Below are 72089 nucleotides of genomic sequence, written 5' to 3'. Positions count from 1 at the left end.
GTGTGCCCTGCATTGGCAGGCGGATTCGTAACCACTGTGCCACCAGGGAAGCCCGACATGATTGCTAAATTCAGACACCTCCTGGCAGGTGTAATACTTAGGCTGTCAAATCACACCTTGTAGGTGTATGCAGATTTTTAAAAAATATTTATTTATTTATTTGGTTGCAGTGGGTCTTAGTTGTGGCAGGTGGGCTCCTTAGTGTGGCTCACAGGCTCCTTAGTTGTGGCATGGGAACTCTTAGTTGAGGCGTACATGTAGGATCTAGTTCCCTGAGCAGGGATCGAACCCGGGCGCCCTGCATTGGGAGCGTGGAGCCTTATCCACTTCACCACCAGGGAAGTCCCTGTATGCAGATTTTTAAAACCTACATTAATTTGTGATTACTTTAACTCGCTCTTCAAACACAGGACTACATATACTTAGATCCACAAATATTATAAATATTTTGATAATGTTTTTTTTTTGTTTTGTTTTTTTATTTGTAGTTATATATGCTTACCTGATTGGTACAGCTGTGTGACTACCTCCCAACCTGGAAAACAGGTGAAGAAGGGAGAGACTAATATACTGTATATGGATTGCCTCTAATGGACCTGGCACGACCCCAGGTATTTTACATAAATTATCCCATATAATTTTCAACAGCCTTGGAAGGTAGATATTATTGTCTCCACTTTACAGGTGGAAAAACAGAGGCTCAGAAAGTTAGGATAACTTATACACAGTCACGGTGAATAGTAGAACTGAGATTCAAATAGAAGCCCTACTCCAGAGCTCCTTCTCTTACTATTACCCCAAAGGAAATTACAGGCAGGGGAGGGATAGGAATGAAAACTTGCGAGGTTCTGGGGCTGCCATGATGTGGGTAGGAAGATGCAGGTCCAAGGGAGCCTTCAGAATTTGAGAGAGGCGAGGGGGGATTACTGGTTGTGGGGACTTCTTGGCTGGCCTGCCCCTTTTCTGGTGTCATTCATTTCCTGCAGCTCTCTGTAGTTCTTTACTACCCTCAGGAGAGAAGCAGGTGTCTCGGTCCCGAAATTAGGAAGAGAAGGGATGACAAGGTCAAGTGATATGCTCAGTGAATCACCTACCAACCCAGAACTAGAACTTCAAACCTCTGCTCTGTAATCCTAGCACCAGGTCAGCGCTGATGCTACTTCCCCGGACTCCAGACCGCTCAGCTCAGAAGCACGCTGGCCCACTCCTGAGGCGGGGAATCTACTGTTTGCTCCTGACAGTGCAGAATGAGGTGGTGATGTGTTCCCACAGGTGCCTTTTTCATCTTGCCAGGCCTTTGCTATTGTTTACCTGGAATTACCTTCTGTGTATAGAGCCCTTACAAGGACACACCCTGTGTGACAAAGCACTGAGGTGAACGGCAGCTGAGCTGATTTCCTGATTGTGGAGTCTCCTATCTGTCTCTCTGCCTGCCTGCATCTGGGACTCATTTATCAGAGAACGAGAAAGTGTGCTTGTGTGTGTGTGTGTGTGTGTGTGTGTGTGTGTGTTTCCCACAATCTTTTGGAGACTGTCTTCCTTCTTTCTTTTTTTTTTTTAAACTGTGAACTGTTTGTCCTATTAGCATTTCCTGATTGGCAAGTTTATAAACATATTCCACAACCTCTACAAATACACATTTTCTCATTGCATAATTTCTTTCGATGTGGTATAAGGTGTTTGTCCAGTGAACAGAAACATCTTCAGTTTTTCTCTAATAAGAAGATAAAGTAGTTAAATGTAGACATGTTCAGCAATTAATCAGACTGTCTTCTTTCTGCCCTCCTCTCTGCAGAGGGCTGTGTGTTAGAAAAGGCTGGAGGCGTGGCAGGACAACAAAATAGATCTCCTCACTTATAGGGGAAACGGAAACGGTCAAAAGATTTTTAAAGTACCAGAAGCTCCCCCTTAGAAGGAAAAGCCAAGTGGGGTGAATCACAAAGATGGGGACTGGTCCCTGGAAATGCAGTGTGACTGACAACAGTAAAAACAAAGTATTTGAAACAAGCCCCAAGCAGCACATACAGGCATCTTTGGTGTGTCCATCAGGTAGGAGAAAATAAATGGATCAGAGGCAACTCTGTTTTCAGAGCAGGTGGTGATTGTATGTTCTTGGCCTTTCCTTTTTTGTTTGTAATAACCCACAGTGCCCAGCGTGTCACTGATATTCAATCAATGAATAAGGGAGTGGACAGCACTTTGCAGGGAGTTGATGTTGGGAGGCAGCAAAGGAGCTAAAAAGCCATTGGCCTTTCCTTCCTATCAATAATCTTTATTATGGGCTTGGGAAATTGCTGTTGGTTAGTAATCCCAGGAAGAGAAGATAGCCAGCAAGAGAGAATATAATTATATATATATTATTTCCGGACTTTGGAGGTTTGCACGTGGTGGATGCAGGGTTATGGAATCAGGAATGTGATAAGTAAAATGATCATTATAATAAAAACAAAATGTCTCGAATTTGTATAACACCTCAAAGGGCATAAAATGTGTTCATGTCTGTAATGATATTTAAAATCTGATGCTGTCTGTGACGTGAGCACCGCATCTCGTGCCTAGGAGTCCTGGGGCTGCGTGTCTTGCGTTCCATGTCCTCCCCTACGGAGCAAGCTTTTCAGGAGAAGCCAAGATACAATTTAGGCTTCCTCATCTCTACTGCATATCACCTATATTTCAGGAATTCTCAAAGAGGTAAAAACTCCTGACAGGTAAAAATAAGCAAGAAGAGCTGATAACGCTCTGTCCTGTCGTCAAAAGATTTTGTTTAAACATGGTCAGGACTCCCAGGCAGCATGGCAGGGCCTCTCTTTTTATGGTTCAAAGTGCATTTCAAGCCTTAGGTCTCTAGGAAGGTGGAAGAGGGTGCAGATCAGCCCAGTCACAATCCTTCCATATCTGAGAAGTACGGGAGGACGAGGGGTTCTCTCTGGCTACCTCCTCTCCTCTCCGCCTTATCTGCTCCAGGAGATATCCCTGGGCATAAGGTGAGTTATCTGTGCAAGTCTGATTCTCTGGGTTTAAAGAGCAAGCCCTTTCATCTACTTGTCCTCTCACAAGTGCACTGCAGGAGAAAGGTAGAGCCTGAGGCGCTCGGCAGGGCAACTCTAATGATTAGGCCAGTGCTCTGTCCGCTGGGGGTTCTGGCCCTTTCCTGAGCCCCGGACTCACAGTGGAAGATCGCTAGTGCTGGAAACCAGGCCCTTTTCCCCAAAATGGAAGATAGAAATAGACTTGGGCTCAGATCCAGGAAAATGAACAGACAAAGAAAATGATCCTGGATTCCATCACCTGGTGAGTACTGGAAACCATTTCTGATTTGACACTCATATTCAGAAAGCATTTTGAAGACAGACATGCAGACGTGCCCCTAGGTGACCTCGGAGAACACACAGATTCTACTCACCTGTTCTTTCCAATTTATGGTCTATTTGTTGGTGAAATTTAGTTTCAGCCTTGTGGTTTCCATGATTGTTTTGCATTCTGACATAATTCCTTCTTGACACTATGTGTCTTGTGCATTTGAATGGCAAGGACATACACGTAATGAAGTAGTTTATTATTTATTTATTGGGCTGCATTGGGTTTTCATTGCCGCGCACGGGCTTTCTCTAGTTGCAGCAAGCGGAGGCTACACTTCATTGCGGTGCATGGACTTCTCGTTGCGGTGGCTTCTCTTCTTGAATGGGCTCTAGGCACGCGGGCTTCAGTAGTTGTGGCTCGCGGGCTCAGTAGTTGTGGCTCATGAGCTTAGTTGCTCTGCGGCATGTGGGATCTTCCCGGACCAGGGCTCGAACCCGTGTCCCCTGCATGGGCAGGTGGATTCTTAACCACTGCGTCACCAGGGAAGTCCCAATGAAGTAGGTTAAAGAACATTGGGTTTGTAGTTAAAAGACTGAGGTATGGGAAATTACCTGGTGCTCCAGTGGTTAGGATTCTGGACTTTCACTGCTGAGGGTGCGGGTTCAATCCCTGGTCGGGAAATTAAGATCCCGCAAACTGTACGGCCAAAAGAAAGAAAAAAGTCTGGGGTATGAAACCTTTCTCTGACATTTATTTACTTGCCTTTTGTTTTTTTAAAAACCCTAATTCAGAACTTAATCTCTCTGAGCCTCAGTTTCCTCCTGTGTGTGAAAGTGGCTAGCCTAGCATGATACATGCACACTGTAGCTCATCAATATATGTTTATTGGATCTGAAAACAGGAAGGACAGCTCGGTTTTCGGAAAGTAATTCTGGAATCCTCTAGATCTGAGCAGTTCTTTTCTATCTTGCTTCCAACTTAACATTGTCACTCCATTAAGTGAAGTTTTTGGCTAGACAGCTCAGGGGTAAGGATGATGGGGGAAGAGAAGGGAAGGCTGAGTGACAGAGCCAGGAGGCAGATGGTCTCTGTCTCGGGGTGCCACCTCCACATATTTTATCTTCCTCACTTTGGGTCTTTGTGTCCTCTGCCCCATAGCCCACAGCTAATAACCCCCTTGACCCAGTGCAGTGCCCAGCTAGGCAGCGGGGCACTTGTCTGTATGAAGATAATATGGCTGGCAGATCCACTTGTGCAGAGATGCAGGTGGTAAGATTGAGGGTGAGGCAGGCATAACAGATTTAATCACACCTTATGGGAATGGGACCATGTGTCACACAGTCTTTCGAGGAATTTCTCACAACACATAGGCAGACAGAGTACAGGAGAATGCATCTAAATTTTTTTTTTTTTTTTGGCCTCAACCTGTGGCATGCGCGATCTTAGTTCCCGGACCAGGGATGAAACCCCTGCCCCCTGCAGTGGAAGCTTGGAGTCTTAACCACTGGACCACCAGGGAAGTCCCTGCATCTAATTTTTAAAGTTCTATTTGTAGATGAATTTCGGGAAGAAGAGTTTCTTCTGGACACTCACAAGTAAATCGCTGTTTATGTCCGCGACATTATTATGCTAACTGCACAGAAATGTCACTCATCAGGGTTGTGTTATTATTGCAAACAGAACTGTCTTTCTTTGTGTGTAATAAAACAGATGCAAAGATGCAGTGTGCATTGTACTTACATTGTAAATATGTGTAAGAATTTGGAGGGCTACTATGAATACTTAGTTCAATTCCAGTTGTGATCATTCACTTTTTTTTTTTTTTACATCTTTATTGGAGTATAATTGCTTTACAATGGTGTGTTAGTTTCTGCTTTATAACAAAGTGAATCAGTTATACGTATACATATGTCCCCATATCCTCTCCCTCTTGCATCTCCCTCCCACCCTCCCTATCCCACCCCTCTAGGTGGTCACAAAGCACCGAGCTGATCTCCCTGTGCTATGCGGCTGCTTCCCACTAGCTATCTACCTTATGTTTGGTAGTGTATATATGTCCATGCCTCTCTCTCGCTTTGTTACAGCTTACCCTTCCCCCTCCCCATATCCTCAAGTCCATTCTCTAGTAGGTCTGTGTCTTTATTCCTGTCTTACCCCTAGGTTCTTCATGACATTTTTTTCCCTTAAATTCCATATATGTGTTAGCATACAGTATTTGTCTCTCTCTTTCTGACTTACTTCACTCTGTATGACAGACTCTAGGTCTATCCACCTCATTACAAATAGCTCAATTTCCTTTCTTTTTATGGCTGAGTAATATTCCATTGTGTATATGTGCCACATCTTCTTTATCCATTCATCCGATGATGAACACTTAGGTTGTTTCCATCTCTGGGCTATTGTAAATAGAGCTGCAATGAACATTTTGGTACATGACTCTTTTTGAATTATGGTTTTCTCAGGGTATATGCCCAGGGGTGGAATTGCTGGGTCATGATCATTCACTTCTATGGTCTCTAGACTGCAGTCTTGAGAAAATTTGGGGTGGATTTCGCTTCCCATTTTATTCTCATTCTCTTCCTGTTTGTATCTCCTTCATACTGCTCTGTGTCCCTCTAGATTCTCGATTTGGGGGGCGGGGGAACTAAATCTTTTTTTTTTTTCTTTGCAGTACGTGAGCCTCTTACTGCTGCGGTCTCTCCGCCACGAAGCACAGGCTCCGGACGCGCAGACCCAGCGGCCATGGCCCACGGGCCCAGCCGCTCCGCGTCACGCGGGATCCTCCCAGACCGGGCACGAACCCGCGTCGCCTGCACTGGCAGGCAGACTCTCAACCACTGAGCCACCAGGGAAGCCCGGAAGTAAATCTTTTAATATGCTAACAGAGTCAGGAGCAAATGAAAAGAGAAAAAATAAGGAAGGATAACCACAAATGAGGCAATAATATTGTTTTAATTAGAGCCCTGCCTGAGAGATTTGGCACCATACGTATGTGTAAACTTTAGGCAAGCTATGTACATATTTTCCACTGTCAAATATAGTTATCAGAATTAACAATTTCACAACCTCACTCGACCCTTGATTCCAATGCCCTGCGTGTAGTAATACATGGCACTAAAGAGAGAACTTGAAATCTGCCAACTCTTTATTCACTGTCTGAATTAGCTTTGTATAAAAATGAAATTAAATGTTTTGTTTAGAAAATAAGTGAGACACAGAGAAAATTAGACCTGCTTAACGACCATAGGGGAGGTAGACTTTTCCCACATAACCCACGGACCACAATTGTTCAGACAGGTGCTGTGAACATCTACTTGGGCCCTAGAGCAGGGGTCTCGGGTGGGAGGGGAGCCTTTAAAAATAATTTGAGAAACAATGGCATGAAAGGATAAGGCATATAGGGTTGTGTTTTACATACTTAAGGACTTTACACTCCAATTAAGAGACGAAGCAGTAGCGAACATATTTTTTTCTTTTAACCCAGTGAGATATAGTTGAAGGGGACAGAGTATTGGTCATTATTGTACAGAAATGTTGGTCAGATACATTCTTCTAATAATCAGATGGGTTAGAATCAAGTGCATAAGAACGGCCATCCCAGAAGGTATTTTCATCTAGCCATGGCTTTTCTTAGCTTGACACAGAATGGGCAGCCAAGTCATGTGGTAATTGAAGGTTCGTATTCAACTAATTGCAGAGAGAAAAATGATGTGGAGAGAAATATTGTTCTTACAAGTGATCATAAGAACTTTGTGACCTAAGTGCTTTGAAGGGCTCTGTGTGGTAAGTTTCCTCTGTAGGCGTTCATGGATATAGGGGTCTACCTGGCGCGTATTCCTTAAAAATTCTACATTCATTTGGTATATTATAGACGCTTCTAGCCAAAGCGTAATCTTCTGAAAGGGCTTATTATACAAACATCTGGAAAGCGATTTATTGAGTGGGCCTCGCCACATTATACGTTTATTTCCTTGCTTCAGCATCCAGTTTCGTTGGGCCGCTACGTGTTGTTAAGCCCAGTCTCTATAAACTGTCTAAGCACAATTACAACTCATGGTGAGAACCTTGCTCAGGAAATGCAATAGAAGGTCACATTGTATCCCAAGGTGGGTGCTCTGTAGTAAGTGTGATACCCAGGTGAAAGGGTATAGGCATGGACTTGGGGCCTTGGCCACAGGTACGTTTGGCCATGTGCTGTCATCGTGGGCGGCCACCTGAGCAGCTCTACGTGGGGACACGTGCACAGGGCTTTACGTTTCGTGCTCAGGTGTGCGTCAGCACGTGTGTAGTTTGGTTTCTGGGCGGAGCTCGCGAGTTGGAGCCGGCTGCTGCCTGACCCTTTTCTCCTCTCGTACTGCGTACTGCGGTAAGAGAGATTATGCTCCCAGAACCGACTCCCCAGAGAGCCAAACTCGTTTAACTGGCTGCTCCCTGAACGAAAATAATTACATCTGATAAGGCACCGAAAAGGAAGTAAGAGGAAAGGAAAATAAGAATCAGAATGACATTTGCAAATTATGTTTGAATTCTCCCGGCTGAGCTAATGTTTTATTTTTAGGACCTTCTTCGCTCTGCCCTCTCAAGGCTCTCTGTTTCTTGCCCTTTTATGAGTGTTTTCCCTTTCATGCAGTCTTGTGGAATTGTGGGAACTTTCACCTTGCCTTTTTGGCCTGCAAACTCGATGAGATGGACTTTACTATCTTACCATTCATTGCCTTCATAGATCCCTCCCTATGTGCAAGCCCACAGATAAGAATTTCACTTTCTCTCTGTGATGTTCCTTCTCCTGGCTACTCCTCTGTTTACTTAGGTTTCTGTCAACCAGCCACACATCTGTATCTCTTCTGAGCTGTAAGGGGATTGTTTAACTCTCATCCCCTCAGACAAACTCATGCAACTCCAGGAATAGTGAAAAGAGGACAGCTGGCGGGGAGGTTTCTTTACATATGTGTTTCCGGCACTGAGACACTCTGCCTCAATAAGGTATTAGTGGTTATTAGTATTAATAATAAAACACAACATGTAATGTAACAGATGGGACCATAATATGGCTAATGGCACATGTGTACAATATAGTATAATATCATATAAGTTACAATTATGATTTTCTAAAATTTACCTTGTTATTAAATCACTACAGAACTAGATCACATATTCAGTTACCTCGGCAGTGAAAAATCACCATATTTGTTTCAGATCAATCAGAATTAAAGAAGGTGGCTTTGCTGGCCATGGAATCAAGTTAACCAAGGGCAAAATAAAGTTTTTATATACATGGAAGAGCGGTGACCACCAGTTCTCTTCAGAAAGAAAGAATTGGGTTTTTGGAAATATATGCTGATTATATAGAATTCTATAGAAATATAAGCTGATTATATAGAATTCTATAGAAATATATGCTGATGATATAGAATATAATCATGTAAAGAATCTCTGGTCAGGTAAGCAAGAAACTCACAACTATAGTTTACTTGGAGGAGAATTGGGAACTGGACAGATGGAGAAGGATGGGGTGGGGAAAAGATTTTCATGGTATACCATTTTATATTTTTATTTTTGGATCATATGAACATATTTCTTTTTTGTTAAAATAAAAAGAGAGGAAGAGAAGATGGCTTCTCTTCGGCTTGCTTTCATCCACATATTGGTAAGAATGAGTGTCTGTGTCTATCTGTATATGACGGGCAGGGAAAGCTCTGAGAGTTGCAGAATTAAATAGTTTTATTGATAACTGCTATCTGCTCACTGGTAGCGAGAATGCGGTAGAGGGATGTTTCAGAGAAGGAAAGCAAATGCATAACTCATCTCTCTTGAAATCTGCCAACTATGGATTCATTGTCTGAATTAGTTTTGTATAAAAATGAAATTAAGTGTTTTGTTTAAAAATTAGGGGCTACACAGAAAAAGAAAATTAGACCTTCTTAAGGACTGTAAGAGAGAGAGATCTTGGGCTTCCCTGGTGGCGCAGTGGTTGAGAGTCCACCTGCCGATGCAGGGGACACGGGTTTGTGCCCCGGTCCGGGAGGATCCCACATGCCGCGGAGCGACTGGGCCCGTGAGCCATGGCCGCTGAGCCTGCGCGTCCGGAGTCTGTGCTCCGCAACGGGAGAGGCCACAACAGTGAGAGGCCCGCGTACCGCAAAAAAAAAAAAACAAAAAACGTTCTTCCAGTTTGAATGTCAGATAGTTGGATAGAGATGAATTGGTGGCTTGGAGCGTTCCAGGTACCTGTGTACTTAATAACTAGTTATTTGGAGAAGTGTTTTAAAATTCTCTGTGTGCTCCATTTTATTTTAGTTTTTCAGAACAACTCAATCCTTGGGGATTATTCTCTAGTGCTCTTTGCATCCTCTGAGGGTCAAGCGCTGAACTGGATTGCTGTGTGGCAATGGGAGATGAGAGGCGCATGACGCGGATGCTGTTGGAATGCAGTCTCAGTGACAAGTTGTGTAGTAAGTACAGATGATATAGAGATCTGCCCTCTGAGTTTAGGATGATGGAGATTAAGATCTGAATAGATTCTGGAAGGAAGATCATTTGATTTCTAATAGAAATGAAGCAATGGTGAGAACTGAATTGGCACTAGTGGCCTTGGGCGGAGGGGGGAGAGTGGGAATCATAGATCCATATGTGCTGCATCCTCCAACTCAGTAGGAAAAGTGAGAGACGAGGTGCACAGCATACTTCATGGGCTAAGAGACAGGGACACTGGGATTTCAGAGCAGGGAGTTGATTCCGATTGTGGTAGAGGGATCAGCAGGAAGAGATGATCGTGTGGGGTGAGCTGAAGACTGATGGGTAGGGGAAGTCAGGTTAGGCTGCTTCTTCAATCTCTTCTCTACTTCCTTGATTTCCTACCTAGTTGTCCAGGAGCAGCAGTATGAAATCATCATCATCCCAACCCTTCTGGTTGGGATCTTCCTCATTCTCCTTGGGGTCATCCTGTGGCTTTTCATCAGAGAACAAAGAGAGCAACAGCAGTCTCCTGGACTACGAGGTAAAGTTCAAACCGGGGCTGGGCAGTGGCTCGGGGAAGATGGAGATTGTAGAAAATGAGGCACAAGCCTCAATGAGCCCAAGTCTAGAGGACCCTGCAATGAGATAGTGGGTATGGGTCCCCTCCTGTGTAGTTGAGAGGGGGGTGAGCTCTTCTCAAGGAAATGTAATGTATGCTTGTTAGCTGAAGGAAGAGTAGGCAAGAGAGGCCTCCTGTAACCTGTTTCTGTCTTCTTCGTCCCATTGCACTATCAAATCTTTGGCCATGTGAGTGTCTAAGGACTGGGGAGCAAGGCTTGGGTAAATCCCAGAGCTTTGTAACCAGCTTGGAAGGATGACATTTTACTCTACAATGCATTACAGCCCTACCCTGTGCTTCTGGAATTTAGGATGTAAAGGAGTAGCCTTCATAATAGTCCTTGAAGCATTAGGTAGGAGGTGATAATGTGCTATTCTGGGGTACCACTGAGCATATAATGGAAGAGAATCAGCTCATACAGGAAACTCAAAGAAAAAAGAAGGAAAAAAATATCCTGACAGTAAATGAAACTCTACAGTGGCTGACCCCTAATCCTTCTCTAAACTGTATCCCAAGTCTCTTATAATTCACTCTTACAAAAAACTTCTCAAAGAACTTGTCTAAACTCACTCTCACTACTTCTACTAGTCATGTTCTCTTCTGAACAAACTAAAACAAGGCTTCCCCCACCCCTCCCCGCAATCCACCAAAAGAACTCTTTCCAAGATCACCAGTGTCAACTCTGTTGGGTCTTCATCCTACTTGACCTGTCAAAAGCATTTGACACTATTTTGCACTTCCTCCTTCTTGAAAAACTTTTTTCTTTCCTTTTAAATCTACAGTCACTTCGAAACTGATCTCATTTTCAGTCTTATGGATTCAATTATTTTCTCAATTCTGACTATAGTCCCCTTGAACTCAGATTTTTATACTAAACCACCTACTTTGCAGTTTGGACCTAGTACACATCTAAAACGTAATGTGTGTAAAACAAAGGTCCTGAAATTCCCTCACAATGTCCTCTCCCAACAGGCTTCCCTATCTTAGTAAATGGCAAGCCCAGCTCCCTATATGTTCAGTCTAAAATCTTGAAGATGTCCTTGACCCCTCTTTCTGTCACACTCCGTCTCTAGTCCATTAGCAAATCCTGTTAACTATGTCTTCAAAATAGACTCAAGCCACCCTCACCTCTCATAGATAATTGTAATACACTCTTAAGTGGTTTCCCCACTTCTGCCTGTATCCTTTTATGCTCTATTGTCCCAGAGCAGCAGAATGATTCTTTTAAGGCATAAGTCAGTCCTGTCAATTCTCTGCATGAAACCCCCAGTTGCTTCTCAACTTAGAATGAAAAAAGACAAAATTCTTTTTAAAAATAATTAATTAATTAATTAACTTTTTGGGCTGTGTTGGGTCTTTGTTGCTGCACGCGGGCTTTCTCTAGTTGTGGTGAGCTGGGGCTACTCTTCGTTGCGGTGCGCGGACTTCTCATTGCGGTGGCTTCTCTTGTTGCGGAGCATGGGCTCTAGGCACACGGGCTTCAGTAGTTGTGCCTTGTGGGCGCTATAGCACAGGCTCAGTAGTTGTGGCGCACGGGGTTAGTTGCTCGGTGGCATATGGGATCTTCTTGGACCAGGGCTCGAACCTGTGTGCCCTGCATGGGCAGGCGGATTCTTAGCCACTGTGCCACCAGGGAAGTACAAGACAAATTTCTTTTAATGGTCTTACATGATCTGGGCCCTCTCTGGCCTCATCTCCTGTAACCCTCCAGTTTTCCCCTTGGTTCCAGGGGCACTGATTTCATTACTCTTCCTCAAATATGTCAAAAATGCTCCTTCCTAAACCTCTGCACTTCTTCCTGATACCAGTATGGTTTGCTCTCAAATTGCTTCTATTTCTCAAAAGTCATCTTCTCAGAAAGACCTTTCCTGACCTTCAAACATAAAATTGCATAACTGATGCTCCTTCTTCCCCTCTTTTCCTCCATAACACTCCTTACCTAGTATATTGTTATCTGCTTCCTCTCTCCTACCACTAGATGGTAATCTTCATGAGAATCTGGACTTTGCCTCTTCCTATCACCTAGAACAGTGCCTGGCACAGAGGAGGTGATATTTGTTGAATAAATGGATGAATAAAGATTTAATAAAAAGAATGAATCTCTCTTCTCTAATGGAGAAAAGCTCGTTTAGAAAGGGGGAAAGTACCAAAAGAATTTTTTGATTGAGACTCTTGGAAATATGGAATAATTTGATTTGGGGGACAACTTGAGGGAGGAGTAACTTTCGCTCAGAGTTGAGTAGTTATCCATACCTACCCTCCACCTTGGGAAGCTGTTTGATTGACTTTAATGAGAGTCTCCACTGGCAGTTACCACCACATTTAGGTGTCTGTGGTTTGAATACCTATTCAGTAACTTCCTTAATTGTCTTCATACTATACTCATACTGAACTGTAATCCTGAGGAAGACTGAAATGAAATGTCGTTACCCATTTTCAGAGGTCCATCTCCAGTTGTCTTAGAAGTAATGGGATTATTACATAAATTCTGCAAGGTTTGTATTGATGCTGGTTCATAGGGAAGCATCAGAAGGTATCCTCACATTGGCCAGAGAGAAAATTGCTGAAGGGACTCCTTGATGGTTTGTTCCAGGTTCTGCTTTCTTGGAGTCCCTGGGCCAGGAAAAAGCTTGTTGGTACCACCTCTTTGTTTTAGGTGTTGCCCACGTGCCTGCATCTAGGGGCCTAAGCTGGGAAGCAGCAAGACCTGAAGGAAGTGTGTTTGTACCACTTAAGGAGACATCGGTGGAAAGCCTTCTACGAACTTCCACACATGCCCTGGCTAAGCTGCAGGTGCCCCGGGAGCACCTCCCTGAAGTTCTGGAGCAAATCCACAATGGTAGTTTTGGGACCATTTACCGAACCAAGATGTATACTGGGGACCCTGATGAGCCCAAGAGTGTTGTCCTCAAGGCTTTAAAAGGTAAAAGGAGAAGTGTTGGACTTCCTTTCCTCTTTTAACTTGTTTTTACTGTGAGCCCTCAACAGTGAATGCTAACAGGCTTTGCAGACATTAAGATGTTAATCAACAGACAGTTGTGGTCACAGTTGGGCACAGAATAAGAAGGGAATAGAAAGTAAAAACTCTGAAACAGAAAGGTTCTTCTTTGGGTCTTTCCCTAGCTCAACCTTGCCTATCAAGGCTGTTAAAACTGATTTTTCCATATTAGATATTACTTGAATGAGGATTTTGTGGTTGTTTCTTCATTTTTCTTCACTGTTTTGATATCTTTTCCAGTTACTGCATTTTTCTTCTTTTTGCTGATACTCATTGATATGGACGAGTAATGATGGATACGTAAAACAGAACAAGGATAGGATTAGCAAGAATATTAATCCAAAGGTCTAGAAGTAGTAATATGTTAATGTGTGATAATATTTTAATGTGAACAGAACACTTGTCTATTAGGCAGAAGAAAGCCCACCAGTTCTAAAGACCTACGGTTCTATGTTACCTTTGACAAAAGATCAGTGACATTGAAGATCATCTTCTAATTGATTCTCTTTCTTTTTACCTTTTGTCTACACTCACTCCCCTTTGGAGCCTTGAAATTTATCATCTGAGGTTGCTTCCTGACTTGAGCCCCCATTTTATTGGTGATACTCTGACTGCTCACTCCCCATGGTTCTTCTGTCCTCCACAGAACCAGCTGGGCTCCAAGAGGTGCAGGAGTTCTTAGGGCAAATCCAGTTCTATCAGTACCTGGGGAAGCACAAGAACCTGGTACAGCTGGAAGGCTGCTGCACAGAAGGGCTGCCGCTCTATATGGTGTTGGAGGATGTGGCCCAGGGGGACCTGCTCAGCTTTCTCTGGACCTGTCGCCGGGTAAGTGGTAGGGTAGAGGTGTTGGGAAGGAAGGGCATGACCTGGCTTATTAGCTGTTCACATGTCAATTAGCCTGACAAATGAGAGAGACATTATAATAGCATAACAGAGTGATTATCACCAACCAATAGAATTTTTAGTGATGATGGAATATCTGCTCTGTCCAATATGGTAGCCACTAATCACATGTGGCTACAGAACCCTTGAAATGAGGCTGATATGATTAAGAAACTGAATTTTCAAATTTATTTAATTTTAAATAATATATGTTTAAATAGGCATATGTGGGTAATGGCTACCATATTGGGCAGTGCAGATTTAGAGAATGGACTTTGGGCTCCATCTCCTACAAGCTACGTGACTTTGGGCAAATCACCTCTCTGAGTCTGAGTTTTTGGAATCTGTAAAGTGGGAGTAATAATAAATACTTATTAAAATTCAAGGAAATTATGTCTGTAAAAACATAGTGATTGGAACATATTAAGCACTCAAAATGGTAGCTGTTTTAATGATAATTGCATAACAACCTAACTACTGTTAGTAATCATTTTGTTGTTAGTGTCAAGTATATTTTCCATTCTGTAACATCACCCTAGTGTGCCGAGGCTGAGTTAAGGAGAATTTCAGCCTGCAAGTTTGTATATCTCCGATTCATATTTTGAAAAATTTAAATGTTCAGAAATTTCCAGGCTAAAGTGCAAGTCCTACTCCTTACAATTTCACCACTTCTCTATCTACTCCTCTTTCTGAAGTGCTCCGTGTTTTCCTAGTTAGCTCGTCACTTGCTGCTGAACAAAGTTCAATATTAATCAAGCCTCCTAGGTAGGCTGATCATTGTATTACTAAATGTGTATGAAAAAGAGACCTTGTTGACTTCTTCCACCCAGTGATGCAAATAGGACAATGTGCACATCATGAGATTTTAAACTTTTTAAGAGGTTATCCATCTGTCACTTGGTCTGTGCCCTAACCTCACGTGTTTCTTTTTATTTTTCAGACTGCATGCCTCTCTATTTCAGATTGTTTTCACATGCTTTTCTCATTACACCAGACTTCTCTCCCTTTCCCTTCTTTGTAGGGTCAATGGCCACTCACTCTTCGGATCTCGTCAAGAGCTTTCCTTGCTTCTCCAACTGAATGAGCTCTCTTTCCTCCACCATCATATGATCTCTTTTACATTTCTTTCATGGCACTTATAGATATGTAACCATGTATTTATGTGTGATTATTTTATTTTGATTCACATGTGTTTGCCACAGTATAAGCTCCAGAAGGCGTAGACATATTTATTTTGCTCACTTTTGTATTCTGAGGTCCTAAGATGGAATCTGGCACATAGTAGGCATTCAGTCAAGATGTGTTGAGTTAATGTGCTTAATTAATCTCTCTCTCTCTCTCTCTCTGTCTGTCTCTCTCTCTCTCTCTCTGTCTCTCTCTCTCTCACACACACACACACACACACACGCACACATGTTCTGCCCTAGGAAGATTGCTGCTTTATCCAATGGATAGTCTTATATATACTTGTCTTTCTTACCTGCTATTCTGTTCTTCATTCTGCTATTCACCTACATTCTTTACTGTTTTTCTGGTCCAATAAATCATGGTACTTCTCTGCATATCTGAGAATCTCTCATATCATCTGTCCTTGAATCTTATAGTCCTTATATTTTTGTGTATTTTCCTTAGCTTTGATAACTGCATTTAAGAATATCTCTGCCCCTAGCTTTTCTTTCAGATCTGTTCATGTCATTTTGATATACTGCTTTTTTCTCTATCTATTTAGGATGTGATGACCATGGATGGCCTTCCGTATGACCTCACAGAAAAACAAATATATCACATAGGGAAGCAGGTCCTTTTGGCTGTGGTAAGGCTTGGAGAAATGACAACAGATGGCAGTGATTTTTCTTGTTAGCTTGGTGTTTAATGTCATATTTCTCAGTTATGCTCTCAAATGGGGTATATATTATAAAGGAAATCAGATGGAAGTTAGGGGACGGAAACTCAAGCACCAATAAATTGTTTTCAATTCTTTCATGAAATTATTTAGATAATATAATTCAGGATTGGTAATTCTAGGAAGAAAGTAGTCAGTTTAAAGTGTTTTTTTAATATTTATTTATTTGGTTGCATCGGGTCTTAGTTGTGGCAGGGGGGCTCCTTAGTTGTAGCTCACTGGCTTCTTAGTTGCGTTTTTTTAAAGAAGATGTTGGGGGTAGGAGTTTATTAATTTATTTTTGCTGTGTTGCGTCTTCGTTTCTGTGCGAGGGCTTTCTCTAGTTGTGGCAAGCGGGGGCCACTCTTCATCGTGGTGCGGGGGCCTCTCACTATCGCGGCCTTTCTTGTTGCAGAGCACAGGCTCCAGACGCGCAGGCTCAGTAGTTGTGGCTCACGGGCCTAGTTGCTCCATGGCATGTGGGATCCTCCCAGACCAGGGGTCGAACCCATGTCCCCTGCATTAGCAGGCAGATTCTCAACCACTGCGCCACCAGGGAAGCCCTGGTCTTCTTCATTGCAGCAGGCGGGCTCCTTAGTTGCAGCTCCTTAGTTGTGGCATGCGAACTCTTAGTTGCAGCATGCATGTGGGATCTAGTTCCCGGACTAGGGATCAAACCCAGGCCCCCTGCATTGGGAGCACAGAGTCTCAACCACTGTGCCACCAGGGAAGTCCCAATTTAGGGTTTTTAGAAGGAACGGGGGGCTTCCCTGGTGGCGCAGTGGTTGGGAATCTGCTTGCCAATGCAAGGGACACAGGTTCGAGCCCTGGGAAGATCCCACATGCCACGGAGCAACTAAGCCCGTGTGCCACAATTACTGAGCCTGTGCTCTAGAGCCCATGAGCCACATCTACTGAGCCTGCATGCCACAACTACTGAAGCCCGTGCGCCTTGAGCCTGCGCTCCCCAACAGGAGACACCACCGCGATGAGAGGCCTGTGCATCACAATGAAGAGTAGCCCCTGCTTGCAGCAACTAGAGAAAGCCCAGGTGCAACAATGAAGACCCAACGCAGCCAAAAAGAAATAAATTTATTATTATTTTTTTTTTAAAAAGAAGGAACAGGAAGGGTTTTAAAAGGTTTCTCAGTCTTAAGGGTAAAAAACCAGGGCCAAGAGCTGTATGTCCACATACTTCCAGATATATACTAATGTTAACATAACAGATGTAAAAGGGGAAAGGGGAAGCAAGTTGGGAGAAGAAATGGGAATAGAAACTGAATGGGTGAAAGGCTACAGAACCAGAAGGAAGCTTATAATTTATACCTGTAAAACAAGAAATACTAGTTCAGAACATGTTAGGTTGTAGATTTGCTTCGATACTGAATGTGATAGGAGTTACAGATACTTTAAAAAGAACAAGGAACAAGTGGAAAAGGAGGAATAAAAAAGAAGGGGCAGAGGTGAGAGCATTTCTTTATTTTAAACTAACCTAAATAAACAGGGAAGAGAAAGAACTCAAGGTTTAAGAAAAAAAAAAAGTTACCTTTACCAGAATTACTCAGGAAATTTAGATGACTATTCCTATGAAATTATTTAGATAATTGTGTTTAAAATTAGTTACGGAAAATCAGGGCTCTGTGAAGCTACTATTTTAGTATTTGATATATCTTGCCACCTTGAGGTATGAAATATACAAGGGATATAAAAGGAATCAGAGAAAGCTTAGGAAAAAAGAGGTGATGAAGTGAGAAAATGTTAGTTGAAGTTCTCATGGAGTGAGGGAGCGAGCACATCATACAAATAAATGTTAATAAATGGTGTTTGGATGGCCTAGTTGGTATATTTCCTTGATAAAGTTAGGGTATCAGGGGCTTCCCTGGTGGCGCAGTGGTTGAGAGTCTGCCTGCCGATACAGGGGACGCGGGTTCATGCCCCGGTCCGGGAGGATCCCACATGCCGCGGAGCGGCTGGGCCCGTGAGCCATGGCTGCTGAGCCTGCGCGTCTGGAGCCTGTGCTCCGCAACGGGAGAGGCCACAGCAGTGAGAGGTCTGCGTACCGCAAAAAAAAAAAAAAAAAAGTTAGGGTATCAGGACAAGTGAACTATTTAAAAAACAGAAATAGACTGACTCACAGCATTGAAAACAAACTTATGATTACCAGAGGGGAAAGGGGAGAGGAGGGATAAGTGAGGAGTTTGGGATTAACAGATACACACCATATATAAAACAGATAAACAACAAGGACCTACTGTATACCACAGGGAACTATATTCAATATCTTGTAATAACCTATAATGGAAAAGAATCTGAAAAAGAATATATATATATATGTATATGTGTATATATATATATACACATATACATATATATATACATATATATCTGAATCACTTTGCTGTACATCTGAAACTAACACAACACTGTAAATCAACTATACTTCAATAAAAAGTTAGGGTATCAGGACAGGGCTTACCTTGTATTCTGAACCATAATTGCAGGGGTGCCCCATAGAGATACAGTGATCACACTGGAGCATTCCTGAGAGCCCAAGGTTACCAGGTATAAGGCAATATCATACTATTTTTTCTAACTTTTAACAACCTCAAGATCAGTACATTCTTCAGTTCTTCTCATTACAGTATAATATCTTTGTTCTGAGACCTCACCTGAGACAAAAAACCAAAAAACCAAAAAATCCCTGCTAGTCACTGTTTGCTTCACCATCAATGACTGGAAATTACCACCTTCACCTTTTATTTTTTCACACCATTCTTGTTTAGTAATCATAGACCTCAGTCTCTAGCGCTTCAGTCATGTATAGTTTTTCAGCATCTCTGTATGCCTTGAACACCTTGATGTTGGGGGAAATGATTTCAACACATCAGTGTCATTCAGGTGCAGTGGTTCTCAAATGTCTTCTTGGCTGTGCTATAATCATTTTGATACCTCTTAAAAAGATAGGTTATCAGGTCCCTCTTCCTAGATTTTGGTTAAGTAAATCCGGAGAGAAAACCTTATGAATTTATAAATCTCTCAGGCAATTCTGGTTTGCAGCCTGGCCTGAAAAGTATTAGTAGAATTTGTAGTACTTCCTATGAATTAGAATACTGGGTTCTGGTCACTACCACTTAGTACCAGTGTGACCTTATATAATCATTTAGATTTATCTGAAAGTTACTTCCCTAACTCACCTCATCTAGTTATTTTAGGGACAAAATGAGATGATGTAAAACTGTATATAAATTTATTATTATGACACTCAACTTTGCTATGTATATATTACCCTGTTTGGGAGACTGCTGCTAGAAACTTGAAACCTACTCTCCTTCCCCTTGTCTAGCTGGGTCCTATCTGAGAGGAAAATCAGGCCAGGGTCAGGGTCCCTGACCTGGAGATTATAATCTCCAGGAGTAGGAGATTATAATTTCCAAACCCAGTACAAATGTTATTTGGATTATTTGCTGTTTGCTAAGCTTTATTTGTTTGTTTTAAAGCAAAGCTAGTGTATTTACTAATACATGTGTCTTCAAAAATATAAGGGTATATCAACGTATCCAAAATGTGTAAATCATTTGTCAAACCCCAGAGAATGTACAATGCGAAAAGTGAACCCTGAAGTAAACTCTGGACTTCAGTTGAAAATAGTGTATCAGTATCAGTTCATCAGTTGCAACAAATGTATCACACTGATGCTAGTTGTTAATAATAGAGGAGACTATGAAGTGGGAGGGAAGGGATGTGGGAGTGCTCTGGATTTTCCACTCAATTTTGCTGTCAACTTAAAACAACTCTTTAAAAAAAAAGTCTTTTAATTTTTTTAAAAAAGGAATGAAGTATTTGTATCAGTTTGCTAATCTTAAACACAATGCAAACATGTCTGATTCATTATAAATACTTGGAAGCCGGACTTCCCTGGTGGCACAGTGGTTAGGAATCTGCCTGCCAATGCAGGGGACACAGGTTCCATCCCTGGTCCAGGAAGATCCCACATGCTGTGGAGCAACTAAGCCCGCATGCCGCAAGAGCCACAACTACTGAGCCCGCGTGCCACAACTACTGAAGCCCGCGTGCCTAGATCCCGTGCTCTGCAACAAGAGAAGCCACCACAGTAAGCCCCTGCTCGGTGCAACTAGAGAAAGTCCGCGTGTAGCAACCAAGATCCAACACAGCCAAAAATAAATAAATAAAAATTAATTAAAAAATTAATAAATACTTGGAAGCGATATGTCATTATTAATGAGGCTTGTTCAGAGTAGAAAATATACTTTTCTTTTCAAGGGTTTGTTTCTCTTTATCTGTGACCTAAGCCATGACCTCAGAGAGCTGATCCATCTTTGATCTCATGTTGACAGGAATTTCTCCAGGATAAGCATCTGTTCCATGGGGATGTGGCAGCCAGGAATATCCTGATCCAGTGTGATCTCACTGCTAAGCTCTGCGGACTGGGCCTGGCTTATGAAGTCCACTCCCGAGGGGCCATCTCGTCTACTCGCATCGTACCTCTCAAGTGGCTCGCCCCAGAACGGCTTCTGCTGAGACCAGCTGGCATCAAAGGAGACATGTATGGTTTGTTCCTGCCCTGCCCTATGGATTTCTTCCTTTCTCGACCCAGGTGTCCTCCAGCTCATGAACATGACTGGGTCTATTGTCAATTATGTCTCCACATGAAATGTCTACTGAGAAGTCAGCCTCTCAAGCAAAAATGCGTGTTATGTGGCAGAGCTCCTACTTGGCATCTGCCTGCAATCCTTTTAGTGCCTTTTGAAGTATTCCCTCTGTGTTAGATTAGAAACCTTAATTAGGAGAGAAAAAAAGTGAATAGATTATTCATGCTAGTATCTGAGGACTTAATCTGGTGGAGTTTTATCTGTGTATCTAGTTTTATCTGAAAGAGGTAGGTCCTCTTAATCAAAAGTTTAGTTAAACTAGGACTTATTAAAATAAGTACCTATGTGTGTGTATACTCAATTTATTTTAACTTAAAACATATAAATAGATATTTAATTATCAGTCTTTTGGAGGAGGGCCAAGGGGATAGACCTGCTGTGCTAAATGAAGTTACGTGTTGTGTTTCTTGTATAAGTAGCATCCATAATGAATTACTTTTGAGTTTCCGTTTGGGATGACTCTAAATAGAGTGGGAAACTTGAAAACGCTTGTGACGCAGTTTGACTACAGACACTTCGTTAATTTTTTCCCAGTTTTCTACAGTTGTCTCACCCACGCAATGTGACAACACTTTCTTTTTAGCAGCTTGGTTTTACAGAATATTTTCAGAGCATTCAATCTAGTTTTCAGGGAGCTAATGCTTTGGGCATGTATATTTAATCAGCTTACGTAATATTTAATTGCTTACATAATTACAGTTACATGTAGGATTGGCATAAACAGGATTGTAAAGAACTGCGATTGACTTTTGGTAGCCATATAACTCAACTGCTTGGAGGAGCACATAAACATAATATAGAGTATCTTACTAGCCAGGAATGTTATGAGTTGCGGGGGAAATTTAGAACATCAGTTGATGTGGTCAGTCAATTAAAAGACTGCTTTTTAATTTTATTTATTTATTTTTTGGCTGTGCCGCGCGGCATGTGGGAGCTTAGTTCCCTGACCAGGGATAGAACCCATGCCCCCCTGCAATGGAAGTGCAGCGTCTTAACCACTGGCCCTCCAGGGAAGTCCCCAGAAGACTGCTTTTTTATTTCATTGCTGTTTCGCTGACATCTCCTTTTAAATAGAGGTCTGGGAGCTTTGAGGGCTTAACTGGGAAATATTGCTCATTTAATGATGATATTATAGAATAGTGAAATATACATCTCTTGAATCATATTGCTTAGGCAAATGCCTACTCCAATTATGTATAAAACTTGTTATGTTAATATTTTTCCTAGGTTTGGGCAATTAGATCTACTGAGGAAATAGTAGATAAATGATAAAACTTGCTTGGCCTTGAGCTAAGAATAAAGGCTAGAATTTCAGCAGGGAGAAATGGAAAGGATGAAAAAGATGCAGAGGGGAATTTCTGTATGTTTGGGTGAATATGTTTGCATGTTTGCACAAACACTCACAATTTAGCAAATAATGGTAAATATCTATTAATGTGTAATATAGAAAAAAGGAGACATAAATTCAGTACTCAAATAGATTAGATTCTAAGGGGATTGGACAGAAATGCTTTCTAATGGCACTACCTCATTGCTTATTGTATCAGTCACCCTTGATTCCCTTTCATTGCCTTTGTAATGGGGTTCTTACTGAAGGCCTCTGGTACTTAAGTGAGCTGTCTTTACGAAAGGCAGAAATAGAAATTAAATCCATGGCCTTGTTTCTTTTACAGCTGGTCTTTTGGGATACTGCTCTACGAGATGGTGACTCTAGGTAAGGAGGATCCCCAAAGTAGTGTGCACCTATACAAAAATATACAAGGATGTTTATTTGGGTGGTGGATGACATTTGCTATGAGAAGGGGTTTCGGTACAATCTCTGAAGGTTGAACTGAGTTGACATAGAATCCTGATTTTTGAGATAGTCTTGTAATGTCTTGATTCCCTCCCTCTCTCTCTCCTTCCCTCTTCTGTTTTTAACTTTCTTTTGCTTTCTTTCTCTTTCTTTCCCTCAACACTTTACCAATTCCATGGGAGGTATTAAAATCCAAGGATGATTCCAAGGATGATCTTGCATAAACATAAAAATATTGTCTTTAGATTTATTAATCCACTTGATGGAGAAACTATAGCACCTTCTCATGTTTGGGAAGCAGAGGGCAGATTATCTTATGTCTCACTTTGCTTTATTTTGTTACTTTCCTAAACACTCAACGTTCTGCTAAGTTATCAGTACCCACCCCCATCTCTTTTTTTCCAAAATTCTCTAAGCTATATCCTTACTTGATCACCAGGGAGCAATTATATCTATTAGTTTTTCTATGGCTATACTTTTGCAGGTAATTAGCCCAGGTGGATGGAGAGTAGTGTTAGTTATACTTTATATTCTGAGGACCCTTAAGTTCTCTTACTACTCTCATTCTTTCCATACCAACAGGGGCACCTCCATATCCTGAAATTCCTCCTACCAGCATCCTACAGCATCTCCAAAGAAGGAAAATCATGAAGAGACCCAGTAGCTGCACACACACCATGTAAATGGTTTTTAAAATCTTTTTTTGCTCTTCATCAGTCGTGCTCCTTTCAAAGTGGCTCAGATGACCCTCAGCTGTCCTTTGTGTGCTAATGTACAACCCTAAACCAAACCTCTGCAGTAAAACACATCTGCTCACATATACGATGTACACGTATATGTATATCATATGTATGTGTGTATACATACACACACACAAAATATTGAGGCAACCACTGAGTACTATGTTAGAAATTTAAGTTTGCTAACATTGTTAAAGCTTAGTTCTTCTGGAAGCTTTTAAAATAGACCAAATCCAATGCAAATACAGTAGTGTTTTATCTATTTAAATGTCAGTCTCAGTTAGAGACTACTGGCTTCAGTTCTAATATAGTTGTCATAAAATCCATTGCACTACAGTTACTCACTGGTTCCTATTTAATATTTAACTTAAAAACATATTGATTATCTGTTTTCCCAGTTCTAAGCATGTTGGAAGCCAACCAAAAGTGGGGGTGAGAAGAAATGAGGCAGGAGGAGGAGGATATCAAATTGTCAGCAGAAAGGGACAGTTGGTGAACTAACGTAGAGGCAGAAAATGGAAAAATTCAAAATTACATTCAGAATTTTATAACCAATAAAGTACAAAAAAAGGTTGTTATAGAACATAAGAAAAGGTTAAATTATTTTTAAGAAGACAGGAGTTAATATATTAATATACATTTCTATTAAAGTTGTTGCTATTTTGTAAATTTTTCAGCACTGAAAGGGTAAATTTCCAGCACCTGGGTTTCCCAACATTAAACAGTTACAGCATCAAGCATGTTAAAACTGTTAAATATCATAACTGTTGACATATATTTTTATGTGTATATACACACACATACACACAGTATAGTGATACTGGCTGGGTATACTAGAATGGAGTTGTTGACAAATATTTCTCATAGGCTTTATGTGTATAAAAGGCTGTCCTTGATACTGGGGAGAGACATTTAACTGATAAAGTACCTGGTCTTGAAGAAGGATGTCAGAAACAACATGAAAATCAACATAAAATGTGAGGCAATAAGTAGAATGGTCAAAAGCTCAAATTCATCTCACAGAGTCAGAAAGACACACGTTCAGTCCTAGTCCTACTACTTTACTGTGCGTTGTGTACTTATTTTAAAATAGGTATAATGATAATCCTACCTCAAAATTATTGTGAGGCTACAATGAAATAATGCATGCTAAGTTCCCCTACCATGCCGTTTATAATAAGTAAGTTCTTGGTAAAACATTAGCAGTATTATTAAAATAGCATTTTCTACAAAGTCTCATCGTACAACATTAAAGAGTGTGGGAAACACAGTGCATGCTGAGGTTTATAAGGAAAGGAATTGAGACTTAAATCTGTAGGAAAGGATATTCAAGGAATTGGGCAGAGCATGAGCAAAGACAGAGTTGGGTGTTACTAACCACATCTAGGGCATAGCAAGACACTGACTTGTCAGGAGGAGAGGGCTTCAGTTAGGCAAGAACTATATGTTAAGAAGCTAGGGGGTGGTATGTTGACTTTATATGGTGAGCAGTGGTAAATCACTGTAGGTTCAGGAATGAGATTTGATGAAGAGTGTTTGAAAACAGGCTATGTTGTAAATTCTCTAGAAACTGGATTGAAGCAAAGACAGATTAAAGGTGGTAAGTACTTCTATCTCGATTAAGGCAATTTCCTAGAGAAGCTAAGTAATAAAGAGGGGAAATGACCTGGATTAAAGGAAGGAACCATCTAATTACATTATCTGAAATGAGTATGAATCGTATTATTCCATACCTTCTTATTTTCCTTGCTGTAATGTAGCTCATACTGGTAGATAAGTTATAGCAATGGTTTGGAATGATGCAGATTAATAACATGTAAGATGAAAACACTTAAGAGTTTTTGGTAATCTAATGGAAAAAAAACCTGTTCTGTCATACTGATTGTAGTTTAAGAAATATTTAGTCATTCCTTTTATAAAAAGGGTCCTGTTGAGAAGATGATATTAAGAGACTTAGCATTAGGAGGATGAGAAGGAACAGTATTCTCTGGGAAGCATGTGGGACACAGCAGTGAGAAGTAGGTTAAAGACTCATAGGTTTCTTTTGTTAAGGTTTGTTAGGAGATGAGACAGTTTCTCTTGTTTCTCTTGTTTTCCTTTCAGGTACGGTCTCATGAAGTCCTGCTGGCGTTGGAGTGAGGACAGCCGCCCCTCACTTAGAGAGCTACACTCACGCCTAGAAACTGCCGCTCGAACTGCCAATGACAAGGCTGTGTTGCAAGTACCAGAATTGGTGGTGCCTGAATTGTACGCAGCTGTGGCAGGCGTCAGCGTGGAGAGTCTCTCCTATAGCTATAGCATCCTTTGAAGATCCTGGGGCAGCACACATTTTTGGGAGATCATATACTCTTGGAACCAATTCCTCCAAGAACAGAGACAAGACTTTCTAGTGGGACATAAAGGGAGGAACGGGACATGGATCCTGCATCTTCCCCTACACATTTCCCCAGAAACCTGAAATGATGCTAGATGAGGCTGCACACAGCATATACCCTCGAGACTGAGAAGTACAGTTTCATTTCTGTTATCCCAGTCCTGAAGATGCAGGGTAGATGGGATGGACCGTGTCAATGCAAGGGAGGTTTTACAAGTCTGCAGTGTTCGTCGCAGCATGGCACAGATAAGCTGGTCCCTCCCACCACAGGCTGGTTTCCTTTGAAACATGCTTTTATCTAGACTATTATAAGGTCCAGAAAATTGGAATCAAATGAGGGAAGAGAAAGCTGATAAAGGAGTTGATGAGAAGAAAATTGAAGGTTCTACTTGCTCAGGAGTATAGATGAGGACCAAGGTCATCCTTCAGAGAGAAGGGGGAGGAAGGACACACAGGACTTCATTCCTGGTCCGTTCATGCAGGGCTGAAGGAGAACCATTAAGGAAGACTTCTGAGCTCCCCCTAAGGTGTATATAGGAGAAATATGGTCCCCTTTGATCTAATTCTGAGGTAGGTGAACCCTGTTGGTACTATTTTAACTAGAAGCTGGCGGGGTCATTTCATGATTAAGAACATTCAACATGTACTTTTCAACAGTCTGGCTTCCTGGCCCCTATGAGACTAGGGAGACTGAGCCCAGAGGGTCAATTGGTTCGATGATGAATACACTGTTTATTTAATAAATGGGAAATATGGAAGTCAAGCAAAAGTGCTTAGTAGGCAAGGACGTCTTTAAAAGGGCTAGAAAAGGATGTAACCTGAGATGGAAGGATGATAGCTTCCCATTTTCAATCATCCAGTGATCTACTGTGAAACTTATTTCATTAAATTCATATTTATTGAGTGAAAGTAGGCTTTTCAGGTTATACAGTTGCCAAAATCTCTCCAAGAGGGAGAATAACAGTAGATAAATGAAAGCTAATGACAACAGAAAAATTCAAGAGGCAATCTAGGTTGTCAGAAAAGGGATTCCTCATGCGTGAAAAGGGGATACTACCTACCTCACAGGGTTGTCATGAGGATTGAATGAGAGGATATATTTGTACCGTATCTGGCACATACTATGTGCTCAATAAATGTTAATTTCCTTACTCTCATCCTTACTAGCCTAGAATCTTTCATATCTTTTTCATTTAACACCTACGGTGGCCAAGAAGAGAACCTCGGTCTGTCAGTCACACTGCAAGGGAGGACATGCTTAAAGATGATGGGATGGTCCAAATACCACTTGACTAAAATGAGGAAGTCGTAATTTTTGTGTGAGCGTGTGGATGATGACAGGCATCTCCTACTAGTTCAAAATACTGGAAATATCATGATAATGACAGTTCAGTTGAACACGTGGTCTGTGATTTTAAACAATACCTTGGATGCTCTAGAAGGGACATCCAAGGCTGCTATAGGAAAATGACTGGCAGTTGAAAAACTTGCAAAAGTTAGAATCCTGATGGAGTCATGAGGAGTCGCCCAACTGAATAATGATTCTTGCACCTCTAGGAATACCACAATGACTAGACAGAATTTAAATGCGTGGTAAGCAGCAATAGAGAGAAGGGAGGAAGAATGGCTCAGCACAAAATGATGAAGTCCTATGGAATCTCATTGTTCTCAGCTGTTCATTTAAGTCAAATTTACAAAATATTTATTTATTTATTCAACTATTTTCAAAGAATAGAGTGTTAAGGACAACTGTGCCAGACACTGTGCTAGGTGTTGGATAAAAAGAAATGGAGAGCTTTGGCTTACAGTCTAGAAAGCAAGAGACACTATATACACATTTATGTGGGTATTTGTTAATTACAACTGTGATAAGTGCTGTGAAGAAAAAGTAGGGTAGTAGAAGGGAGTATAAAATGGGGACCTCCCTGAAAAAATGGCATTTAGACTGAGACCTTAGGGATGGGTGAGTAAGCCTGACAGTGAGGAGAAGAGAGTTCCAGTTGAAGGATTATGTATGTGAAAACTCTGAGGCAAGAAAAAACTCAGTTTGAGGAACTGCAAGGAGGCTAGTGGGAGGGAGGTACAGTGAAGTGGGAGGAGAGTGGTGCATGATGAAACTGAGCATTGCTCTTTCACGCTGTATTTTTTTTTTTTTGCAAGGGAAATAATGAATTCACCTTTACCAATGATATTCAAAGTAGCACTCGACACTCATCCATCAGGGGTAAATTAGGAATAATAAAAATCAACTCTACCAACAGTCTGGGAATAGATCAGATGATCCAAGAGGGAATACTTCTCAAAATCCCCACCATGTACAAAAATAGACTCAATGGAAAAGAGCAGCTTTTAAAATATGTAAGAGGAAAAAAATATTAATTCTACAAATAGTTATTCATTGTATACCACACACAAAGCTCAAAGTTAGCTTCTATGGAAGAAATAAAGACAAATCCTGAATGACTCAAGCCTTCAAGTCACTTATTTGGTAGTAAATTCGTGCCCCTCATTTTTTTAATTACATATCTTTATTAGGAAAAATATTTTGAGCACTCAACCCTACTAAAATTATATAATTTATATATAGATGTAAAATATACACAGTATAAAATAAATGCAATATAAATTAAAATTGGTAAAATAAAGAAATATTATTTTTTAATTTTATTGGAGTATAGTTGCTTGAAATAAATCTTATTTTTAAAATATTTTGCTAGTTGTCTCACATTGTATGTTAATGTTTGTTTTGGTAGGAGGCAAAGAAGCAAACAATTGCCATTTTAAACTTTGTTTTTCTGGATATAGGTCTGGAACATTGGATACAGTAATTGTTTATTCAGAGGAAACTGGGTCTTTCCCTCACTTGGCCAGGCTTTTTCCAAAGGAGAATTATATTTCTGGCATCTTTGACTTATCAGCCATACCAGGTATTCCCAAGCTAATGAATGGAAAAAAGAATGAAAATATTTACCATTAATCAAGTTGAATCCAGGTTAGGGTTTGTTTTATTGTTTTGATTCCCTCCTCTCCCAGTCTTGCTTTTCCAATTTATGCTTTATGGTTAAAAAAAATTGCAAAATAGCTAGGAACTGAGCAAATGCCCACCTGGAAACCACGTCTCATTGAAACTTGACAATGTAATTCAACTTAGAATAGTCTGAACCAGTAGTTCTCAAATCATGTTCGTGCACAACACTAGTTTTAGGTATTTTCTATTAAAATTGAATAATAATATTTTTCACCATGCTAAAGAAAAAGTTAGTGAATAGAATCTTCTAAATCTTAACCTTGCTGTAACAACTGTTGTTAAATATTTGCTCTACCATGACTCATTTAAACAAATAAATGTGTATCAAATACAGTAGAAGACTGGGAGAATCACCTATTATGCTTAATTTAGCAGACTGGTTTTACTTGTATTGGAAATAAGAATTAGTGGTTATGCTATGTGTTAGAAGCATATAATATTGTCATATGCTCGATAAATTATTAGTTTGAATAATGGAATTGAATATATCATGTCGTAATAATCTAGCAATAGCTTCAAGTGCTCACTCACCATATATGAACATATTTGAGAAACAATGGTGTGGAAGTTTTGGTGTTTCTGCATGATGGTGGTTTTCTCATTAAAAAAAGTAACTCCACTGAGTGGTTTAAAACAGCGGTCCCCAACCCGTGCGGGGCGGGGGTGGGGGGGGCGGTTCCTGTTAAGAACCAGGCCGCACAGCAGGAGGTGAGCCAGCGAAGCTTCATCTGCCGCTCCCCCTCGCTCCGCACTGCTCGCATTACCGCCTGACCATCCCCTAACCCCGCATCCGTGCAAAAGCTGTCTTCCACAAAACCGGTCCCTGGTGCCAAAAAGGTTGGGGACCACTGGTTTAAAAGACATATATGGTTAAAACAGAGAAGTCTGCTACAGAAGGGAAGAGAGAAAGATGGGTGGATGGAATGAAGACTGAAATAGACCATAGTCATTCTGACATTTAAAAACATTTCAATTACCTTAGAATAATTTTTTAGACCATATAATATTATTCTTGATTTACTACTCTGATCCATTTAATGTAACAAGCTAGCCCTAACAGTTTTTGTCTGTAAATACAAAATCAAAACTATTCAAAAGCTACTGATAAAATAAAGAAAACAAATGAAAACAACAACTATCTTTGGGCTTGCCTGGTGGCGCAGTGGTTAAGAATCCGCCTGCCAGTGCAGGGGACACGGGTTCGAGCCCTGGTCTGGGAAGATCCCACATGCCGCGGAACAACTAAGCCCGTGCGCCACAACTACTGAGGCTGCGCTCTAAAGCCCGCGAGCCCCAACTACTGAGCCTACGTGCCACAACAACTGAAGCCCGTGCGCCTAGAGCCTGTGCTCCGCAACAAGAGAAGTCACCACAATGAGAAGCCCGCTCACTGCAACGAAGAGTAGCCCCTGCTCGCCGCAACTAGAGAAAGCCTGCGTACAGCAACGAAGACCCAATGCAGCCAAATAAATAAATAAAAATTAAAAAACAAAACAAAACTATCTTCTCTAATTATCACAAGAAAATCAGAACATATTTCTGGAAATTGTAAGTAGGAATGATTCGATAATTTTAAATAGTGGGGCAAAAGGCAAAAAAGGTGTGAGGACAGAGCACACATGAGAGATCAAAGGAAGAGAGAATTTTAGACATAGGAAACATCAGAATATTTAAAAGATGAAATTAACACTTAGAAGAAATAATCATCTCTGACCCTAGCCCTCTGACTTGATTCATCATCATGAAGTTGAAAGCAATAAACTTAAAAACTTCAATGGGAAATCATTATTTTATCAATGAATAATGTGTATTTGATTAAATCATTAAGACTTCATTTCAGCTGGAGTTGGAAAATGAAATGTTTATTTCTTAATTACTTCACAAGGGTTTTTTAAGCTAACCACAGAGAGATTGCATTAGCAAAGGCAGAAATAGTTCTTCATTTGGCTTCATTTAAGCAGCCCAAACATTTATTTTTATAAATAAACTATGCTGTCACCAGTAAGTATGTCCTAATTTGAAGCCTACAGCCATTGAGATTGAGATTTCTCAATGTTCCAAAAATATTTTCTGTTTCCAGCCCATGTAAAAGCATATAAAATGGTTCTTATATAACTTTATTGCCCAAAATGATAGCCACTAGACATGTCTGGCTATTTAAATATTAAGTTCACACAAATTAAATAATATTTAAAAATAAAAATTCAGTTCCTCAGTCTCACCAGCCACATTTCAAGTGCTCAATAGCCATTCAGAAACTTTCCATAGCTCTGGTGTATAACATCCAAGAAGACCACAATACGTAAATGCTTTACCACTTTCCAATCTTTACGGTGACACAAGAGACCTACAGTTTGGCTTTTTTTTTCTTTTTTCTTTTTTTGTTAATTATAGGAAGGATTGAGTAAGTATATTTTCACATTTCATCTTAAAAACAGATAGGGTTAGAGAGGATTAGTCTTGAGCTCAGATGTCTTTTTAGGGGATAAAGACAGTAATTGGTTACAGATAAAAATCTTAACCCTGTGCATTCCATAAGCTCTATTTACACAGTCACAGACCTGGTACCTGTAGCTCTACCTAGGTAAGCGTGAACACTTGGCACATTTGCCAAAAATGGGAAGGAAATGCATTAGGAAATCCAAAGATTGCATGAGGCTCCCTACAAAAAACAAATGGATTACTGCCTATATTTTCAGAGATATTATGGAATATTATGATCAAGTTTCTGTGGATTATTTTTGTGGTAAGTACAGTGACTGACGTATCCCAGTTTGCCTGGGAAGTTCCAGGTTTTAAGACGGAAAGTCCCACATCCTAGGAAACTCCTTGGTCCTGGGCAGACTGGAATGGTTCATCACCCTAGTGATGAGGGATGGTGCTTTATGTTTCTTGTATATTTTCCATAATGGCAGCCTATATTGGAACTGAATAATTTTTCTATATTAACATTTATACAATGGTTAATATAGTTTTCTATATTGACAGTTATACAATTGCTAATACAGACTCAACATAACCTGCCCAGTCTGCTTTTCTGGTTATTCTACTTCTGTGAACTTTGTGTTCTAATTATACTGAAATGCTTGGCTTTCCCAAGGCATGCATTGTAACACGACTGCACCTTTGCTCAGGCTATTTGCTTTTCCATCCCTCTGAACATATACTGAATTTACCCAACAAGGTCCAACTCAAATAGCACATCTTGTCACAAGCCTTCCCTGGTACTTCCCCTTTCTTCAACTTCCCCAGTAAAGTGATTTGTGTCCTCTGCTGTATTACCAGCATTAAAAAGATTTTTTTTTTCCTTATAGCATTTGCTTCCTTGGGCATGTGTCTACATGTTTGTTTCCTAGACTACAAGTGCAAAGGGCTCTTTTTTAATTACCAGTGCCCAACAATTTCTGGCATGTAGGAAATGCCCGTTATAACTCATTATATAATGTTTTATAAATTCTAAATCTTATTTGACATGCATTATCTCATCTGATCTTTTCAACAATTCTTTGAGCTTGACAAAGTTTATTGTAGTCTATTCGTTTGGCTGACGAATAAACAGGCTTAGAGATAGCGTCTTAACCACGGTTAGGTAGAGATACGTGATGGGAACGAATCCCAGGTCTTCTGACTGCCACTCTTTCTACCAAATCCCACTGAAGGTTAAAATCATCCAACAGGCAGGATTATTCTGTGTGTTGGTAAAAGAAAGGTAATGAATAATATCTGAACAATAGGCTTTGTGTAAAGCTCACCTTGCCTTTCCCCATCCTTCAAAACCTATCCTAGATGAGCACTCCTTCCCTTTCCCCATGTAATTCTATCTGGTAAGAAACGCGGGCTGAACCACTTGATCTTAAGTCAAGGTGCCAAAACTCCAGAGGCCACCAGAGAGTAACCCTTACTGAATAAGTTTTATTATTAAAAGGAATTCTTTTATATCATGACTGCCAGAGATTTTTCAGTTTCAACGTGCCTTTCAAAATTTCAGACCTCCTGTCTGATGAATTCTTTTTACTTTGTCTCTACTACTGGCTTCTAGGTGTCGGATAACTAGCCATCATTGTCCGAAGGGGAAAGGCCCGTGTTAGGAATCTAGCAGGAGAAGGGTTTGTATTCCCGAGGTGCCATTCTGATTCTGGGATTTCGCTTTACTCACTCCACGAATCAGGGGAATAAGGCCACACCCACCTCACGGATGCCGCGAGAATCAGAGACCCGACAAGTCAGAGCGACTGCGAAACTTTAGCACCAAGCCCGTAACAAACGCTTTCATATTTTCACACTTCTGTGCTTTCCTAATAGAATATGATCTACTGAATTTTGAAAATAATACGCTTCCAACCTAGTAAAGTTCAGGTCGTTGCCCCCCGCCCCTTCCCCGCGCGCCTCCACGCCTCTCACTCGAGTCTCCGCCCTCCCGCTTTCCTCTGGGGGGGGGGGGGTCGCAGGAGGCGGAAATGCCGCAGTGACGCGTTTATCCTGCGCGACTGACGTCACTGCCAGGCGTCCGGCGGCACGTTGGCTGGGCCTTCGGCGGGCTTTTCGGCGACAAGGATGGCTATGGCCAGCGATTTCTACCTGCGCTACTATGTAGGGCACAAGGGCAAGTTTGGACACGAGTTTCTGGAATTTGAGTTTCGGCCGGACGGTGAGCAGAAAAGCGGCCGCGGCAACGAAGCGCGGTGCTGAGCAGGGGGAAGCGACGTGGAGAGGCCGCGGAGGAGTTGGGGTGGGTGGGCGCGCCTCCGCGGGCTCGCGAGTGTGCAGTAGGGCCGAGGAGCTTAAGGAAAATGGGAAGCGTACATTGGCTTTGTGAATAAAAGAGTAAATTGGTGTCAGTTAATTAAGAAAAGCCGATCCTGCCAGATAGTAAAGTTCAGAATCCTAGCATCAGTTCACCGGAAGGGACCTTAAAGGCCCTCTAGTTTATCTGCCTAATACCTGAACGTTTGTGAGAACATCTCCACCACGCGGCGGACGCATGGATGCTTAAAATCTTCCGGTGAACAGTAAATTTCGGACTGCCCATTCATCTTTTTTATTCATTCAGGCGCTGTATGGAAGGCAAAATGTCGAGAAAACGAATGAGGCCTGCTCTGAAGCGGGGAGCCCCACGTGTAGAAAAATGAGTGTAATGACGTGTTTGGGGTGCCTAAATACAGTGTTCCCTATAGGATGCATTAAGACTATAAAGAAGGGGCGTGGTTAGTTCTACATGAAAGAGTCGGCAGTCTTTTTAGAGAAGGTGACAGTTGAGGTGAGTCTTGAAACGAGAGGAGATTTTTTTCTTGGTCTCTGAGGGGAAAAAAAGAGTCAGACTGCTGAGAGCCGTATGAGATGAAACTGCCTGCTGCCCAAGAAAAGTGCAGCAAATTCTGTCTTTGGACAGCTCTGATTCTCTTTAGATGGTTGTACTATATATTGAATTCTTATTGTAACAGCGACAGTCCCACTGCATAGACTTTTCTTTTTTGAATGCATATTATGTGCTGGGCAACATGTAAAAACAAAAATTGAAGGGACAGTAACGCATAAGACTCTTTACTTCCCCTCAAGGAGTTATACCTTGGTGGGTGACATAGACATGAAACTAACCGTAAGGCAGTATAGATATTAAGTGCTGTCCTTCATGCTTTGGACAAAGTTCTGTGAAGGCGTGAAAGAAAAATTAGGGGAGGATGACATATTAGGAAAGGGGAGGAACATCGCACATTTCATGTAGAAGTCAGGGTAACTTCGGCTCTGCAATTATTTAGAAACCTTAATCACCTTACCCTCTCTGGTTCTCCCCAAGTCTTTTCTAAATTTAACTAAGGAGCCAAGTTTACCTGAATTCTCCATCTGTTCTTTCTTTGTGTGATACTGTTTTCAGGGCCTTTGCCTGTGAACAACTTTTAGCTTGTCTGTATCACTTTTAGCCAGTCACATAAATTAAGTAGTCTAAGATTATCAGGGAAATTTCATTCCAGAACACTGGTTCTCATCTGCCACCACACCATTCCACAACCTTTCCATAAGTAATGATGAGTTCCAAAGACAGTGATTCCTAAGGGCTTCTCCTCATTAGGATAACCTGTCATTTTAGAGGATCAGGGTCACATTATCACAATACATCTGTATCTGGGCAACTGACCAGCCATGAGGAGAAGCAGACATTAGGGAATTCATCAAAATTAATTGTAGATCAGGTAACAAACTGGTCAATTTTTATTCAGAAGTTATAGTTTGTGTGCTTCTTAATTACAATTCTAAAACAGTATCATTGCCATAATACATTAATTTGAAGGAAAATAATTAAAAGAACATTTTGGAGTAGTGGGGAAAGCATGTGTATTGGAAGAAGGTAGATCTAGGTCTAAATCTTGTGTGACCCCGGGCAAGTTACTTAACTCTGTTTTCTCAACTATGAATACGTGAGAGAATAAAACATACTTTTTAGGGTTGTTTTACAGATTAGATTAAATGTTCTGGGTAACTCAGCACCAATAAGACATGTAATGTAAACTTTAGAAGAAGTGTTAGTTCCTTTTTTAGATTCCCTGTCTAGATCATGACATAGCTTAAGAAAAATGGGCCTTGAAAATAACCTTCCCATTATATGGAATTGTATTGAAGGCATGGAGTTTAAAAAGTTGACTGGCTTCAACTTCAGCCAACTTAACAGCAAATACATGTTCAGCATTGATCTTATGCCAGGAGGGAGGAAATATTAATAAAAGTAGTAGTATAAAATGATTTTTACCTTCAAAATTGCTTACGATGTCATTTCTTTATATTTTAGCAGTTTTTGCTGTTATAGATTGAATTTTTTTCCACTTCCCACAGGAAAACTTAGATATGCTAACAACAGCAATTATAAAAATGATGTCATGATCAGAAAGGAGGTAAGTTTTTTACAGATGTGTAATTTTTTATATTAAACCTGTTTCCCTCATGTCTGTGTTTTTATTTACATATTTAAAGTACATCTAAGCCTGTAAAGAAGAAGCCGATGTATAGATTGAAAAAGGCTTCTAATTGTAGCATCGATAACAACAAAAGAAGCAATCTGAATATATTAAGTTGTAGTCCCACATTCAAGTGTATCATTTAATTCATTTTATAATTAACTTTGTCTTTTTACTCTATTCATTATTTAAAACTAATTAATAATTATGTTTTAAACACGGTATGAATTTTAAATGAAAGTCTCAAAAGTTAGGTATAAGAAAAAGTTCAAAGCACTAACTGTGCTGTGTATTTGTGTTTGTCACTGTTCACCTCATAGATTTTGTGTTGACCACTCAGAGGTACTTGAGTCCTGTGTTACAAAGGCAGAATACAAGGTTTTAAGATGAGGCTGGTGTTGAGAAGAGGGAAAAGTATGTTTTAAAGGAAAGGGCAAGAGAGTGAAGAAAAATCATAAGAATGATTCTTTCCCATGTTGTACTTTTAGAATCAGAATTAAATTTTTCTTTAATATTCTATTTGAATACTCAGGGTTTGTAACTCTGTTTTATTATTGCCTTCTGAGTTGTGTTGAGAAATAGACACTGAAATTTTTATAACTTGTTTTCAGGCTTATGTACACAAGAGTGTAATGGAAGAACTGAAGAGAATTATTGATGACAGTGAAATTACAAAAGAAGATGATGCTTTGTGGCCTCCCCCTGACAGGGTTGGCCGGCAGGTTTGTATTTAATAATTCTTTAAATGCATAAATACTAAAAATTGTTAATATAATTATTATGTTTCTCCTTGTTTATTTAGAATAGCTCCTCATTGAGTCTTGGGTTTTCCATTTAGTAGGCACCTGGTAAATACTTTATAATTTTATTTCACTTTGCGTCATTTTCTGTGCTACCGCCTAGTAGTAAAGGAGTCACTTTAGACATCTTACTGAACAGTCTTCTCTGCAGCCACCCCAGCTAAAGTTAAGATGTTTCACAGTGTTATGAATGATTGGTATTATTGGTTAATTACTTTTATTAGGAAATAAAAATAGGTAGGAAAAAACACAAGTGTTTGTTAACTTTGAGAATTAGAATTCTCATTGACTACATAAAATTCACTTTCGCCAGATTTATAACTTTGAAAGTTCTTACTTGCATCTTTATGCCCCAGAGAGTGATTTGATTGGTTTCTTTGTTCCAACTGACCGTTGCCTTTGCCTCTCATATTCCCTTCAGAAAAATCGATGGGCTGCTGAAGAGCTCTGAAGGCCTAATTTCACTCTGTAGAAAGCCAGTTTGATTTCTGAATTGGGTCTTTTCACCTGTTGGAGAAATGAGATATGACCCCAGGAGGAAGAAACATTTAATTTCGCTTTTGTATATTCCCGAGGATTATACTGTATAACAACTTCTTTGACTAGAAGAAAATGTGGCGAAATCTAATAGATGCTGACTCTCTGTAGCAGTAACTTAACACTTCTCTTTAAAGAAATATTATTTAGGAAAGCAAAGGTAATAGTTAACAGTATTTATTTTATGCACTGCAAACACTTTTAAGAAGTAAATTTAGATCTGTTTGTTTTATACATATATACGTTTGCATTAAAAATAGCAACAAACCTTTTATTATCTCTTTAGACTCAGGGAGAGAACAGTGTTTTCATCTACCCACTTGATGTGTTCATGTGTTTTGGTTAGTGGGGAGGATTACTCATGCTCCAGAAATTGTCTGTTGGATCTTTAAGTCAAAGATTTTACGATTGTTTGAGAGTCTTATTTAATTCTCCATTTTGTGTGTGCCATAAACTGTACATAATTAGATTTTCTGCTCAAATACACAGCTAGGAGTGTCTTTAAGGTCATCTGTTAATTTAAACTGAAAAATCACTACAGACATAGCCTCTTACTTTTTCATTTTAGATTTGCAGATAAAATATGGAGAAAAATTTATACTTAATTTTGGCACACTAGAAATATCTATATTATGTTATATTTGTTTTACTAGTTCTTAATTTTAATTGTTTTGTGAAGTCAAAAGAGTATGAATCAAATATTAGTACCATCACTTACTAGTGGTTCTACATCAACAGTTTTTTTCCTCTGTTTTATGAGTCTTGGATTTCACATTTGTAAAATTAGGCAAATAAAGCTGACCTAGAAGGGTAGGCTTTATTAGTCCAATTTTAGGGATTACAGAGAATGTAAAGTCCCTAGCACCAGGCCTGACACATAGTGGGTACTAAGTAGTACTGTTATTAATATGCAGTTTATTTGTAGAGCCTGGTAGAAAGGGTAAATGTGTTTGTATTTATTATATTAAAAATAGGCTTATACCCATATTACTAGTTTTACTCACATAAGAAACATTTCTCTGTCACTCGTAAGTATATCATTCATTTGATAGCATCATCTTTTTGAGATCTCTGGAAAGCAATTCTTTTTTTTTCTCTTTTTTTTGGTTATTTCTCTCTTTTTTCAACATCTGCATTTATTTCTATTTATTTATTTATGGCTGCGCTGGGTCTTCGTTGCTGCGCATGGGCTTTCTCTAGTTGCGGCGAGCAGGGGCTACTTTTCATTGTGGTTCACGGGCTTCACATTGCTGTGGCTTCTCTTTTTGCGGAGCACGGGCTCTGGGTGCGCGGGCTCCAGTAGTTGTGGTGCGTGGGCTTAGTTGCTCCACGGCATGTGGGATCTTCCCGGACCAGGGCTCGAACCTGTGTCCGCTGCATTGGCAGGTGGATTCTTAACCACTGTGCCACCAGAGAAGTCCCTGGAAAGCAATTCTTGATTCATCCTAATATTGGGGACACCTGAGGAGCTGATGAGATTTTTTTTTTTATTTTACATAGTTTATAGCTACCATGTCGTTTCGTTTTTGGTTTTTTTTTTTCCTCCTCTATGATGGCTAGAAAACTTGCAGCTAAAATTGGGACTTCTTGGTAGCAAGAATACATATATCTTGTGAGATGGATTTTTATATTAACTACATTTCTCTGTTTTATTTTTTTCAGGAGCTTGAAATTGTAATTGGAGATGAACACATTTCTTTTACCACATCAAAAATAGGTTCTCTTATTGATGTCAATCAGTCAAAGTGAGTATGTTAAAGCATTTTGACTAAATTGACATAATTTATTAGAGGGGCTCATTTTAGAACCATAGCCAGTTTGGTAAGATTATTTTAATTGCAACCTGTATCAGTTCATTATGTATATGTAATCCTCATTTTTATAGTAGTGAAGACTTGTTATCAAAGAAGTTAGTGGTATATTTTACTGATTGCCAAAAATAATCTTAATCTGGACACAGCATCACAAAATTTAAAAGAAATCCTTATTGGATTTATCAGCCTTATTAGTCCCATATAACATCATTCTCCTCCTTGGATTTAATACTTGAAAGAAATGGAAAAAGCCCCAGTATAGCTTAAGTATGGCTTTAGCTACCTGTGTCTTCCCAAGCTCTGTAAGTGCGGTACCACATAACCATTGTCTGAAAAATCTCTCTGCCTCCAATTATTTCTTTCCACTCTTTCCCCTCAAAATGTTCTTATAGTGTCTTTTTCCTATCCCCCTAAATTGAAATAATTTATTTGTTTGCTTAACTGGTTTCAGTGTAAGCTCCCTGAGAACCTTGCCGTATCTCAAAGTTAGTGCAATGCCCGGCACACAATAGGTGCTTTATAATCTATAGAGGAAAGGAGAAAGGAATTAATGCATAACTACTGGATACAAAAGGCTATGTTCATATATGAAGACTGGCGAGATACTTTTAAACTATCACATCTGTTTTCCCATAGTTGGTGAGGATGTGGCATTTGTATCCTACTGGGATTGTAAATTGTTACAGTGTTTTTTGGAAAGCAATTTGATAATATGCATCAAAAGCTGTTAATATTTTTCATTTATCTTTGTCCAACTGATTTCATTTCTGAGCATTCATCTATCCTGGGAAATACTCTGAAATAATGAAAAAACTTTATTATTCATAAAGATGTTCATTAAAACCTTAGTGATAATTGGAAAAAAAAATCCAAATGCTAACAAGGAGAGATTTGCTAAATTAATTAAAAATTATTTGTGACTTTTTTTTTAATGTAATGGAAAAAGTAATGTTTAAAAGGCCACAGTAAATGATTTTAATTATGAAAAATATTAGAGAAATACCAAAATATTTATAATTATTCCATGAGGAATGACATTATATAGTATTGAGTTTCTTTTTTCTATCTTTATAATTTTATTTGCCTTAAACATTTTTGTGATGCATAATGTTATTTTTTATAAGGAAATAAACACTTTAAATATGAAATGAATACTGATGAAGAAATTTATGTATTTTTTTATTACAGAAAAGGTAGAGATGGGAATTGTTCAGGTTATCCATTTTAGTTATCAGAAAATGCTTTCTCTCTCTTCAAAATTCCTTTAATGTAATTGTTTTAGGTTTTTGGTCTTTGTCTTGTTTTAGGAATTAATTTGTACTATTATGTTGTTTCATTTTAGGAAGAAAAAAGTAACTTTTATCTTTTTAAATTTTAGGGATCCTGAAGGCCTTCGAGTATTTTACTATTTGGTACAGGACCTGAAATGTTTAGTTTTTAGTCTTATTGGATTACATTTCAAGATTAAACCAATCTAAATTGTTTTTTGAAACTGTGTTTATATTTAATTAAGGGATGGGTGAGGGAGGGTTTGCCATTTATGATATTGGGGTTTTTTTGAATGTGAAGCAAGCTTTTTTTGTATGCAAATTGAAAATAAGAGAATACATAAACAGGCTTAATGATTATCTTCACCTGGGTCCAAGTGGCTTGGACAGTCCCCACACACATTAAATTCTGTAAATAAAAGCCACCTTTATTGAAATTTTGCTCCAATAAAACATATCAAAGCCTGGATGGAGAGTGCATTTTTTCCTTCAGGAGGCTGTATCTCTGATTCATTTTAAAGATAAAAATTGTTCTAGTAGGTGCATTCTATGGCAGAGGGTCTTTCACATAGAAATATGTAGCCAGATTCCCATCCATTTAAAGGCAATTGTAGATCTTCCCTTGTTTCTACCATACCTGATGGGATTTAATTTTTTGGTGCTTATAGAAGTTGTTTGTAGAAGGTTTTGGATTTTTTACATTTCTCACAAACCCCTCAGGGGTCATTCACATTTAAATGTTTTTGTATAAGCTGTGATTTCCTCAAGGTTACGAAGGTAAAGTCAGTACCCCAAATTAGACACATCTTTTATTATGCCCCTGTTTCCATTATTTCACAATGTATATATTTTGTATATCTGTGGGAAGTAAATGAGTTCTCAGCTCTAAAAATTATTTAAAATTTAGACTTATGTATATATGTGTGTGTGTGTATTTATATCCTAACTCCTAATGAACACATCCCAGTCATATTTCTCAGTTCCCTTCAACTTCTTTCTGATAGACCTGATTACTTCTCCTGTTAGTAGCTAATGCCCTGATATTCTGTTACTTTTCCATCTGAACCTTCACTCTAAAAGTATGCAGTCCTGTTAGTCATCATCCGCTTTGCCCAGGGACCTTAGGGTGGAAGAATTGGTGTCTGAAGGCTCACCGGGGCTCCTGAGCAGCTATGGCCAGTAAACTGTGCGATAATAGAGATGTTCTGTATCTGAGCAGTCCAATAGGGTAGCCACTGGATACTACATGTGGCTACTGAGTACTTGAGATGTGGCTAATATAACTGAATTTATAGTCCTGTTTAAAAATATTTTCCACCATTTTATTATGAAAAATTTCAAACGTAGAAAACCTGAAAGAATTGTAAAATGAACACCCATATGCCAATCTAGATTCTATAATTAACATTTTTCATTTACTGTAATAAGTCTATTATAAGTCATATCGTTGATTTCTCACTTATGGGTGGAATAACTAGTATAATTGGTGTCAATAAACTTATTTTTATTTTTTTATAAATTTATTTATTTATTATTTTTGGCTGCCTTGGGTCTTTGCTGCATGCGAGCTTTCTCTAGTTGCGGTGAGCGGGGGCTACTCTTTGTTGTGGCTCGCGGGCTCTGGAGTGCAGGCTCAGGAGTTGTGGCACACGGGCTTAGTTGCTTCATGGCATGTGAGATCTTCCCGGACCAGGGCTCGAACCCCTGTCCCCTGCACTGGCAGGCGGATTCTTAACCACCGTGCCACCAGGGAAGTCCCCAATAGACTTTTTTAAAGTGCTATTTAATTTTTATTAAATTTAGATAGCCAGATGAGGTTTGTGGCTACCCTTTGGACAGTGTAGCTCTAGAGCATGGCTTGGAAGCTTGTTTACCTTGGAGTGCTTCTGGTCCTTTGCATTGCATTAAAATGCGTGGCCATCCTCTTCGGGTTTGCCATGGAAAGTCACCTGATCTCCAGATTGCCACTGTGCAAGACTGCTGTCACCCCCTTGAGGTCTCTTATATGAAAATAAGCATTTCTGTTCAAGCTGTAGACCTTGATGGATGTGTACTATAAAACTATGTTATAATTCTCTTAAGTTAGATGTCAACCTCAAGGAGAAAACTGTGGGCCCACGATTTTGGTTGCTCCTCAAAATAATCATTCTGTGGCTCCTATTGAATAAGGCAATCCACTCAAGACTGAGCAAGACTGGGGAGAAATAGTCCTTGGGTTAGAAAGTTTTTGATATGTTAACTCCGTCCTCATTCTTAACTTACCCCTAGTGCTGATTTACTTATGGTCTATCTTCACTATCTACTAAGGTTCTCATATTCAAACCAAGATTGGAGAATAGGTCATTAGGAGAAATATTTTATATTTTCTCTGATATTCTTGTCATTTTTGAACTGGCTCTTGCTTGATTGTAAGTGGCTGGTGGAAAACGAGCATTAAAAATTAAATTTTGTACAGCACTAGTTTTATGTGAAACAGGATTTTTATAGCACTCAGGTCAGCAGATACATGTCTCCACCTCTCACTCCCCCCATAATAAAGAGACCTCTTTAAATAAATTTCTTTTTCTTTTTTAATAAATTTATTTATTTTTGGCTGAGTTGGGTCTTTGTTGCTGTGCACGGACTTTCTCTAGTTGCCGTTAGCAGGGGCTACTCTTTGTTGCGGTGTGAGGGCTTCTCATTGCGGTGGCTTTTCTTGTGGAGCACGGGCTCTAGGCACGTGGGCTTCAGTAGTTGTGGTTTTTGGGCTTCAGTAGTTGCGGCACGCAGGCTCAGTAGTTGTGGCTCATGGGCTGTAGAGCGCAGGCTCAGTAGTTGTGGCGCACGGGCTTAGTTGCTCCGCGGCATGTGGGATCTCCCAGACCAGGGCTCGAACCCATGTCCCCTTCATTGGCAGGTGGATTCTTAACCACTGCATCACCAGGGAAGCCCTAAATTTACTTTTCAAGTGTTGATTTTGTGCCTCATCCCTTTATTTGCCCCTTCATGGGATGGAGTGTCACTACCCAGCGTCTAAGACAGTCTTTTCTATGTAGTAGGTGCTTTGTAAACATTTTTTCAGCATTTTATTGTCTTTTATATTTACTGCCTTCAGATTATTTGTCTTTGTAACTTAGTCTGAGGTGTAAGAGATTCATTTCTGTCACTATGGATACCTTTCATTACCATGAATTTTTCAAATGCACATACTCATACCACAGAGTTGTATATTCGAACACATTGGATAAGGATGTGTCTTTTGGATGTGGCCCAACTGTGATCCTAAGTTCTGTGTATAGTCTGAGTTCCTCAATCAACGCAACCAATACAGCACAGCAAAGAGGATGGGTGCGAATCGGGGTGATCCGCCAGGCTGTACCGTTCTATTTTATTTATATATATTTGTTTACAAAATATACTTTATTTTTTAAATTATAGATTTACAAAAAATTGAAAAGGTAGCACAAAGAATTCCCATATGCCCCCCACCCAGTTTCCCCCATGCCCCTGTTTTACATGAATGTAATACAAACTATGCATTATTATGTTTCTCTTTTCTTATTGTGCCTACATGTGCCTATTCCTACTGTGCCCCGATAATCATTGTAGATAGAGAAATAGATATTTAAGATTATAAACTGGGGAGTGGAAACCTGTAGTATTGCCCTAGTAACACCATCTTAACTTCGCTTGAGGTCAAGAAAGCCTTTGAGGGACATAACCCATGGAAAGCTGAAAGCTGACCAGCCTCTGGTGGAATTTGACCTTCTGGGGAGGACTACCAGGTGGGTAAATGGTGTCTCTGCCATGAAACCAACGCTAAATCTGGAACTTTTTCTAAGGGTCAAGGGTAGCGGGGCATGGTGGAAAGAGCTGCTTAATGTCAAATGTTTAAACCTCTGGTCTTTGAAGTAAAGGGTTGTGCTAAATAATCTTTAATGTTTCCTCTTAGCCGTAGTAACATATGAGACAGAGATTTAAAAAAAAAAAAGTGCCTTATATGAAAGAAAAACCAGGTTTTGTGCCTCTTCTTACTGTTAAAAGTACAAGTAGATATTTCATTGATAATCAGGCTGAATCTATTCATGTGGGCATTTAAAATATGAATATAGGGGCTTCCCTGGTGGCGCAGTGGTTGAGAGTCCGCCTGCCGATGCAGGGGACATGGGTTCGTGCCCCGGTCCGGGAGGATCACACATGCCGCGGAGCGGCTGGGCCCGTGAGCCATGGCTGCTGAGCCTGTGTGTCCGGAGCCTGTGCTCCGCAACGGGAGAGGCCACAACAGTGAGAGGCCGGCATACCGCAAAAAATAATAATAATAATAATAATGAATATACATGAGGTTATTTTATATATCCTATTGTTAGACTACTTTGTTTTCATTTGAAATGTGTGAGACCTGTGAACATGGGTTGTGCTGCAAGTTCAACGACTGATCCATATGATTTTTTTTTTTAAAAACTTTTTAGAGCAGTTTTAGGTTCACAGCAAAATTGAGAGGGAAGTACAGAGATTTCCTGTATATTCCCTGCCCCCCCCCACATGCGTAGCTTCCCTCATTATCAACATCTCCCACCAGAGTGGTACGTTCGTTACAACTGATGAACCTACATTATTAGGTTTCACTCTTGGCCGTGTACATTCTATAGGTTTGGAAAAAATGTATAATGATGTATCCATTATTATGGTATCATAGAGTGTATTTTCACTACCCTTAAAATCCTCTGTCTATTCGTTTCTCTCTATCCTCAACAGCTGGCAACTTCTAATCTATTTACTGGCTCCATAGTTTTGCCTTTTCCATAAAGTCATATAGTTGGAATCATACAGTCTGTAGCCTTTTCAGACTGCCTTCTTTCACTCAGTAATACACATTTAAGGTTCCTCCATGTCTTTTCATGGCTTGATAGCTCATTTCTTTTTAAGGCTGAATAATATTCCATTGTCTAGATGTACCACAGTTTGTTTATCCATTCACCTACTGAAGGACATCTTAGTTGCTTCCAAGTTTTGGCCATCCTAAATAAAGCTGCTATAAACATGTGTGTTCAGGTTTTTGTGTGGACCTTAAGTTTTTTGATTATTTTAATAATTGGTTTCCTAGCATTATATGGCAATGAGCTAGATTGAAAATCCAAAAAAATTAATAAAAATAACAAAGGTAAATGAATGATTTGAGGATGAGCTTAGAGTCCAAACCGTGTGATACAGTGGCAAGAACACTGAAGAACTGAAATTCTTCATTATGGCACTACTTCACAGAACTATTTTCCCTTTCGACCTGTGAATAGGCTTTATCCCTTAGTGGCACAGAGTCTGAATAGTTATCCAAAATCCTTTTATTTGTTTTTTTTTGCCATTATTTTTTCATGCTTTCTTATTTCCTCAGGTGTTCTCATTTAGTTAGAAGTTGGAGGAAGGATGCTTCCTGTTTGATTGGCTGCTGGAGACCAGCTGGGACAATAGAGAAGTTCTCTAGACCATTAGAATAGATTTTATCGTCAAGAGAAGGAGGACAGGGCTTCCCTGGTGGCGCAGTGGTTGAGAATCTGCCTGCTAATGCAGGGGACACGGGTTCGAGCCCTGGTCTGGGAGGATCCCACATGCCGCGGAGCAACTAGGCCCGTGAACCAAAACTACTGAGCTTGTGCGTCTGGAGCCTGTGCTCTGCAACAAGAGAGGCCACGATAGTGAGAGGCCCACGCACCGCGATGAAGAGTGGCCCCTGCTTGCCACAACTAGAGAAACCCCTCTCTCAGAAACGAAGACCCAACATAGCAAAAAAATAAATTAATTAATAAACTACCCCCAAAATCTTCTTTAAAAAAAAAAAGAAGGACAAAGTAGCTAATTAGGGAAACAGGAAACCTCAAACAACGTGTTCTTTTGAGTTTTTACTGTAAGAGCCAGGAAATTTCATATGGCTCAGTGGCATAAAGGTTAGGCATTAGGACAAATAGCCATGGAGGGGGGAACCTGGCCAGGTGAGGTTACTCCTCCCGATAAGAGAGATAAAGACCATCTTCCCCTGGGATCTGGTGGTAGTTCTTGAAGCCTTCACTTCAGGCTGGGACAGGAAGAACAGCCTGCTGCTGTGAAATGATAAACCATTGAGGTTTGAAGGTGTGACTAGGAGCTGTGTGCTAAGCCTCTAGCTGACGAAGTTAATATCAGCAGGAAGGGACGGGTAAAAGGTGTGGTTTCCTAAATGAAGAACGCCTTTAAGCAGCTAGGAAGTAAGTGAATGCTTTATGTATTCATGTTGTGTATGCGTTACCTGTGTTTTGCACAAAAGTGAATTCGGAAGACAATGTACAGGAACATTCAGAACATCTTCAGACTATTCATCTTTCTGTTTTCTTAAGGAGTGGGTGTGATAGATGAAGTTTAGTGCTTCCATTCTGTGCTGCTTTGACCAAATGGCAATGCTATAGGAGTTTCAGTTAGTCCTGTCTCAAGTTACTGCTGTTATCTTCTGATGCTGGTTTGAGTTCTTATTTAAGAAGGGATTTGCCTTTCCCAGAAATCAGAGCTTCGTAATAAAAAGAAACTGGAGCTTAGAGGGAGCAGCTACACAGTTTGGCTTTCCCATTATTAATCTCATGATGTCTCTCTACGAAACTATGAAAAATCTAGATTTTGTAGTCAGTTCTTACCTTTAACCACCTTGTTCATCAAGGGCACATGTAGGCCTCATATCTCTTCTATGTGCTACAGTTAGAATAACGAATGGGACCGATGTTCTCATGGTATGGAGTTTATACAGAGGAAACAGACGACTATGTAAGTGTGAAAATATGTTCTGCCCTCGTCTCAGCCTCCATCATGAGAGCTATCCACCCTCTTACCAGCTATGGGCATGTAAAACAAAAGAGAAAAAAAGCTCAACATGACCAATATCTCCATGGGGTGGTAAGACATAAAATAACCAGATCTGAGGTCGTGGAATGCCTTTTTCTATAGAGGCAGTGGGATGCTGCCATGTCTCCCAGCTCCTACATTGTGTTAATATGCACCGCCTTCACCCCCCGATCCCCCCGCCCAGCCCCGCTTCCTTCTAAGCATCTGCACTCCTGGCTCAGTGTGTCAGCATTTCTGTATTGCAGTCCTGGCTCTTTCACTATTTATAGACCCCTCGAAGAAAGAGAAAAAAATGAATATTTACTTATTTTTGAAGTCTAAGAAATCCTAGCTGTAGTGCTAATCTAATTGAATTCTTCCAGATACGTAAAGTGAGTGACATTCTTATTGAACGTGTGAAGAAACAGGCTTGAAGATTTGGAGTGACGAGTTCAAATTTTTACAGCTAGAAAGGATTTGAATCTTGGACTTCAAATAATAGTATTTAACGTTTAATGAACGTTAGCATTAGGTCTGGTTAGCGCTTTATATACCCTACAATCTTGGGAAGCAAAAGCACTATTTTACTTTCGTCGAATCTGAGGTTTAAAAAAGTGAAGTGACTTGCCTCAGGTCACACGTAGAAGTGAGGGCTGGTATTTCAAGCCAGATCTGCCCGGTTCCAGAATTCATGCTTGGTGGCAAGAGATTAGTTGAAAATCCAGGCTCTTCTGAATCCAACGCCCATCTGTGCTCTATGTATTCAATCTGGCCTGATTTTAAACATGGGTCAAGAATTAGCAATAATGTGGTCTTTGGTAAGTCAATTACCTTCTTAACATCAGTTTCTTCATTTGTAAGAGGGGGATGATAGTAAGTAGCTGTCAGCGCTGGGAGGTTTCAATATGGTTATACACACAGCAGTCCTCCAGCAAATGATGGCATCTCTCTCTGCCACCTTTTGACAACCATTACTATTTCTCCCACCCCTACTCCCTACGTTCTCTCAGCAGACTTCGTTCGTTCCTTTCTGGCATTGGGATTGAGGGCTCGGGATCTTTCTGTTTTGAGATTGACAAAGTCAATCCAGGATGACGGTAAAGAGAGAAGAAAATGCACAGCAGTCAGTGTTCCTGAAGTGTCCAGACTCCACTCATGAAACTTTGTGTGATTGAATTAAATTAGTCTCTGGGAGGCAATTCAGCTGACTGCCTGCCCATGATGACAAGTGGCAGACTCAATGGTGATTCTGAGATTAAGAATTGCATCGGAGGATAGGAGTGGGTCAGCTGACAGCCAGACAACAGGCAGCATAACCTAGTGGTGGGGGGGTCCTAGTGGTCAGAACATTCCGTAGACTGTGTTTGCAAAGTAGTTTGGAAGAGACGTGGTAGGTGAAGAATGGGAATGCCTTCTAAAGGGTGATGGTTAGTTGTGGCTGGAGGTTGGTAAGGGAAGAAAAGAATAAGCAAGGAATGTGGTTAGAACCTGGTGAAATAGGGCTGGGTTTGTCTCTGCATAATCAATTTCACCTTATGTTTCCTACCTCACTCCTCTTCCCCCACAGGGTCTGGCTCATAGAAACAGACTTATAGAAATGAATTTCTTTTCACTGGAAGATTATAGGTCTTCACGTGAGGTAAGATTCGTGGATGAAACTCAAGTAGAAGAATAATTCACCAGTATTTCTTAAAAATATCAAATGTGAACACTTTCACACTAGTGTTGTATAAATGGGAACAACTTTTCTGGAGGGCATTTGGTAATATGTATCGAAGTTCTTTAATGTATATATCCCTTGGCCCCATAATTTCTTGTTTAAAATGTTTTTCCTAAGGAAATATTTGAAAGTACAGGACAAATTTTTTTTAATATTCACAAAAAAATGGAAACAACCTAAATGTCCAGCAGTATGGGATTGCCTAAATACATTATGGTATAATCTATATGGATAAAAACTATACATTGTTTTTATTTCTTATTTTTTGTGATACGCGGGCCTCTCACTGTTGTGGCCTCTCCCGTTGCGGAGCACAGGCTCCGGACACGCAGGCTCCATGGCCATGGCTCACGGGCCCAGCCGCTCCGTGGCATGTGGGATCTTCCCGGACCGGGGCATGAACCCGCGTCCCCTGCATCAGCAGGCGGACTCTCAACCACCTCGCCACCAGGGAGGCCCCCTTGTAAGAACTTTTTACTACTGATATGTAGTCCTGAATACACATATATATGTATATATGTATACATATATATATATATATATATATATATATGTTTTAAGCCAAGATATTTATATTTTTTCAGAATCCCCAAAAGTAGAATTTTTGTTTTTTGAATTAATAGTTTTAAAAGTGTCTCAGTAATTTGGGATGGTATCACTTTGTCTAACATGTGTATATATATACGTTGAACATTTTGAGCTGAACTGAATAGGACCCAGCCTATCTAATCTATTGGTAAATTTAAAAAAATTCTTTCCTTATTTTCTAATAATCATGGCTGTAGTTACTAGGAGTACAAATGACTTTAGCAAAAATACTGAAAGGTTTTCATTTCTTATATAAATCAGTCTCAGTCTACATGCTTTAGGCACTTGAAGGAGTTAATAAACACACGTCCACAGACACACACATACATCTTAATCCTGGTGTGTTGCTATAGACTAACCTTTTAATTTTTCTTTGGATAAAAATCTTTCTGTTACAAAGTTTTAATGCAAAACACATACCTCACCTCTTTTTACTTTAGAGATGAGTGATCAAGAAGGGACTTATTCCATCCTGAGATTTCTTCGGTCACCTTCGGAGTCACAAAATAGATCAAGGCCTGGTAGTACCCAAAGCCTGGCAAGACTGACGGAAAAGGTAGATGTTTGAAGCAACTAGATTCACCCATCTCTGATGAATTGTCAAACTTCTGACATTAGAAATAAAAAGTTCCTATCTGTATTCTAGGTTCTCAGTAATATGAAACCATAATGGTCTTTAATATCTTTTTTGTTTTTAATTTTGTGAGAATGGAGAAATTAATTCTTTTAAATTTGAGAAGGTAATAGAATTTTTTTTTTAGTAAATTTATTTATTTTTGGCTATGTTGGGTCTTCGTTGCTGTGCGCAGGCTTTCTCTAGTTGCAGTGAGCGGGGGCTACTCTTCGTTGCAGTGCGAGGGCTTCTCATTGTGGTGGCTTCTCTTGTTGCAGAGCACGGGCTCTAGGCACGTGGGCTTCAGTAGTTGTGGCTCGTGGGCTCTAGAGTGCAGGCTCAGTAGTTGTGGCACACGGGCTTAGTTGCTCCACAGCATGTGGGATCTTCCCAGACCAGGGCTCGAACCCGTGTTCCCTGCATTGGCAGGCGGATTCTTTTTTTTTTTTTTTTTTTTTTTTTTTGCGGTACGTGGGCCTCTCACTGTTGTGGCCTCTCCCGTTGTGGAGCACAGGCTCTGGACGCGCAGGCTCAGCGGCCATGGCTCACGGGCCCAGCTGCTCCGCGGCATGTGGAATCTTCCCGGACCGGGGCATGAACCCGTGTCCCCTGCATCGGCAGGTGGACTCTCAACCACTGCGCCACCAGGGAAGTCCCAATAGAATGTTTTCATTCAAATTTGGTCAAGAGAAATTCATGAGGACTTTTTTTTTTTTTTGGCCAGACCGAAAGGCTTGCTGGATCTTAGTTCCCCGACCAGGGATGGAACCTGGGCCCCCAGCAGTGGAAACGTGGAGTCCTAACCACTGGACCGCCAGGGAATTCCCTCATGAGGATTTTAAAAGTAAAGGACAGACTAGAATCTCAAGAAAACATTGCAGGGGCTTCCCGGGTGGCGCAGTGGTTGAGAATCCGCCTGCCAATGCAGGGGACACAGGTTCGAGCCCTGGTCCAGGAGGATCCCACATTCCGCAGAGCAACTGGGCGTATGCGCCACAGCTGCTGGGCCTACGCTCTGGAGCCTGTGAGCCACGACTCCTGAAGCCTGGTCGCCTGGAGCCCGTGCTCTGCAAAGAGAGAGGCCACCGCAGTGAGAAGCCCGCGCACCGCAAGGAGGAATGGTTCCTGCTTGCTGCAACTGGAGAGAGCCCGCGCAATGTTAATTCTTAAGGGAGGAGACATTTGGTTCAGGTCACAGATCTTTTTCCACTTACCCGTGAATCGCAAGACTCCTGTTGTTAAAAGGAGAAAGAAACAGAAGATTCCAAGAATCACTAGAGTGGGAAAGCAGGCAAATGGAACTGAAGACCCTGCCCGGACAGAAAACAAAGAGGCTGAGGAGACCAGCAGGGGAAAGACTGAGTTACAGGGCTTAGAGGGGGACGTTCCGTAAATTCAAGACCCTAACTCTTGAATGTCTTCAAACTTGAAATCATAAATTGAAAGGGATACTGGACAATTTGAAACACCAACGGACTGAGAGTTAGATGCCAGGGTTCTACTCCCTATTCTGCTACTATATACCTCTGAGGGAAGTCACTTATTCTATCTTTACCAAAATAATCCTCTGATTCATCTCCATGATTTATGAATACAAAGTGAATTCTAGATATGAGGACTTGGTTTTTGAGATGCAAACATACTTCTAAATAAAACATATCTGGGGCTTCCCTGGTGGCGCAGTGGTTGAGAATCTGCCTGCCGATGCAGCGGACATGGGTTCGAGCCCTGGTCTGGAAAGATCCCACATGCCGCGGAGCAACTGGGCCCGTGAGCCACAACTACTGAGCCTGCGCGTCTGGAGCCTGTGCTGCGCAACAAGAGAGGCCGCGACAGTGAGAGGCCCGCGCACCGCGATGAAGAGTGGCCCCCACTTACCACAACTAGAGAAAGCTCTCACACAGAAACGAAGACCCAACACAGCCATAAATAAATAAATAAATAAGTAAAACATATCTGTATAGTCAATTTTATTGACCCATAATCAGAAGATATTTATTATCCTGTAAATATCATATGCTTGCATATATATCCATCGTTTTCTCATTGGAGCCTCACTACAGTTCTTCAACAGTACAAGAAATTATAATTGCAAACATGTATCAAATAATGTTAATCAAATATTGTTTCTTGAAACTTCATAAAATGAGTGGATATAGACATCAGGAGATTCACAATTGTTTCCAAATTGAAAAGTAGTAATTTTCCTGCTTGATTTGCTCAGTTATGAATTTATGTATATAGCACCCAAACTACATTAATTATCTGGAATATACTAAATATGGACATTTCACTTTCAATACCATTTTTTTGGTTTAGATTATAAGATATAGTTTAAGCAACCTCATGAAACTGGGCAGGCTAACTTAGTTATTTGAGGCCGTGGTAAGCTGAGCAATTGGAGGACAGGTAAGCTAGGTCCCCTACATAAACTTTACCTTTTTCTTCAGGTGATTCAGTTCTTGTTATCTTTGTCCGATTGGACTTTGTAGCGCATATTTTTGCTTCTGCGTAAATTAGCTGCTCTTTTGTCTCTGGAGATTAAAAGAGAGATGTGGTTACCACACCATAGTCACACTGTTTCTTGGAAAGCATGTAAGTTATCAGTATGTGTGAAGGGAGTTGACAGAATAGGATTTTTTCCAAATCGAGGAGATCTATATACTTGTTTTCTTCTTACCATGTGAAGTCCATCAGGTAAATCTTTTAAGTAACAAAATCTTGAAAAAGAGTTAGACATAATATGCCATATGCTAAATTATAATGACATTCTTTAGAAAAATTATTTAACAAGGAAAAGAAAATAATATCAGAGTTCAGTAGGGACTGGGAGAAAAAAATACTCACTTTCTGCATCTGCTTCTTGGAAGGGATGTGTTTCAACTCTGCATATCCTGGGTGTTTTTCATTCATCTCTAAACATTTTTGAGATAAAATTCTAAGATGCAGACATCAACAGGTTTTTTTGAAACTAAGTTTTCAGGTTCTGTCTTTCTGAGTTCTCTGTGTATTATTGAAATCACTATTTCATACCATTTAAATACTGATGCATGATTTTACTTCTGCAATTTTCTTCCAAGAAAGATTTTTGCCTCAGATTATTTTCTTTCCCATTCCTAAAATTATCAGTTACCAGCATCTCTTTAGATGTCATTTCACCTGTTACCTGGAGTTCTCCAAATGTGGTATTTAACTTTAAAAGGGTAACAGTGCTATGATCTATGAAATGTTTATACTACACTTAAAAACTGTCCCAAAAAAAAAAAAAAAAAAACTGTCCCTATCCAGAAAAATAAAAAGATAATTTTTATGAGTCATTTTGTATTGTAAAGATAACTAGTGTTACATAGTAGGTTATTCTAAAATTTCTCTTTCAGGAGTTCTCCTGATTTTTTTTCTATTTATCTTCACTGTTTTTTTATGATTAAAGATAGTTTACTTTCCGTGATCTCCTGAAGAATCTGTTCCAACAAGTTGTTAAAAATGAAAGACCTACAATTGGGATGCAAATTAGTTTAGTTGTACTCTTGTGGGGTGTGTAGCATTGTGCCCATAATATTTGAAGGCATAGGCTAAAAGCAACCAATTCTCCTTGAAATATTAACTTTACTTGCAAATTTTTTGAAAAGTTAATTTATTTCAAGTATTTCAAATATCATTTTTATAATCAAAGCAATTTATATAGAATAGAATTCTGATAACACAAAAAGTTTTAAAATTCTTATGTTCACTAGTTTGCCAGCGTATCATCAAATAAAACACTTTTTATATATTTTATTTCCTCAGAGAATTATGCCCTGTTGTTGTCTTTTATACTGATGAAAATATATAGGCCTTCGTGTGTTCATAATATTCACTTATAACATTTAATAGTTTCCCACAAGATAACTTCTCATAAGAAAACATGATTGTGCAGAAATAGGTTTATAATGCCTTTAAAAAGTCTTTACCAAGTTTGTAATATCTCATGAATATGGAAGCTATATCACATAAATAAGAAAATTCTAGATTTGGATGTGAAATAGAGAAACACACTATTATACAGACAAGAACAATTAATTACTGATAAAATAATTATTTTATTATTCATATCCTGGCTTCATCGATGTGACCATTTGCTTTATTAACTCAGTTAATCTGAGAGATATCCTGAAATATTTTCTAACAGTGCTATCAGTTATATTCAATGGTAAACCATGAAAAAATCTGAGGTAATTTACCTTGTAAAGTGAGTTTTAAACCTGAATGGGTTAGTTCTTTTTCTACAAGATTAAATTTACTGGATTACTTTTTAAAATCTCTATTCTTTGTGCTCCGTATACGCACTAGTAACGATGAGATAAGCTGAGAGCGACAGCTATAGATATAGTTGGTGATACCTGTGTCAGTGTGGTAGTTTCTGCTGGAATCTGGTCCCAATGGAAGAGGTGAACCCCAGTGGGCGAATGGCACAGTTGTGTGAGCTGTAGCTCAAGACGACTCTTCTGGGCTCTATATGTTATTGGCTCTTGTTATCAAAGAAGCTTCAGTATTTGCCAGCTCTTCATGAACATGTGAGAAAGCAGTTCATATTTGTACTTCAGGCTTCACAATTTGCATCGTCTACGGAGAAAGGCAGTTTTTAAGCAAGGGAGATGAATGGGCAATATAATTTAAAGGGCCATGCCCATTTTGCACAGAATTCAACACTGAACTTAAAAAAGAAAAAAGCACCAAAAAGGCCACCATCACCACTATGACCACCACCAAATACTATGATTCTAAATATAATCCCTATATAGATTAGACACTAGTTTGGGCTCTAAATAGAAACTGTATGTAATGGGATATTTAAATCCATCTTCTAAACTATGCTAGTGTTAGCTAAGTGGAAATATTAATACATGAATACTAATAGTTCATTATTCTCCCCAGTTATCTGAAGGAGATTTTGAAAAATAAAGTTTTCAGATGTTAAGTTTTATTAGATGAAGAGCTAGTCAATCCCTGGTTCCTTTAAAATATATCTAAATTCAATTGCTTTATTCTTTGAAACATTTTTTTCAGAACATATACTTTTTACAGTCTGTTTTTTCAGTTCATTCCAATACAAGTATACTCTATATTCTCTAAATATACTCTCTCTATATAAACTTCAGGTTTTGAGGTTTTTGGTTCCCTTCTCCTTCAGTCTGTACTCTAATTATAAAGAGTAGAAATATATTGGCTTCCCCGTTAGTGGTCTAAAGTGGCATTTCCAATGGTGTAATGGATAAACGGTGACAGTGCAGTTGGAATATATATGTTTCAACTCAGTGGAAAAGGATTGATAGCTTTATCTGTTTTCACCATTCAATAATGGTAAAAAACACAATAAAGAAATGTATTTCAATTGTGGATTTCATTCCTTCAAAAAAACCCATTTTAGACTGGTACATTTGCAAGAGTTTTACATTGAGTTCTAGTATGGAGAAATGATGACAAAAGAAAAACCTATTTTGATGTAAAAACAAGTTGTTACGGAGATTTTCAAACAGAATGAGTGTAATAAAAAATAACCCTATGTAGCCTGAGAAAGAGGAATATTATTTATGTTCTGGCTATATGTTCTTTCTGGCTTTGTTATAGTCCCTTCTTATTCTTGTCTTGCTCTCTCGAACTGCTAGAGACTTCATCTGAAACAACCATCTGGTAAGCTCAACACTCAACACCACTGTAATTGGAATATTAGAACTTGAAAACATTTGCTTAGGCCTTAACTTCTCACATTTGGAAGTCCATCAAACATTTCCATTTCTTCCTAATCACTAACTTTCTGCACTTAAACAAAAAGTCAGTTCTCTGATCTACTTCTTTATCATTTTTCTTTACAATATTATACCTCTTTACAGCAATTTTTCTTTTTTAACCAATGATATAATGTAATAATTATTTTCATCATGAAACATATATGCCCCATTATTTCTAAATAGTTCACTAATTCTTTAATCTTTCATATTCAAAATAGCTCTCTTAGTCTTTAGTACGATTATGCTTCACCTTACAAATTACCTTCTTGCTTGTAGGTGTTTCCCTTTCATCACTTTAAATATGTCTTACCACTCCCTTCTGGCTTGCAGAGTTTCTGCCGAAAGATCAGCTGTTAACCTTATGGGTATTCCCTTGTATGTTGTTTGTTGTTTTTCCCTTGCTACTTTTAATATTTTTTTCTTGGTATTTAATTTTTGATAGTTTGATTAATATGTGTCTTGAGTGTTTTTCCTTGGATTTATCCTGTACGGGACTCTCTGCTCTTCCTGGACTTGATTGACTATTTCCTTTCCCATATTAGGGAAGTTTTCAAATATAATCTTTTCAAATATTTTCTAAGTCCCTTTCTTTTTCTCTTCTTCTTCTGGGACCCCTATAATTCAAATGTTGGTGCGTTTAATGTTGTCTCAGAGGTCTCTGAGACTGTCCTCAATTCTTTTCATTCTTTTTTGTGTATTCTGCTCTTTAGTAGTTATTTCCACTATTTTATCTTCCAGATCACTTATCCATTCTTCTGCCTCAGTTATTCTGCTATTGATTCCTTCTAGAGAATTTTTAATTTCATTTATTGTGTCTTTCATCATTGTTTGTTTGCTCTTTATTTCTTCTAGATTCTTGTTAAACGTTTCTTGTATTTTCTCCATTCTATTTCCAAGATTTTGGATCATCTTTGCTAGCATTACTCTGAATTCTTTTTCAGGTAGACTGCCTATTTCCTCTTCATTTGTTTAGTCTGGTGGGCTTTTACCTTGCTCCTTCATCTGCTGTGTGTTTCTCTGTCTTCTCATTTTGCTTAACTTACTGAGTTTGGGGTCTCCTTTTTGCAGGCTGCAGGTTAGTAGTTCCCGTTGCTTTTGGTGTCTGCCCCCAGTGGCTAAGGTTGGTTCAGTGGGTTGTGCAGGCTTCCTGGTGGAGGGGACTAGTGCCTGTGGTCTGGTGGATGAGGCTGGATCTTGTCTTTCTGGTGGGCAGGACTGCGTCCGGTGGTGTGTTTTGGGGTGTCTGTGACCTTATTATGATTTTAGGCCTCCTCTCTGCTAATGGGTGGCGTTGTGTTCCTGTCTTGTTAGTTGTTTGGCACAGGGTGCCCAGCACTGTAGCTTGCTGGTTGTTGAGTGGAGTTGGGTGTTAGTGTTGAGATGGAGATCTCTGGAAGAGCTCTTGCTGATTGATACTATGTGGAGCTGGGAGGTCTCTGGTGGACCAATGTCCTGAACTCGCTTCTCCCACCTCAGGCCTGACACCCGGCCGGAGCACCAAGACCCTGTCAGCCACACGGCTTTTGGGAAGTCTGAGGTTTTCTGCCAGCATTCAGTAGGTGTTCTGTAGGAGTTGTTCCACATGTATGTATTTCTGATGTATTTGTGGGGAGGAAGTTGATCTCCACCTCTTACTCCTCCGCCATCTTGAAGGTGACACCAGATTTTTCAATTTAGAGTCAGAAAGTAAACAAAATAAAAATGAATTACAATATAGGCGGATAATCGTTGTAGAATATTTTTTATAAAATCTCTTCTATCTCTACCCTTGGTTTACTGAGATCTTTTTTTTGTGTGTGGTATGCGGGCCTCTCACTGTTGTGGCCTCTCCCGTTGTGGAGCACAGGCTCCGGACACACAGGCTCAGCGGCCATGGCTCACGGGCCCAGCCACTCTGCAGCATGTGGGATCTTCCTGGACCGGGGCACGAACCCGTGTCCCCTGCATCGGCAGGTGGACTCTCAACCACTGCGCGACCAGGGAAGCCCCTACTGAGATCTTTGAATGAACAGGAATGTTATAATATTCTTCTTGGTCAACCAACCTTGTATTTCATACATTAAAAGATAAAATGTGATATATTTTTAGGATTATCTGTAAGACCTTTTGATCTGAACTGGACATAGGACCGTGGGAAACTTATGACCACTGCCTGTATCTGAGGCATCTTGTGTGGTTTCGCCTGACTCACACATACATTAGTTTCTATGAGGTTATAGCCCTGATAAGAGTCTTAGGTCTATTTTTGTTTGTGTACAATATCTATTTATTCCCACTACAAATATTGAACTTTTTTCACTTGAGCAGTAAAGAGCAAAAGGTAGATTGTCAGTGGCTACCCAACCATATTTATATGAATAGAATTTGTTTTTCCTCTGAAACAAAGTCAGGGTGGAGGTAGTACCAAAAAACCTTAAGCCAAACTGTCACTATCTGGACATATAGGTTTTATGATGTGATTTCTCTCTTCAAATGCCTTTTTATATAAGCAGTCATTTAACTCCACCTTTGATGAACAGATATGTTATTTACAGCATTATTCCTTTTAAAAATTCCTCTGGTTGTCTAGAACCTTAGTTTCCATATACCTGTGTCTCCTTTACTGCATACTCAGTTCTCATAAAAATTTTCACTCTAGACTACTCAATTATATTATTTATGACAGTGGCTTTTCCTAATTTATTTCTGGAGTGATGGACTATTACCTGTACAAACCAGATGGTATTTAAAGGCTTGTTGTACATAGTTTAGTTAAGTAGACGTGATTTTATTTTTGTAAACCTATTAGAAAATATCCAGGTAGAGATTCATATTTCCTCTGTGGTTTTTACCAAATTGAGTTAGTTTCATACAACTGTAAGTAGCTGTACCACCTGAGAGGTCTGGACTTGTCATCAACTGTAGGAGGATAGTGGAAGAAATATCTCTTCATTCATCCGCCAACAACTTTGTAAGCTCTCCTTCACCTTTGGGATAAAGAAATCATCCAAAAGTCTCCACAATGTCAACTGCTTCAGACTGTGATCAACCTCCAGGTATTTTTTTAAAATCTAAATGTCCTGTGCCATTTCAATGGAAATAAAAGTTTTGTTGTTTTTGTTTGTCATAAGTGCTGATTATGATTATACTAGGGGCATTGTATTTTTAATATTTCCCACATATACCTGAAAGAGTGCCTTTAAATATATTTAAAAGAAATAATTATCTATTTCCTGACTTGATCCAAAGTGTAATCAACCAGTTTAAATACTTTTAGGAAAGCTGGATGGGCTGTCGAGTGGAAATGTGTTTTGAGTATCTTTGATTTTACTACTACTATATTTGTATTTCCAGTGATCTTTGAAAATGGTAATGAATCTCTTAAGTTCTAATCTCACTTGCTTTACAAGGTTATAAAGTAATTATATATTTTCTATGCTAAAAGAAAACACAGAGCAGACAGAGACAATCCCTATTGTGGATGTGGAAGAGCCTCTTGCCCTTCCTCCTCCTCCACCTGAGGATGAATGGCGCCCGATTCCTGAGCACACCAATGTGGATGGTAAAGTAGATATACCAGATTTTATTCATTTACGGTCTCTTTTTGTTATCTTTAGATACATCTTCCATTTTATGTTTCTCTACTTGTTACTATTCGGAAATTTTAAAATTTAGAGAAAATACAAAGATTAAAACATTTTCAAAACATACATAGAGGGCTTCCCTGGTGGCGCAGTGGTTGAGAGTCCGCCTGCCGATTCAGGGGATGCGGGTTCGTGCCCCGGTCCGGGAGGATCCCACGTGCCGCGGAGCAGCTGGGCCCGTGAGCCATGGCAGCTGAGCCTGCGCGTCTGGAGCCTGTGCTCCGCAACAGGAGAGACCGCAACAGTGAGAGGCCCGCGTACCGCAAACAACAACAACAACAAAAAACACATATAGAAGTAAAACGAAAGTGTATTTTCTGACAGGTTTGAAATTTTCATATATTAAAGAGCATAGTTAAAGATGAAAGAAGCCATTGGTCCAAATTTAGATTTGTTTTCTCACATGAAACTGAGGGACTTAAGCTTGTTCAAGGTTTAAAACTCAGAAAATTTGTAAAAAAGACAAAGAAAGGTAGAACCCTATTACATGATGCCTCCTTTTGATCATAATTAAACTTAACATGTTTTAATAGAACAGGGTTTTCCAAGCTCGGCACTAATGACATTTTGGGCTAGGTAACTCTTTGCTGTGGGACACTGTTTAGTGATTGTAGGATGTTTAGCACCATTCTTGGCATCCATGCACTAGATGTCAGTACCACCCGCCTGTCAGTTATGACGCCAAGAATTTCTCCAGATATTTATTAATGTCCCCTGGGGAACAAACTTTCCTCTGGTTGATAACCACCAAGTTATATGATTCAGGAAGTTAAAGAAATGATTTGGGTATTAGTCATGAATATAACCATTCTCTTGACAGCAATTTTTTAACCTTGTTTCAGAAATACAATTCTTCCAAAATATAAAGAAATATCTTTTTTACACTGGAGTTTATACATTTATTTTGGAGGGAAATAAACTTACCAATAAAAGACTATTAACAATGATCTCTGAAAGTTTAGTTTCTAGAATGTGGGGATGTAGCATATTATTTTTGTGAAATTGAATACATTATAGATGTTGTTTGACCTAAAACCAAATATCATCCCTTTAAAACATTCACTAAGATTTACTGTAATTCTTTATGAAAGGAACATACTACTACATCAAGTTCAAATAAAGAGTTCTATCTTAATAATAACACAGATTTAAAATTGTTAAGCATTTCTCCATCTGATCATATTAATGAGGATAATGTAATCTGAACTGAAATTTTGTGTCTGGTTTAAGGATATTTAATAATGCCTGTATGTAAAATTTTCACCTGTGCTGGAAGTCCCCAAAGACACACTCAGGTTTAATGTCTCACTAGGAGAACTCGCAGGACTCTATACAGTTGTACTCCTAGCTGAGATTTACGACAATGAATGTCTAACAAGCATCATCAGCAAATGGAAAAGGCACATGGAGTGAAGTGTTGGGGAGACCAAGCTCAGGCTTGCAAGGGTGCTCTCCCAGTAGAGTCACACAGGTCCCACGAATTCCCCAGCAACAAGTTGGGACTATGTGTCACATGTTGACAACCAGGGAAACTCATTAGAGAATCAATGTTCAGGGTATTTACTGGGGGTTAATCACACAGGCAGCTTCCAGCTGGCATGTAACAAAATTACAGACTTCCTGAAGGAAAGCAACAGTTCAGCACAAGCTATATTGTTTGCACAAACAGTGGAGACATGGTAAGCCGTGCCTATCAATTAATGGTTGTGGAAACCCTACTGAAATGTAGCTTTCCAGATGCCAGCCAAGGCCAGCCTTGTAAGCGGGCCTTTCAGGATAACAAGTCAGGTCTGCTACTTTAATTCTTTTCTGCACATCCTCCAAAATAGTTTTTTCCCCCTGTCATTCAGCCTAATAGTTCATAGTAATTCACACATTGGGCATTATTTTTCAGAAAATGTGGGCATTTTAACAATAATAAAAGGAAAATAATGATATTAGTCTTTCAAATAGCAGGAGTTTACATTACCTCTGATTTCCCTCACTCTGTTTCTTAGCCTCTCGTTTTTCCTTCTCTCTATGTGGAATAACCCCTGTGATCCTGGGAGTGTTCAGCCTGCTGCTCTTGATGTTGTGTGGATTCTTTGGTTATCACTGTAAGTCTGACCTATTGGGAGAAAAGAAATAATAGACTATTTGTCAGATGATCATATTTCATTAAACCATTCCCAGAGAATAGTTTTTGGTAAATGTTTTATTGCCATACTGAATGGAGAACAGGAAAAAATGACATGAAAAGTATCACAACTTTTTACTATATGAATGAATTTAACCTTGTGAGTTCTCAGTAACCACGTTTTTTTTTTTTCCAGGGAAGCTATATTGTTGAAATTACTGCAGAATTTACTGAGTGTAATGATTATTATCAGTATTTTGAAAGTTAGAAGTTACTATATATTAAGCTCGATGAATTTGTAACTGTCTTTATGTTGAAAATAAAAAGGAATTTTTCAGTTTGTTCAAACTGCCCATTCCTGCAGCATCCTAAATTAGACCAACAGAATGTTTGGATTATTATTAAAATTGTTCACAACTGGTTATTTTAAAATAGTAGTTTCTCCATTGTAAAGCAATTATACTCCAATAAAGATGTAAAAAAAAAAGCTAGAAAGAATTTACAGATATTTTCAGTAAATATTTCTGGTCTGTAAATGTTTGCAGCCAAGGTTATTTAAAGATAATAAAGACTTATGAATATGGAAAAAAATAGTAGTTTCTCATTGATAAAGTTAGCTTGAAATTCAGAATTCTAAAATTTGATTAGGAAGTGAAATTCTACATATTACATCAAGGCATGATACCAAAAGATTCATTTGAGACTTGGTTCTTGCTGTTGTCATCTATTTTAATTCAGTTGAACCACTGTCCTGTTCATATAAACACACACTTAATCTTATAAGGAATTAGGATGATATTTTACATTTAGGCATAGACGTTAGAAATAATAGTGGATAAATGAAAACATACTTAGCCAAATATCTTTTTGCAGTTTTTGAAAACATTTATGGGGAACTTTATTAAAGATCTACTATAGAAGTTAAGCTTCACAATCTAATACCCTACTGTTTCATAACTGAGCATGTGTTTTATACTCATCTGGAATGCTTGTTCCAGACTTTCAAAGTGTTCAGGAATCAGAGAGCAAGATGAAGAGCCTTATCCAACAGACTGAGTCTTTGCAAAACAAAGAGGAAAACTTTCTTCAGGTCCTAAAAGCTCTTGAGCAAAATAAAGGTAATGTTAAATCTAGAACAAACCATCTTTAGATAGTTTAGAATGCTAGATTGTTTTTCTTGTTGCAGCCATAAAATGGTTGGTTGCATAATGCAATGGGAGCTAATAGAGCGGCATGGTGGTTTTGATGGCTTCTTGCCTCTTAGTTCTTCATGGATATTCTGAAACTGAGTGTCTCACATTTACCAAATATAGCCTCTTGTATTAATTAATTAATTCGTTCATTCAGTTAATCATTCACATTTATTCAGTGCACACCAGATGCCAGCCACGTGGCTGGTGATCAAGGATAAATACAATATGAACCCTGCCCTTGGGAGGCTTAGAGAAAATATATAGACCAAAAATAAACCAAAGTTTCAAGGTGTGCAGTAGATGTGCAAGATGTTGAGGGAGCATGAAAATGGAAGAACTCAAATATCTGAAAAGCAGTGGTGTTTTCATAGTTTCTGAGTGCCTCCTAAGGAGAGGCACTTACAATAATAGAGTAATCATAAAGCTGCTTTTATGCTAATTAAATTATAATATAAAAATAGTCTATGTTGTGATAAATAAATATTTTACAAAAGTCTTGCATTAAAATGGTAGGGTTTTTTTTTCCCTTGAGGTATTGAACCTATAGTGAAAAATTAAATGAACCATCTGAAAGTCCATTAGTGATTCGTCATGTTAAAAAACTGTTTTGTTTTTTTTTTTACTGAGATATGATTGATGTATAACCTTGTGTAATTTGGAGGGGTACAACATGTGTGTTTGATACATTTATATATTGCAGTATGATTACTACAATAGTGTTAGCTAACACCTTTATCATGTTACATAACTATCATTTCCTTTTTGTGTTGACAATTAAGTTTTAATCTCTTAGCAACTTTGTGCTTATAATACAGTATTGCTGACTATAATAACTAAGTTGTGCATTTTAAAAGGATGGTTTCTAAGCAGCTGATTACTTCAGCCAGAGATGAAGCTAATTAAGTAGGGAAGGGAATTGGAGTAAAATTATTTGTACGTTTTGCCACTTGATCATTATTATTATTATGACTCTTGCACAGTAAAAAATCAGATGACGTGTGTATTCCTATCTAATGTTAAGTCTTGTTGTCTTATATAGAAATCTTACAGCAGCTCCAAAAACAGAATGAGTATATCACTGAGGCTCTACAAGAACTAAATGTGGAACAAGGTAATTTGGAAGTGAGAAAATTCTGAGTACATAGTAATTTTTAATAACAGCCTCATTCTTTGAAGTGGGAGAACGTGTGAAGACATGAGGCCTTGTTTGTGAGGTTCTGTGGGCTCTGAGTTGTAAATATTTTCTTTCCTAGGAGACAGGTGTGGACCTTCTCTGAGTCACTGGGTACAATACAGAGACCACTGCTACCACCAAACTGTGCAAATTGTTTCTTGGTTAGAGTGTTCGGATCTTTGCATTTCTTTGAATGCTACATTTTTAAAGACAGAAAGGAGTAGATTGATGGTGAGATTGTAGTTCATTCTTTACTTCTGGGATAAGTGTATAGTAGCCACCAGGAGAAGGAAGGGCTCACCTGCAGCTCTGAAACCAGGGTAAGGGGCACTCTCCTGCTTTGTTTTCCACTCATCTTTCCCTGGCGTGCTCCACATCAACACACCTTTCTTTCCTAACACACCATGCATGCATTCACTGCAGAAACACTGTGTTTGCATGCAGAACTCTTCTCTCAGATGCAACCACGGCGAACTACTTCATGTCCTTCAACTATTTATTCAGTTGTCACCTTCTTAATGAGACCTGCCCCGGCAACCTTACTTAAAATTGCAACCTGTGTCGGGCTTCCCTGGTGGCGCAGTGGTTGAGAGTCCGCCTGCCGTTGCAGGGGACACAGGTTCGTGCCCCGGTCCGGGAAGATCCCACATGCCGCGAAGCGGCTAGACCCGTGAGCCATGGCCGCTGAGCCTGCGCGTCTGGAGCCTGTGCTCCGCAACGGGAGAGGCCACAACAGTGAGAGGCCCGTGTACTAAAAAAAAAAAAAAAAAAAAAAAAAATTGCAACCTGTGTACCAGTGCCCACCCCACCGCCAGACCCTCCTCTGTGCTTTTAGGCATTCTTACCCTGCTTTAACTTTTTATAGCACTTGTCACCTTCTTATGTATCATATCATTTACACCTATGTTTTTTACTTCTATCTGGCCCACATCCCCCAGAAGCAGGGATCTTTCTCATTTTTGTTCAATGATATATCTCAAGCTCTAAGAATAGGCACAACATTAAATAAATGATAAAATAAGAAAGTAATTCATATCTTGGTGTGGTGTCTTCTTAAATATAAAATTTTCTATTATAATCATCGCTTACTATTCGGTTCAGAAAAAAATAATATTTACCTAGTAAAAGTATGGTAAATTTTACCTAGTAAAAACTGTGAAATAACTATATCAAAAGGATACAGGAGGTGAGAAGATAGGGCATGAGACTAAAAATTCTGCCTTCATAAAATAGGAAGTCATAGAACTAATAAAGAGTTAGGAACAGTTAATTGCCTCTGGAGAATGGCATTCATTGAGGGAGGAAATGACTACTATTTTGTATATATCAATATTTAGCATCATTTGACTTCTAAAACCAAGTGCATGCATTTGTGTGATAGACTTAAAAAATATATGTAAGTGTAAAAAATCGGATGAAATTACAATACAGTTAATGCTGTGCCCTTTCTTTTTACAATTTAAATATTTTTAAAATACACTGGGGAAATAAAAACCTTTATCATTACTGGAACTAAGCTAAAAAAATAAAATAAAATTTTCTATTAGCTCTGTCTTTTTTTTTTTTTCTTCTTGATGTTTAATTCCTGGTTTAAGAAATGCACAGACACTGAAGAACTGAAATATTTTTTAATGTTTTATTTATCAGTGGGCATATATAGACTGCATTATTTTTATTTTTATGATTCTTTAGACACAAGTTCTATATTTTTATCTCTAACGCACTCTTAGTATTAACACCTTTGTGTATTTTGGTTCCATGTAGTACATCATGAAGTTACTTGCAGCAAATCACACTTGGCTTGGCCTGTCTTATAATGAAGAGGACAATCAATGGAAGTGGGAGGATGGCTCCCTTCCTTCTCCTGGCCTGTAAGTTTCTGGTATAAAATCCAATTCCTTACTCCTTTTTCAATGTCTTTGGCCTAAGGAGCTTGAGGAAATAGAGAAGATCCTTTGGCCTAAAGAGCTTGAGGAAATAGAGAAGATCATTTCTCTTCTCAAAGAGGGATTGAATTTAGACCTCTTTATTTCTTGTTTTTATTTCATACTATACTGTCAGCAATTTTGTAAATCATAAAGTCACTTAGATATTTCATAATTAGTGTAAATATACCCTTATTATTAGATGAGCTGAATGATTACAATTTCAGATAAGAAATATAATGTGGGGAAGAATATCATTAGTATGAATATGGGGACCTCTCTGGTATTTTTATTGGGAAGAAGTATAGATAAAATTGTCTTTCCTCAGCCAAATAATTTGGGATTTTTTTTTGGTTTTAAGTACATATTTTTCTATTGCTATTCAGAAACACTGCATTAGACAGCTATGGCAGAAAAAATGTTTTCAAGCTGTTTCATCACTGTGTGCCAATCTTAGATAATATTTTAAAGTTTGATAATTTTGATAGCTGATTATTTTTATTTTGTTCCTTTAGGTTATATTATTCTTATGGTTAGTGAGGCTGTTTTTCTTATAACTTATAATAATACTTTTGACCATTTTATAATATTTACCTTTTATTTCTTGGTATGATTCCTTATATATTAAGTTTGTGACTTCTCTTGCACACATATCTTACCAGTGTTTTCCTTTAATAATTTGTCCTTTTAAGTTTATTTGCTTTTATTATATGAACAAATGGTTAACATTGAAGTATAATGAGATTGTCTTTGTTCATTTGAAATTTATTTTAAGACATAAGGTAGAAAGCTGAAACATGTATGTTCAAATGTAGATATAATTATATGTCTCTCTATGTATTTCAATTAAGTAATCAATTGTCAGTATTGTTTAAATGATTCATTTTACTTTCATCACTGATTTTAATGTCATTTATCATATGCTAAAATTTAATATTTAAATAATTTTAGCCTTTTTACATGTCCCTTAAGTATTTCATAGTTTGTGTAAATATTTTATGTGTAAATATTCTTGAATATTTTCCCAGCCTTGCCTGCACTATTGCATCAAATTGTTAGTCTATTCTAACTTTATTGTTGATCATTTTAATTACTGGAATTTTGTAAATTGAAAGTTTTCCTCTGCTTCAAACCTTGTACAATGTTTGGAACATAGAACATTCAGTAGGTATGTTGAATGAATGAATGAAATAACATATGAAATATTTTGGCGATTTAATATGCCCAACACAGTTCAGAATTTTTTTTCTAGTTCCTTTGGCATTTTTAAAAGAAATGTACTATGCATTTAATAAATCACGAAATAAGCTTTGCCCTTTTTTTTTTTTAAGATAGTACTGAACAACCAGCTTTGCTCTAGAGTTGATGAAAAATAGTCTTGTTAACATGGATCTAAAATGCTCTTTATAATCTAGACCTTTAGTAAAGGACTAAATTCAATCAGCATATTTGATAACATCTACTCTCTGGCATTTATATCAGTGGTAAATTAAAGTAAAATGTGAATTAAAGTAAAATGAACATTATCAGAGCAGAGGCAAGTGTCCTGAAATATTACATATACAGTTAACCCATGAATAATGCAAGGGTGTTAGGGGCACTAACCCCTCCATGTAGTGGAAAATCTGCTTAGAACTTATAGTCTACCCTTCCATAGGCAGTTCCAAAACTACATGTTAAACCAACCACAGTTAAACCAACCTGTAGTACTGTAGTATTTACCGTTGAAAAAATCCGCATATAGGTAGAACTGCGTAGTTCAAATCCAGGTTATTTAAGGATAAACACACACACACACTCGCTCACACACACATATATACATATACATATATATTCTAAATTTCATTACTAATTTTGGCTAGCTTTTATATCTAATGTATTTATAAGTAAATATCCCTCCTCCAATGGTAGCTGTACATGCATGTGGTTTCTATCATGCTAATCTGTACGTAAACTTAATTATGTACCCCAGATCATATGTCCTGTCTTTCCTGCTATTGCCATAATTTTCCAGCTGGACCATTCTCTTCTTCTCTATACAGGTGTACCTTTTCCCACTTATAAATACTCATAAATAACTATCACATTTTGTGAAGCTTATTTATGACTTAATGTCTATCTCTTTTTGTATATATACATGTATGAGTTCTTTGCAAAGAGGGAGAGTGCCTTTACTCCCTTGAGTTCCCTACAGCGCCAGGTATAATCGGTTTCACATAACACGTTCTTAAGTAATGCTACTTAATTTGAACACAGTGAGTGGCCAGTGACTTGTGTTTTCTAAATTTCTCAGGAGTCTACCAAAGCCAAGTACGGATTTCCAGGGGAATTGTGTGTATGCAGATGTGAACACTGTTGGCATGGATACCTGCACTATGTCCTCTTCATGTGTGTGTGAGAAGCCTGTCTGTGCTAAACACTCAGAAGAAAGTTAAAAAAAAACTGATGAGGTTTGCACATCTCAGTAACATTCCATATTCAAGACCTGCCTGCCTTTCTTCTATTGGCGCTTCATGTTATTCATAACTCTTTTTTTTTGTGACAGAAACTGATAAATGACTTCATGATAGAAGAAGCCAGAGTCTAGAGTTAAAGGAGAAAAAACAGAGAAGCACAGAAAACTTAGAAACTCAGAACCTGTTTGATTTTCTGAGAGTTATATAAATGAATTAAAAAACATATCATTTGTCATAAATACTTAGTCTTTGGGAGTCTTTTTTTTATATTTCAAAATCTACTCATTTACAATTGTGACCTGTGGAAATAAGCGTTTAGAACAAATACAGTGGGAAATATAAATGATAAATGGTTTACCACATAATATACAAAGAATGTAAAAAATGCAAAGAAATATCAATAATAACAAAAAGCAGAAATTTAAAAAAATTAATTAAAACAAATTGACGTAGTCATCTATTTCTCAAGTTGCTTGCAGAAGTCTTCCTAGCAGATTTTCAGTATATCAATTTCACTCACATCTTTAATTTCTTTTCTCCCTTTTCTTTCTGGTTGAAAGTGATGTGTTTTAAAAGTAAGTTGTCTTAATTAACGTTCCATTATAGAACCAAAGAATTATACTTTACAAACTTGAAATTTCTGTACATAGGAATAAGATTTATCAGAGATTAATATATTTAAAAAGCTACTTATTCTACTGAATATTTGTATTTAATTCTTTAATATTTAAATTAATATTTAAATATTTAATTTTAAAAAAATTTTAATATTTTTTAAAATCTTTAATATTTAATTCTTTTATATTTAATAATTGTTTAATATTTAGCTCTTTGTTTTGCTTTCTATTTTTAGAAAATAGATTTGTCAAAATTCCTTTAACCTAAAGTAAGTGAGGGTCATTTAAAAAAATTTTTATTAGCATATAGTTGATTTACAATGTTGTGTTAGTTTCAGGTGTACAGTAAAGTGAATCAGTTATACATATACATATATCCACTCTTATTTTTTTTTTTTTTGATTCTTTACCCATTACAGAGTACTGAGTAGTTTTCACTTTGCTATACAGCAGGTTCTTATTAGTTATCTATTTTATATATAGTAATAGTGTGTATATGTCAATCCCAATCTCCCAATTTATTCCTCCTCCAACCCCCACCTTGTCCCCTGGTAACCATAAGTTTGTTTTCTACATCCATGACTCTACTTCTGTTTTGTAAATAAGTTCATTTGTACCCTTTCTTTTTTAGATTCCGCATGTAAGTGATATCATATGATACTGTTTTTCTTCACTCAGTATGACAATTGCTAGGTCCATCCATGTTGCTGCAAATGGCATTATTTTGTTCTTTTTTATGGCTGAGTAATATTCCATTGTATATATGTAACACATATATACATATGTACCACATCTTCTTTATCCATTCATCTGTTGATGGACATTTAGGTTGCTTCCGTGTCCTGACTATTGTAAATAGTGCTAAAATGAACACTGGGGTGCATATATCTTTTTGAATTATGGTTTTCTCCAGGTATATGCCCAGGAGTGGGATTGCTGGGTCATATGGTAGCCCTATTTTTAGTATTTTTAAGGAACCTCCATAATGTTCGCCATACTGGCTGTATCAATTTGTACGTTGTAGTGGCTGTACATTCCCACCAACAGTGTAGGAGGGTTCCTTTTTCTCCACACCCTCTCCAGCATTTACTGTTTGTAGGTTTTTTGATGATGGCCATTCTGACTGGTGTGAGGTGATAGGTCATTGTAGTTTTGATTTGCATTTCTCTAGTAATTAGTGATGTTGAGCATATTTTCATGTGCCTCTTGGCCATCTGTATGTCTTCTTTGGAGAAATGTCTATTTAGGTGTTCTGCCCATTTTTTGATCGGGTTGTTTCTTTTTACATTGAGTTGCTGAGCTGTTTGCATATTTTGGAGATTAATCCCTTGCCAGTCACTTCGTTTGCAAATATTTTCTCCCATTCTGTGGGTTTTCTTCTCTTTTTGTTGATGGTTTCCTTTGCTGTGCAAAAGCTTTGAAGTTTAATTAGGTCCCATTTATTTATTTTTGTTTTTATTTTCATTACTCTAGGAGCGGGATCAAAAAAGATCTTGCTGCGATTTCTCAAAGAGTATTGTGCCTATGTTTTGTCTAAGAGTTTCATAGTGTCTGGCCTATGACACTAGGTCTTTAATCCATTTTGAGTTTGTTTTTTTGTATGGGGTTGGGGAGTGTTCTAATTTCATTCCTTTACATGTAGCTGTCCAGTTTTCCCAGCACCACTTATTGAAGAGAGGGTCTTTTCTCCATTGTATATTCTGACCTCCTTTGTCATAGATTAGATGACCGTAGGTGCCCAGCTTTATCTCTGGGCTTTCTGTCTTATTCCATTGATCTATATTTCTATTTTTGTGACAGTACCATACTGTCTTGACTGATGTACAAAATCAACTACAGATTCACTGAGAATGAAAGAGGAAATACAAGACTAAATTCCTGAAAGTTTTGGCTGGCAAAGTTTTTTAAAAGTATGTAGTTTAAAATCTAGCTAAATTCTACAAAAAGTCTTACCCAAGATTGTAGAGATTGGCATTTCAATTATTAGTTGTGTGTATACTTGGGAAGTGTGGGAAAAATCTAGAATTTTAAAAGACTAACAATAAAAAGTACAAAAATATAAAAGGATGGTATATACCATTTTAAGTTCAGAATAAAATTGCAAACTGTCTTATTTTCTCATAAATGAAGAGTAAATTTTTGCATACCTTTGAATTATTGTTAGAACCTAGTAAAGTGGGCGATTTAATTCATGAAATATGTTCAATTTGAGTTGTACTGATATTTCAATTGGATATAGTCTTCCTACTGGGAAATTAATTTACTTGATGCTCATTTGAAAAAGAAAACATTAATTCTTGAAATACATTTTGTTACAGGATGAAGAATTTATAGACCTAAAAATACATATTATATGAATCTAAATGCTCAGATTTCAAGTAGTTTTTGTTGGATTTTTCTGTTTGCTATTTTTTCTCAGGAAATATTTCAGGGATTTTAACAAGGTTTAAACTGGGTATACAGTTGCCCCTCAGTATCCATGGGGGATTAGTTCTAGGACCCCCCCCCACTGTTGTATAACAAAATCTGCAGATGTACAAGTCCCTTGTAGAAAAGGGACTTGTATATAACCTTTGCTCATCCTCCTGTATACTTTAAGTCATCTCTAGACTACTTATAATACCTTATACAATGGAAATGCTATGAAAATAGTTTAAATTCAATGTAAACGCTATATGTGGAATCTAAAAAAAAGGCTACAAATGAACTTATCTACAAAACAAAAATAGAGCTACAGATGTAGAAAATAGACTTATGGTTACCTGGGGGTGGGGACGATAAATTGGGAGCTTGGGATTGACACATACACACTACTATATATAAAACAGATAACTAATAAGGACCTACTGTGTAGCACAGGGAACTCTACTCAATACTCTATAATGGCCTGTATGGGAAAAGAATCTAAAAAAGAGTGGATATATGTATAACTGATTCACTTTGCTGTACAGCAGAAACTAACACAACATTGTAAATCAACTATACCCCAAGAAAAATCAAAAAGAAAAATTATTTTTTAATTCAGGAAAAACAAACTCCACTATGTAAATAGTTGCCAGTGTGCAGTGCATTCAAGTTTTGCTTCTTTGAAACTTTCTGGAATTTTTTTTCAAATATTTTCTATCAGTGGTTGGTGTGATATAGGGATGTGGAGCCTGCAGATGTGGAGGGTCAATTGTATATGAAAATAATGTGAACTTTGATATATTTAATTAATTTAATTTATACTGATGGTTCTGACTTAGAACTTTTACTTCTGTTTTGAGACAGACAGGAAACAAGAAGCAAGACAGATTTGTCTTCTATATTTAAAAGCAGATCTTCTGAACAGAAAAGAAGGCTGGAGGGACTCAAAACGTTTTCA

At 38.8% G+C, this 72089-nt stretch overlaps 3 protein-coding genes across 7 annotated transcripts; all 3 read left to right on the top strand.

Annotated features, from left to right (window-relative positions):
• Window positions 1-9673: 9673 nt before the first annotated feature.
• STYK1 (serine/threonine/tyrosine kinase 1) lies at window positions 9674-25653 on the top strand (the record flags this gene model as incomplete). Of its 2 annotated transcripts, XM_082665088.1 has the most annotated exons (9): window positions 9674-9752; window positions 10163-10297; window positions 13032-13298; window positions 14020-14201; window positions 15988-16071; window positions 20496-20704; window positions 22484-22524; window positions 23188-23284; window positions 25449-25653. In XM_082665088.1, the coding sequence occupies 9 exons, from the start codon at window positions 9689-9691 to the stop codon at window positions 25651-25653; spliced, it is 1284 nt and encodes a 427-aa protein (XP_082521214.1). The 2 variants fall into 2 exon arrangements, with proteins under 2 accessions (XP_082521214.1, XP_082521213.1); XM_082665087.1 differs by lacking the exon at window positions 13032-13298 and having other exon boundaries at window positions 9689-9752.
• A 7588-nt stretch (window positions 25654-33241) lies between these two features.
• Window positions 33242-40627, top strand: LOC309830500 (protein mago nashi homolog 2). The gene is made up of 5 exons (XM_082667095.1): window positions 33242-33395; window positions 35573-35631; window positions 36306-36416; window positions 38694-38776; window positions 40224-40627. Exons 1-5 carry the CDS (start codon window positions 33302-33304, stop codon window positions 40321-40323), a joined length of 447 nt encoding a protein of 148 aa, XP_082523221.1. The 5' UTR covers window positions 33242-33301; the 3' UTR covers window positions 40324-40627.
• Window positions 40628-42543: 1916 nt separating this feature from the next.
• Window positions 42544-68330, top strand: LOC309830389 (uncharacterized protein). Of its 4 annotated transcripts, none has more exons than XM_082666914.1 (12): window positions 42544-43877; window positions 48500-48571; window positions 49681-49796; window positions 58526-58656; window positions 59046-59162; window positions 61242-61340; window positions 62359-62478; window positions 63593-63664; window positions 63807-63958; window positions 65492-65598; window positions 67946-68102; window positions 68198-68330. In XM_082666914.1, the coding sequence occupies exons 4-11, from the start codon at window positions 58623-58625 to the stop codon at window positions 68085-68087; spliced, it is 843 nt and encodes a 280-aa protein (XP_082523040.1). In that variant the 5' UTR covers window positions 42544-43877; window positions 48500-48571; window positions 49681-49796; window positions 58526-58622; the 3' UTR covers window positions 68088-68102; window positions 68198-68330. The 4 variants fall into 4 exon arrangements, with proteins under 4 accessions (XP_082523040.1, XP_082523041.1, XP_082523039.1 ...); XM_082666913.1 differs by lacking the exon at window positions 42544-43877 and adding an exon at window positions 46267-46328; XM_082666912.1 differs by lacking the exon at window positions 42544-43877 and having other exon boundaries at window positions 48434-48571.
• Window positions 68331-72089: the final 3759 nt, after the last annotated feature.

Source organism: Grampus griseus (assembly GCF_964374135.1).
Source record: "Grampus griseus genome assembly, chromosome: 11".
Taxonomy (NCBI): Eukaryota; Metazoa; Chordata; class Mammalia; order Artiodactyla; family Delphinidae; genus Grampus; species Grampus griseus.
The sequence above is the reverse complement of the archived record's forward strand: the minus strand, read 5'-3'. Positions and strand labels throughout refer to the sequence as shown.

Coding starts and splice junctions, on each gene's coding strand:
- LOC309830389 (XM_082666915.1), top strand. CDS start 58,623: ATGTCAACTGCTTCAGACTGTGATCAACCTCCAG. Junction 62,479..63,592: donor AGCTCTTGAGCAAAATAAAG/GTAATGTTAAAT, acceptor TGTCTTATATAG/AAATCTTACAGCAGCTCCAA. Junction 65,599..67,945: donor TCCCTTCCTTCTCCTGGCCT/GTAAGTTTCTGG, acceptor TAAATTTCTCAG/GAGTCTACCAAAGCCAAGTA.
- LOC309830500 (XM_082667095.1), top strand. CDS start 33,302: ATGGCTATGGCCAGCGATTTCTACCTGCGCTACTATGTAGGGCACAAG. Junction 33,396..35,572: donor ATTTGAGTTTCGGCCGGACG/GTGAGCAGAAAA, acceptor CACTTCCCACAG/GAAAACTTAGATATGCTAAC. Junction 36,417..38,693: donor CTGACAGGGTTGGCCGGCAG/GTTTGTATTTAA, acceptor TATTTTTTTCAG/GAGCTTGAAATTGTAATTGG.